This window comes from Symphalangus syndactylus, chromosome 7 (genome assembly GCF_028878055.3).
Source record: "Symphalangus syndactylus isolate Jambi chromosome 7, NHGRI_mSymSyn1-v2.1_pri, whole genome shotgun sequence".
Classification (NCBI taxonomy): Eukaryota; Metazoa; Chordata; class Mammalia; order Primates; family Hylobatidae; genus Symphalangus; species Symphalangus syndactylus.
The window spans coordinates 24,573,661-24,634,608 of NC_072429.2; the positions used below are offsets into that span (position 1 = coordinate 24,573,661).

At 37.0% G+C, this 60,948-nt stretch overlaps 2 long non-coding RNA genes across 3 annotated transcripts; one reads left to right on the plus strand and one right to left on the minus strand.

Moving 5' to 3' along the window:
* Window positions 1–11,909: 11,909 nt before the first annotated feature.
* On the minus strand, window positions 11,910–12,591 carry LOC134737153 (uncharacterized). Its single transcript, XR_010121798.1, has 3 exons — window positions 12,523–12,591; window positions 12,125–12,405; window positions 11,910–12,009 (listed from the first exon to the last, which is right to left on the minus strand). It is a non-coding gene; the product is annotated as an uncharacterized lncRNA (long non-coding RNA).
* An 8,937-nt stretch (window positions 12,592–21,528) lies between these two features.
* On the plus strand, window positions 21,529–43,077 carry LOC129485686 (uncharacterized). 2 transcript variants are annotated; one of them, XR_008658768.2, is made up of 4 exons: window positions 21,529–21,796; window positions 38,754–38,987; window positions 41,931–42,213; window positions 42,759–43,077. It is a non-coding gene; the product is annotated as an uncharacterized lncRNA (long non-coding RNA). The 2 variants fall into 2 exon arrangements; XR_008658769.2 differs by lacking the exons at window positions 41,931–42,213; window positions 42,759–43,077 and adding an exon at window positions 40,434–40,487.
* The last annotated feature ends 17,871 nt before the right edge of the window (window positions 43,078–60,948 follow it).

Below are 60,948 nucleotides of genomic sequence, written 5' to 3' on the forward strand. Positions count from 1 at the left end.
CGAATGGTTTTTCTGAAGTAGTATTGTAACAATTGTGCCAAGAAGGAAATATGTCATAGAAAACTGTAGCTTCTTTTCTCACTCTGCCAAGCTAATGCCATGTATTAAATGCATGACTACAATCTAATTTAAACTTGTGGTCAAGGGAAATCAATAGAGCTAAGAGTACATTTTGCAATTTTAAAGAATTAAGGTACCTCTAGAGCTTTTTAGTACTATTTCTCCTTTTTATAAATTGCCACTTTTATATAAAATCTGAAATGGAGACTTCTCTTAGAACTAGAATCGTATCTCCCCCATAGAGCACCTTGTTTTTGGTTTCTTTTGTTTGCTTGTTTGTTTTTGACACAGAGTCTCTTTCTGTCATCCAGGCTTGAGTGCAGTGTCCCTATCTCAGCTCACTGTAACCTCTGCCTTCTGGGTTCTAGCAATTCTCCCACCTCAGGCTCCCAAGTAGCTGGGATGACAGGTGTGCACCACCACGCCCAGCTAATTTGGTGTGTGTGTGTGTGTGTGTGTGTTTAGAGACAGGGTTTTGCCATATGCTGACCAGGCTGGTTTCGAACTCCTGACCTCAGGTGATTCACCTGCCTCAGCCTCCCAAAGTTCTGGGGTTCCAGGCATAAGCTACCATATCTGGCCAGAGTACCCTGCTTTTAGGGAACAAATAATTTGCTAAATGTTTCTAGTGAGAGGAGAGACCCTGAAGGAGTTTGCTCAAATAATGATGGATGGTTACTGAACTGCCTCTTTAAGGAGGTGACTGGTTAACTATAGGGCTTTAGCCTTGCTGAGCTGGGTATGCCACCAGGGACCAGAGCAGACCTGCTTGAAGCAATAAAGGAAGTTTATTGGCTATATGGGAGAAGAGCTGGCATGGAAAGTAAACAATTGTGGCTGAGGACAAAAATATTATAGAGTGAACACACATATCAGATCTGTATTTTTAGTAAGTGGTCAGAAACATAACATATGAGTCTCTTAGGTAACCTCTATATTAACAAAGCTTGGTTTGGCCTCTGTCAGGCAGTCAATCATGGAGGGTTTTGATACTTATATCCAAAGTTGTCCCCTGATATAGGAGAATTATGACCATTGCAGTCTCCTTTACGTCTCTGTTTTTCAGGGATATGACAAAGTGCTACAACTTCAAGGTCAGTGCAGGCAAAAGCAGAAGCTGGCAATGAGAGGAGACCCAATGCTAACAACAGGGTGTCCAGGTCCACAGGAAAAATACAACACAGAAAACTCTATATAGAGTATCTTCTAATGATAATCCTCCTGATACTCTTACCTGCTTTTCTGTCTTTTTTTTTTCTTGTAGGAGATATATCTTCCTTATATTATTACACTACAACTAAGGAAGCTATTGATGATTATTACAATTGCTGTTATAAAACTATTACTTACCGTTTGCTGGATACTGTTTTAAATATTCTCCATGTGTTCGGATGGTTCATCCTTACCATTCTTTATGCCATTCTGGGCATCCTCACATGGGGTTTGGTGTTACACTAGGACATATTCTTTACTCCTTCCCTTACCAGAAAATCTATGGAACAAAAACAAGAGCAACCCAGGAATACATTTCCCAAAGATAGAGTTGTTCACTAAGGACTAATAATCCACAAAAGGGTTCAGCAGAAACATCTGAGTGAGGCTTTGCATCTCAGGTCCTGCAGATTTAGCTGTCAAGATGGTAAGCAGATTTCCTTAATACAACTGAGGAAATTTATAACCAGAAACTTAGTGTTTCCAATGGAAATGTTAGGCAACAGAAAGTAAACTATAAAACCAAACCTTTGTTTTATATTTATAGCTGTGGCATAACTATAATTCTACAAAGAGACACCAAGTAAAATTATAAAAAACAAATGTAACATGAATGAGAACATTCTCGACTTCAAAATTTGGTCCATAATTTTTCCATCTTCAAGGCTTTTAAATTATTCATTCATTGAGTACTTTCTAAAACTTTGCAATATACTCAAAACAAAACAGTTGAAAGTGTTCTAGGGGAAAGGGGTAGCCAAATAGAATCTGACTCTGTTTGAATTTCCTCAAAGATGTAGTGGTTTTTAAACAAAATGTAAAGAACATCTCTGTCCTAGGATAAGCTTTACTTAATTTGTCCTGGTAGAAAGAAGCAAGACATTGTAAAGATGTAAGAACACAGGATGAAAAGGATATATATAGAGAAGGAATAATTTAAAACTTGCTATGTAATAACAATAAATAATATTTGTTTTGTATTTATTACATGACAGGGACAATACACTGAATCAGCTTATGGTCTGAATGGAAACAAATTCCTCAGTGTAGGCCATAGGAAACATTGTTCATCTCCTATAAGTCAGAAGAGCCTTTCAAAGTTAATTCACGTGGTTAGTATTTTCCAGACTCAGAGAGCATCTGACCTATTTTTGGAAATATATCATTGGTCATCTAATATAAAACTGGCAGTATCCACCTTAAAATTCAACTAAAAACGAATGGATAAGAGTCACATTTAGGAACTCATGATTATTCAATAGAAAATTGTCTCTGCCTCCAGATCCAGTATTTTTGTTGGCATCTATTATCCTTCAATCGTTGAGTGTCATCATTTAAAAGAGCCTGGTTTTCATGCTCAAACAGATTGTGAATATATAATATCAAGAGGTAATACTAACTTTACTAGGTCAGTTTTATAGAGCTATACAATATCTCCTGATGGTTAATTTTATTGCTTGGTGAGGTCTATGGTTTACTCTAACATGATAATCCTACAGAAAATGTTATTAAAATTGACCCAGCTCATCCAATGATATTCTTGGTGACGATAAATAGGTCAGCTAAGATGCCTGCAATACAGTTAAGATTTAAGAAGGCATAATAGAATCACCCCACCTCTACCATACACACACACACACATAAGAAGCAGTCTTCGGCGGGCGCAGTGGCTCACCCTTGTAATCCCAGCACTTTGGGAGGCTGAGGCGGGCGGATCACGAGGTCAGAAGATCGAGACCACGGTGAAACCCCGTCTCTACTAAAAATAAAAAATAAAAAAAAAATTAGCCGGGCGTGGTGGCGGGTGCCTGTAGTCCCAGCTACTCGGAGAGGCTGAGGCAGGAGAATGGCGTGAACCCGGGAGGCGGAGCTTGCAGTGAGCCGAGATTGCGCCACTGCACTCCAGCCTGGGCAACAGAGCGAGACTCCGTCACAAAAAAAAAGAAGCAGTCTTCAATAATTGCATTTTTTTCCATAAGACTGTTTTGTAAATAATTTCATACACAGTGCAGTTTTAAAGGATGGGAAATAACTAAGTACATTCATACGAATTGGTCCCCTTTTTGATTCATGAATTAAACTGTGTTAGATAGCTTTTTTATGCCCTCCAGATCATCTTTTCTTATTAAATAGCCTTCTCTCTGTCTCCAAGAGCCTGACCTTTATGGATTCCTTGCTTCTTTCACTGGGTTGACAACTGGAAAGATGGAAAGAGAGAGAGGATGTTCAAGGTATTTATTCTCCCAGCTCTGGTTTCTCCTTGGCCTAGCTGCATTCCTCAACAAAAGGTCAAATCTCCTCTCCAGGTGGCGGTCTCCATATGACTGTCTTAAGGAATTTTTATAATTGCTGTGTCCACTCACCCCTTCAGGAGTGCAAACAGTCCCGGAGATCACCCTTCCACATCTTTGCAAAGAGTCCCTTTATTTAACTCCCTTGAGTTATCCTAATTGGAAAGTGCCATCTGTTTCCTGCTGACATCCTGACTAACATGCACATGACCAGATCTCAAAAATTAGTAGCATCATGTCACTCCTGATGATTGAATAGCTTGGTTTGAACAGTTCAGAAATTAATTGCAAGAGCCTCCTGCTATTGACAAGTCACAGCCAGTGCAGCAAAGCTCTTCTAGGGTGGATTGATCTTCCAGTTTGATACTATCACCATGTTTCCTTTATTCTGGTTTTCTAAAAGAAGCCATTCAGCTTCCATTTGAGATAATCATTGTAGCTAAAAAGTAGAACAAACTGTGCTTCTTTTAGATATTCAATAATTAGAGATTGTGTGAGGCAAAGATGACCAGATAGGACAAGTGAAACACTGAAGAAAAAGCTTCAGCAGCAGCTTCGGTCCATAGAAAAGTACTAAACAGCTGGTCAACCTATCTAACTAAAAATACCAGGATGTGTCCTACTTTAATTGATATCCTTCCTTTAAAACGAAAAGAATTGGGAAGCTCTACTTCATGACTTCTTAGACCATCCACAGGCCTAAAACATGAATCCTCACAATTTAACTTAGCTTCTTTCTCTTCTTTCTTCAGGATTCAGTTTTGATGTCTCTATTTTTGAAAAACTAAGGCAGATTTTCACAATATTGGGATATGTGCTATTTTCTGTGTTCCTTTAATATCTTGCTTTTATTCCAATGTATCATGCATTTAAAATTCTCTAAATATTTCCAATGTAAACAAAAGCTAGAAAATTTTTGTAATTTTTTAGTGTTCTCTAAAACAGAAGATTTTATAATAATTCTACATTCAAATTTACATTTAGTTAGTATGAAAGCCTTCTATAGGTACCCCACAGAGAAAAAAATACAGTTTTATCATTAAAGTAGAATAATTGTATCTGAAATGATAACAGCTTAATAAATACTAACTGAATGATTAAAATATAAATAAATATCATTATTAAACTAAAATTTACCAATCACATCTATAGGCCTAACTTTATACATATATTTGTTTCATTTGACTTATAGAAATTTTCAAAATAAGCATTATTGTTTCAGTTTCACTGATTAGGAATTTAATATTAACAAATCTAATAATTCTATTCAAGGCACAATATTGGGAGTCATAGTACCAAGGTTTGAAACTATTGTCTACCTAAGTTCAGAACCTGTGCTCTTCCTGCTATTCACACTGCCCCTAGAGCACTAGAAATGGGCCGTAGACTGGAGAAGTCCTGGCATCTATCATAAACAATAGATGCAAGTAAATGCTTTCCAAAAGACAGATTTCTTACTACTTAATGATCTGGTGAATTAAGAGGTCAGAACTCAGAAGTCTAGAAATAAGAATAATAATAAAAAACAGCTAACTGCCTCTCATCACCTTACCATTTCAATAATGTTAGGTTCTTTTTTGGAATTCAGCTTGGTCACAGGTAGAAAAAATTAATAGAACTAACGGCAATGATCAATTCTACCTGTATTCTTTTAGTTGAGTATAGTGTAGAAGATTGAGGTTTAAAGGAAGAAAGTTGGATTAATCTTAATGTGCCTTCATTCACCTGAGCAGAAACATCTCTTTTTTCCACAATCCAGAGTATGGAAGAAGCCATCCATCTGGGCAATGTTCTAGTGCAGTGGAGTTATTTCATAGGATGGGAAATGAGTGACAGCAAGAAAGGGTTTCTGCAAGGCCCTAAGCTGACACTATTCAGCTGGAAAATCTGCAGAAGAGGTTGTGTTAAACTTGTTTCTGAAAGCAGTTAAACAGGTTATAAGACAGAATACTGCAATCCCCTTTGAAGTAAATGAGCCCAAACTTTCTAAATATGCATGATGTCTGAGTTGGTCCTAGATACAGCTGGTTAGAAAATTTCTTGGTAATCTTCAGCTGGTTGCCCAGAAGGAGTTAAGGAACTAGAAATTATTGCTGAAGTAGAACAGCATTTGTGTATCTGCTGAAAAAATATAGCACTAAGAAGAACCAGCAATAGAAGCTAAATTTATTTTAGAGGTATACCTTCTGGCTGAGACTAACTCTTGCAATAGACAGAGATCAAAAGACGATGCAGTAAGAGACGTGGCAAAGAAATTGTAGACCGAAACATTGGTTGAACAGTGTGGTTTATATAACTTGAAGATGATAGCAAATATAAATGCTGATTTTATTTTATTAGAAATTATCTTTTCAAGTGACAGATGTATGTCAATTATATGCTAGGTAAACCTTTTTTGCCATTACATTTGTCTTTTGAAAAAGCTTTAAGGTCAGCAATTACTGGATTTGAAGATGCCGTCAAGTTTCTTGAAAATATAACACAGTGCATGATTTGCAGGGATTTTGTATTATTTATTCAAGACAGTGAATTTAATAAATTTCCTGGAAATCATAACGCTATGTGAGCTCTGCGAGATTAAGAATCATGTATCACTAGTCTCTCCTCAGAACTCGTTGAACACAATGTTCAACACAATGTTGGACATGTAGAAAGTCTGCTTAATTATAGCATACAGGATTAAAATGCCTGATATATCACAAAAACAGGGTGGGTTGATTATTTCTTTTTTGACTTTTAGCTAGTCCTAGGGCTAAAATTCTTAAGGACCCATTCATCAGCAGTGTCAAAAGACCTGGAGGAAAATACATTAGTTCTCTTAAACTTCATTTGTTTCTGTACAACCTTCACATTTTTTTTTGTATGGGTCATCAATATTGCAACTAGTCAACACTAGCTGACTTATAATGCAGTGCTTACAATATTCTAGTCACAGTTTTGAGCATTTATTTATATTAACAAATTTAATCCTCCAATAATCCTGTGGGTAAATACCATGCTTATCTGGTCTATATAGCGGAGTTAAGAAGTTAAGAAACTTGTTTAAGTGGTAGAGTCAGAATTTATACTGGATTCTTACTAGATTTTAAGATCTTAAATATCATATAATACTACTTCTCAATGTTGTCAAATTTTATCAAATATTTTTCTTAAACTCACTGTGCACATATTTTTTTTTCCAGAAAAACTTCATTCACTGTGCTTATATATACACTAGTTACACATCTTCTTATTACTTCTTAAAGTAAAATATTTATTAAAGCACGTTTTAAAAATTCTGTCTAAAAATAAACTCACATAGAACTAATGAAACATGTACCATATTTTAGAGTCATTTGCTTGGTAGAAAACATGGATTTCTGAATCACAAGAGCTTTTGATTCTAGACCAGGGATCACAAGCACAGGGACATGCATCAGAGAGTGGGTTTGCCCATTCCTTAAAGTGCCATTGGCAGACACCAAGTAATCCTCTACAGTTCTCCTTCCCACTGAACACAGGTGAGGCTGCAGATTATTTCTTAATTCATATTTCTGGGAAATTATCACACACACAACAAAATTCATATGAAAGGTGAAACAAAATTATCTGTATTTTAGACCCAGTTCTGTTATAAATCATTATGTTACTTTAAGCCAGATTTTCAATTCTAATATGCATCAGTTTCTCCTGCTGTATAACTCGAGGTTTCGTTAGGTTTACGATCAATTCGAGTTGTAGAAATTTGTTCTGTGACATTTTAGTTAATGGTCAGTCAAGTGCGGCCGTAAGAGTAAACAAAGAAGAGACTTAGAAAAATAAAGTTTATTATGTAACCACAGGTCCTAGAGAGATAGAGTCACTGCACACCAAGAAAAAGCCATGAGAGGAACACCTATGGAGTTGGTTCAACTAAGCAAGTAGAGAGCCTAAAGAAATAGAGGACCTGTGGGCAATTGCCATTATTAGGGGTCAGTGTGGCGGACATATGAAAAGGCATGAGACTACATTGGGGTTTTTGAATATTACTAGGTCATAACCAGGGAAGGGCAGGAAGGGAAACTTGTGGCAGGAGCCATCATTATCATAGTGGGGAAGGGTGTTCCCAGCCTGTTTGTGTAGATGTTGAGGCTATAGAAAAGAAAAATGAACTTCAATAAAATTTATAATATAAATCCATAATGTTATCACTTTATTTCTCTGCCCCTTCTGTGTACTTATTTCCAATTTTTACCACAAATTCTTTATTTTTATTTTTATTTTACTTTAAGTTCTGGGATACATGTGCAGAACATGCAGGTTTGTTACATAGGTATACCTGTGCCACAGTGGTTTGTTGCACCTATCAACACATCATCTAGGTTTTAAGCCCGGCATGCATTAGGTATCTGTCCTAATGCTCTCCCTCCCCTTTTCCCCCACCCCCAACAGGCCCCAGTGTGTGATGCTCCCCTCCCTGTGTCCATGTATTCTCATTGTTCAGCTCCCACTTATGAGTGAGAATGTGGTTTCACCGCAAATTCTTAAAAGAAGCTGGATGCCATAAACATTACCACACAATCTATAATAATAGAAAGAGCCTTCAATAATCCACTTTCAATAAAGGATAGAACAACGAGATGGAAAATTAATAAAGAAGCAGAGAACTTAAACAACACTTCCAACCAAACGGACCTAACAGACATAAACAGAACTCCCCAACCAGTGACAGCAGAATACACATTTTTCTCGAGTGTACATGGAACATTCTTCAGGAGACATCACATATTAGGTCATAAAATAAGTTCTGATAGATTTTAAAAGATTGAAAATTATACAAAGTGTCTTTTCTGTTTGCAAAAGAATGAAACTAGAGATCAATAACAGAAAAAATTTAAAACTACAGAAATATGTGAAAATTAAAAAACACACTTTTAAAGAACCATTGCGTCAAAGAAGAGATCACAAGGGAAATTAGAAGATATCTTCGGACAAATGAAAATGAAAACATCATTTTCTAAAATTTATGAGATGCAGCAAAAGCAGTGGTAGGTGGGAAATTTATAGCTATAAACTCTTACATTAAAAAAGGAAATATTTCATATCTACTTTAAGAAACTACAAAATGTTTACAGCTTAAGGAACTAGAAAAGAACGAACTGCACCCAGAGACAGTAGAAAGACAGAAATAAGGATGAGAGCAGAGATAAACACAATAGAGAACAGACCAAACACAGAGAAAATCGATGAAACCAAGAGTCAGTTCTTTGAGTGGCTAAACAAAATGGACAAACTTTTAGCTAGGTTAACTTAAAAATTTAAAAAGAGAGAGAGAGAAAAGATTAATATAACTAAAATCTGAAGTGAAAAAGGGGAGATAACTATAGATTTTACAGGCAAACTTGGGTTTTACGACCCAACTTTGTCTCTTTGCAATTGGTGGTGCTTCCTTTCTCAGCATTCTAGAAACGAATGTTATCCATTTAAAACATTTCTGAGAAAGCAGTAACTTTTCCAAAATAGTTACCTATGAATGTCCTGAAGAATCACTTTATCTTGTTTATGTAAGTATTATAAAAATTATCTGGGGTTTTAGGCTGCACTCCTGTTCCACTCAAGAGAAAAAATAATCTGATATCTCCAGACATGTGTCAGTCATAGCTCTTGACACTCTTTCTCTTGTTTAGAAACTTTAAATTAAACAAACAAAACAAAACAAAGTCATAAATATAATTTGATAGATCATACTGTACGATGCATTCATGATGCATACAGTATGCATCATGACGACACATACTGAGCTACCTATAGCTGAGTTAATGTGGTTGATGGAGTTTTGACTAACACGTTAGAAAGCTTTATTTATCATCCTGCTATAAACTGTGAAATAGTTTTCAGAATTTGGTGAATCCAGCTTTATGGTTTATAATTTATTACCATAATATTGGGTGGGGGAGACTACCTTAAGCCATTTGAGTCCCTAGAAAATGTCCCTTAAGCAAAAAAAAAAAAAAGAACCTGATGATTTCTGTGACTGTAATTTGCATAGGCCAAAAATATGTATGTTTAAAACCCAGAAAGGAAGGAATTATTGAACACTTTCAGGTCTACATTTTGTTACCTTTACATTTTGACCATTTGTGCATTAAAATGTATCCTTAATCAGTAGTGCTCATATCTATAGAAGGAGATGAAAGGGGAAAATGCACTTGCACTTGCAGTTTGCAGCCCCACAGTTAAAATAAGCTATTGATTAGAATTGCTTCTTTGACAGCTGAGAACAATTATAATTGCATGAGTTTTTAACTATGAAATATTTGCTAGTGAAACATTATATAATATTTAAAATGCACAAATTTTCTTATAGTTAATACTTGTTTTGGTTAACATTGCCTAATGCCAGCACCAGGGAAGAGCAATTAGCAAACTTCCTTTAGGGTTCAGTTTTCCTTTCTGGTGAAAAATAAGTTTTTTAATATATTACATCTATTTATTGATCAATTATGATGGTCTGTACCTGCAGTATTATTTTAGTAGTAAAGATCCAGATTCAGGCTGTGTTTCTTATGCTGATGCCTACAATGCAGGGTAGGGCTTGGCTTATATTCACTCTTCATACAGGGAGAAAATCAGATAGTGCTAGATTTGAATTCTCACTCAGGTACTTAATAACTGCATAATCTTGGTCCAGTCACTTAAACTGTCTGTCTCCATCCATAAGATGAGAATAATAAAGCCCACTTTATAAGATTGTTATAAAGACTAAATGACAACATATATCTAATGTTTATAGCATAGTGTCTGACACATTACTAGTGTTCACTAAAATATGGCTGCTACTATTATTGTCATTTTTTTCACCACAGAGGCATAAATAACTTAATAGATAAAGTCACTAATAGTCACAATTTTGGATATCACCTACAGAATGAATATTATATCCCTCTATTGATGAATTCTATAAAGAACATCACTAGAAAGAAAACATAATAGAAGATTTCTGAGCCTCAGATTCCTCAATACGCTGCTCTGATTTGAATAGCAGTAGGCATTGGTTCCTCACAGCATGTCACTTTGTATCATTATATGCTCATGAAAAAAAAGTGATACACTTCATAAAGTCCACTTTGAAGAAGGAAAAAAATAAGAAATCAAATGGCTCTTTGCTGTCCCTACAATTTTAATGTGACAAAAGAAAGATGCTACTGAGGAACATGACTAACTTCAAAAATACAAATAAGCATAGAACTAATCTTATTGATTTAATTATTAATTCCTTTTGAGATGAATGCTTTTGTTACACATTTTTAAGTTTTATTACATCTTTTATGTTGGATTATTTTATGTTGTATTTTTAGTTGTCATAATGAAACTTCCTGTCATAATACAGCATAAGGAAAAGGGACATTTTGGTGGGTGTTTCAGAAGTAAATCATAAATGACAGAAGAAAACAACTTGGTAGTTCACTATATCAATCAATGGAAGTATCCGAAATTATCTTATAGTTTCTTTATTTGAAAACATATGAATGTAAACAGTTTTGTCAAGAACTATTTATGAATGCCAATAAATACAAAAACTCTGTCCAAAGATCTTCATTCACCTTAAGACTTAAGAAATGATTTCAGATATTTTTGACTGAAAAAGAAATGAAAAATGAAAGCATGGATTTTGAGAAATTTTTTTGATATTTCTTTTTTTCTTTGGAAAAAAAATGTTAACATTAATAGCATGTTCTATCAACTCTTTCTAAAACTGCTTGGAAATATCGTAGCTTGGGAATTATAAATATGAGGACTCACTAATCACATAAAGTAAAATTGTTTTTTATTAATACTAACAGAGTTTTATTTACTTGGAAATACTTGCAGAAATTTTACAGAAGAGAAAATTAGAGAAAAATATGGGTAGCTAAGACGTATATTTAAAAATGTATAATTAACTACTTAAAAATGAGACTTTATGTCAGAAAATACATGACTTTCTTTAGAATATATTAGCTTGTCTTGGAGGTATGACTCAGAGGTGTAAAAATAATAATAAAAATACGAGCTTAATAGTAACTATCTACTTTTCACTGGGATGTACAAAGCTGCAAGAGACTATAGGTCCCATTTTAATAAAAAGAGCAAGCTAAAGAAGCTACAAAGACAACATTAAAACAAAGAAAGCAAATAAAACAAAACATCAGAGAGCTGAAGATGAAAACAAAACAACATCGGAAATGTATGAACTCCACTTCAGAAAGTGATGGACCCTTTCGAAGGCAGAAGAGCCTCCCAGCTGCTTTGATTTCTGGTGAAGAGAGAGGAGGAGAAGAAATCTTCCTGAGAAGGGCAGAAGGAGGAATCAGCTGAACCTTTAATACAGTTTTAATGGGCATTTGTGGGCTGGTTTGATAGATGAGAATACTGAGGAACCTCAGTCACAAATTCAGTTGCATTCTTCTACTAATGTTTCTTCTACTAGTCCTTCCTTAATCAAAAGCTGAGATAGGACACGAGAATTAAGGGGAATCCCATCCCTGAGGTGCCGTCCCCATTGCAAGGCAGTGGCTTACTTTATTTAGCTGAGCAGGGCAGGACAGCCAGAGAACAATTACCTGAGACACAATGGGTCATTGTCATTTGCAGGTAACCGCTGTCAGCGATGGTGAGGAGGACAGGAAAGCTGAGATAAATCCCTCTAAGCCACTCTTCACCGTCTCTGTGTGTATTGCGGAAACCCTCCACAGGCCGCACAGGTGCGGTAGAAACTCTGAGAAAGAGAAATCCTTCTCGGGCACCCCTGGTGTTCACTGAAAGCATTGCAGCTCTGCTTCAAAGGGTCAAATGGAGACCAGCTGAGGGAGGGAGAGTCGCAGAAAACTTCCCAAGGATTGACCTAGACACGAGAGAGGATTTCTCAGTGGCCCAAAGGCCTGGTGCCGAGCTTAAATTAGAAAGTGACTTCCCACGGCTTGAAAGCTGGCATCCGGAAAGGCACACGAAAATTACTGACATTTTGCTGATGTTCAAGTCCCAGGCTTGGATGAAGAAAATGTCGTTGTTCTTTTCACCAAGTAGTGGAAACCAGTGGTGAACCAAAGGAATAAAGCTGCAATGAAGTCCAGACCCAGGTAAAACATGGCTATAAGGGTATTCCATTTTCTAGGCTAAATATTGTTTTGCAAATATACTAGATACTTTTATATTCAATATCTGATGTACGGTAAAAATTACTAAACATGTAGAAGCAAGAAAGTGTGGTTCATAGTCAAGGGAGGAAACAGGCTGGGCGCTGTGTCTCACGCCTGTAATCCCAACACTTTGGGAGGCATCCCAACACGTTGGGAGGCCGGGGCGGGTGGATCACCTGAGGTCAGGAGTTAGAGACCAGCCTGGCCAACGTGGTGAAACCGTGTCTCTACTAAAAGCACAAAAAATCAGCTGGGCGTGGTGGAGTGTGCCTGTAGTCCCAGCTATTTGAGAGGCTGAGGCAGGAGAACTGCTTGAACCTGGGAGGCAGAGGTTGCAGTGAGCTGAAATTGCGACATTGCACTCCAGCCTGTGCAACACAGTGAGACTCCATCACACACAAAAAAGAGAGGAAACAGAAAATTCAAACAGATACAGAGATAGCCTAGATTTGAAAAATTTATGCATGGATTTAGTTGAAAAAAATGTGTAACATTTAATAATAAACGAGGTATTTCAACACAGGGATAAAAACTATAAAAATAAACCAAATGAATTCAATTGACAGATTTAGCAGCATGCTAGCAACTAAAAAGGAAAGTGTCAGTGAACTTGAAGGCAATTCTATAGGAATTATCAAATTGAAACACAAAGTACAAAAAAACTTTTAATAAAAAATAGTTAGAAAAACTGGTTATTTGAATGGAAAAAAATAATCTCAACCCATTTCTCTGTAAGTATACGAAGAAGATATAAAAGCTAAAAAACAGTGATCCTCAAGTGAAATGTGGAGAAGTTAAAGGATGCATAGAAAGATTCAGAAGCAGAAATTTCAGTCACTATGTGCGCTGGCTCTATTCCATTTTTGTTCTGTCAGTAAAATTGATTACTGCACACTTTGAAAAAGTTCTTTATTCGCTTACATTGTGTTATTATATTAGTATAGTACTGTGTACTGAATGAGCCCTGAGTAAGAATGAGGATACTAGTTGTCCAACATTGTTGACAAAATTTTATATTGTAGTATTTCTATTAGCTACTCCAGCGTTTTTGGAATTATATCTTTTTGTAGCTTTAATTTATATTTCCCTAATGACTAATAATTTGAGTACTTTTACATGCTTATTGATCATTAATTTATCTTTCTTTAGATGTATCCAAGCCTTCTATCCATTTTTAATTGGGTTGCTTGCCTATAGAAGTTTGTTATGTAAGTTTTCTGTATATTATAAATTTGAGCTTTTGCCAAACATACGTATTACAAATAGTTTTTTTCTCAGAGTGTGGCTTGTCAACTTATTTTCTTAATAATATCTTTGACGGGCAGATGTTTTTAATTTTGATGAATATGATTTATCATTTTTTCTTGTATAGTTAGTACATTTTGGTCAAATCTAAGAAATACATGTGTACTCCAAGATTATGAAGATATTTGCTCTAATTTTCATTTAAAGTCTTTACTCTGATATTTATATTTATGTCTACAATAAATATAAAGAAAGATAAATGAATGATCAAAAAAGGTACTAAAAATCATTAGTCATTAGGAGAATAAAAATTAAAGCTACAAAATGATATAATTCCACAAAAAATGCTAGAATAGCTAATAGAAATACTACAATATAAAATTTTGGCAAGAATGTTGGACAACTAGTATCTTCATTCTTACTCAGGGCTCATTCAGTACAAAGCACTATATTAATAAAGTAATACGATACAAATGAATAAGGGGTTTTTCCGAAGTATGCAATAAGCAATTTTAATGACAGAACAAAAATAAAATTCAGCCAGCACACATAGTGACTGAAATTTCTGCCTCTGAATCTTTCTATGCACCCTTTAAATTATCCATATTTTACTTGAGGATGAGATTTTCTTTTCTTTGTTTTCTTTTTTCTTTTCTTTTCTTTTTTTTTTTTTTTTTTTTTTTTTTTTTTTTAGCTTTCATGTCTTCTTTGTACCTCTAGAAGTGCTATTCTTGGCATTGTTCTGAAAAAGGAACAGATTCTGGCCTGTATTGTTCACTATGTTTTTGTTTAAGCTCATATCATCATTTAATTTTCCTGGTTTTCTCATGTCCAATTTGAAACACTTAGAACCTCTTCTCTGCTCAGTTGTGACCACAGGGATAAAATATATATTAAACACAGCACCTAGCCTCATATCCTCATCTGGCAAATGGCAATTTCAAAGATGGGAGCATGAGCTACGCAAGAAACCCTAAATGTATTTATTACAGAATTTAACCTCATAAGGTTTCCATGTAGAATCAATGAGAAAATGCATATAAAATGCAAAGTAGAGTACCTTACACACAGTAAGAAAATAATAGATCTTTTACTATTATCAAAACAAATCTTATAATAACAACAAATTATAATTACATGCATCTTATAAATATATTATTATAGATCTTTTATTATTATTATTTGAAAATGTACCAGGACACATAGCATGCTGTGAACACTTTAGTAAGTACTAAAGACTTGTTTATTTTTTTTAGTAAAGGCATATGCAATGCAAAGGAAATTAAATTTACTAATCACTATGTCTTTATGTCAACTTGACCTCTATATTTTGGTAACACCATTTAAAGGGCGAAAAATTTCAAAGTAGAGTCATGTCATTTATTCTAAATATTCTTAGTCATGTCAAATATATTGCTTATATAATAGAGCAATTAATCTAGAATCAAATGAAAGTGCTTGAATCTCCAGAAGTATACTTCTGGTCTGTGTTATCATCATGAGATTGATTTACATAAAATTTATTCCAGGATTTATAAAAGAGCGTTAATGAATAGTAAATTCATAGCTGTGCAGAAGATGGTTTCTAGCTGAGCTACAGAAAATATTTTGGTTATTAGATAATAATTTTCTTGAGGGCTGGAAATACACTTGATCGTAACTTTATCTCACTATTTATCAAAGTGCCTAGTATAGAGTAGGTATCACTATATCATCGTTACATAAACTTCAGATAGTGCATTTTCTTTTGATGTATTTCACCTGTTCTATGTGTTTGGTATTTTAGTGATACCTCATAATATAGAAAATATGATTTTGAGAAACTTATCATGAGATGACTTATATTAACCCCATTTTCTTGTACATATACAAATAATTTAATGTATTTTATTCAGTGTTAATCTACTAGTAAATGGAAAACCTGAGATTAGAAACAGATCTGACTGCATACTAAATTTGCATTCCAAAGTGATATATATATATATAGAAGCATGAACATCAATTAAAATAGTTCAGGTTTTTCTAAAAAGAAATGTCTCCATTTAAATTTAACTAACTTCCCAAGATACCCCATAAAGTTACATTAATTTTAAGGAAACATGCTGAACTAGAAATTCTTAATCTGAAAACTCCCTTGTTGATATTAAGTATTCTCACCAAAGGACTCAGTCACAGCATGTAGCACTTTAGAACAGCCAAATTAAATTTACTGAGCTGTAGGTTTATTGCTTTGATAAGTACAGTGTATATTTACTATTTCTGTCATATATTTTCTGTAATTAGAGCAACTGTTATCTCATTTGACAAATAGCAGACAAAACGTTCTTCAAAAAAGGGTTTTCACTGAATCCCTTTTTTTCTCAGAAGCATTCGGTAATACACTGTGCTTAGAAGCCTAGCTGCTTAGCAAATCAAATCATCTCATGTCTTATGCCCAGCATTTGATGTCTTTCTTCAGTTACCCTTTAATTCTCAACCTGTCTATTCTCACTTTGTAAAACCTCCTTTATCAAGTCAAACCTTCTCTATTTTTGACTATGTTTTGTACATGTTTTATTCTTCCTCTACTCCATTTCATCCACACTATTTTGATGCTCAGATGAAAAGTTACCCAATTTGAGATGAATTTCCTTGTTATTATTTCCATAGCTTCGAATTTTCTTACCTTCTTCGAAAAATCCATATTCTGATTGCCAGTATGGCAAGACCTGAGCTCTTTCCTACCCTTGATCCACATATTTTTAGGGAATCTGGTGACATTGGATGAGGCAATCTAGAAGAAATCCTGGAAGAGGAAATATTTGGTCTGAGACCTGAATGACAAGAAGGACTAATTCTATGGAAATCTGAGGACAGCATTCCATGCAGAGAAAAGACAAGGGCAAGAGTTGGGGGTAGAAACAGACTTTGCTTTTTTTATCTATTGAAAGAAGACATAGCAGCTAAAGCATAATGAACAATGTGGACAGGAGTAAGAGATGAGATTGAAGGAGTTTCCAAGATGAGATCCTAATAGGGCCTTAAATGCGTAGAAAGTGTTTGGATCTTATGTTAAATATGCAGAAAGCTATTGGAATATTTTAACAAGAAAGCTCATGTGTTCTGACACATATTTAAAAAAAATCATTTTGTCTATTAAGGGGAAAATGAACTAAGGGTGTTACAGAGTAAGTCTCCTCTGTGGCCATGGGAAAATCCGATATGGACTTCTTCAGTTGTCAAATGGGGATGATAGCTTCACAGAATGATGACAAAGTATGCTTCTTCATGAGAAAAATTTAGACACAGGTGTGATGAAAATAAAGATATTAGAAAAGATCTTCAAATTTATAGAAAAAAATGCCTATGGCAATGTAAGGAACATAGTCTATTCGAGAAATCAGAAAAGTGGAGAATAACAGCAATAAGTTATGCAAGTAACTAAAGGAGAAAAAGAAAATGTAGTCTCCACTGAGCCACCTTCCTGACACATTGGTTTTATTGTCTTTGTTTGTTTTCATTTTCTGACTTCACTGGTTAGCTTAGGCCCTTTTCTACTCTCAATGTAACTTTCATTATTTATTAAATATGTTGAGAGACAAGTATAGTGAAAGTGGGGAGTCGAATACAAAAAAAGAGGGCTCAAAACAAGTGCAATGATGAAGAAAATACTTGTAGCATCTATTTCCAAGCTGCTTGAGACATTCATCTAGCTATTTCATGAAATCTGTCTAATTTTCCATTTTCTGCTCCTGTCCAGGAATAGCCAATGGAATGTGCAGGGCAAAGAACAAAGAATGATGCTGCTGAATTGTTCCACGTATCCACAACCGTGTCTGTGAATTAACATTGAGATCTTAATCCAGGCTTTCTTTAACTCTAGAAACAAGTGATGCACAAATTATTTTAATAATTGATACTAACTTTGCTTATTTTCTCTACTGTTGAAGTCACTATGTGTGAAAGTATTAGAGCATTCACATCAGAAAGAACAATAAACACATCCCTAATATCTTATCTCTGTGTCTGAGGAAGCAAAGGCTTTGTTTGCTTAAGGGAACATTCTTGTTTCTTCATGATCATTAATATGGGAAACTTGTGAACTTTTCTGTTTGTTATTTTGGCAAGTTATTTTCAATCCACCTTAACATGCAAAATGTGCAGTGTTGCATAATGCTAGTTTGGATGCAAAAATAAAGTCATTTCTTTGACTTCAGATAATTAATTGCTCATCCAAAAAACGTTCCATTTTGTATTAATATTTTATTGTGCAAACAATAGATAGATACAGTCTCTTTATAAGAATTTTAACTTGCTTATAAGCTACTGTCCACTTTCTTCATTGTCCAGAAATATTAGGCACCTCTCTTTTCATTGTGAGGTAACTACCCTTCAATTTGTGAAAACTTCCATCCATATTTACTTACATTTACATTCATGCAGTATATTCATGGATACAAAAATAAATTCACAAAATATCTAATATTTTTCAAATAAATGTTATCAATCCATACATGTTTTCCTGAACTTTTTAAAAAATTTAACACGGTGTCTTGAAAATAATCCCGTATTTCTATAGATTATTTTTAGCCATTGTGTAGTATATTGTTAATTTTTTTTTTTTTGTAAATGAGAAGAACCTAAATGCTATGACTAGGAAAAAATTAATATTTTCTATCCATTTTCAAATCAATACTGAGGCATCTCTCTTCTTTTTATGTGGAATCTCTGGCAATAGTGCAAGTTTCTAGAAATAAAAAAAAATATCAAATATAATGATTTACTTTCCAGTGATGTATGCCTAGTGATAATGGAATAATATTGGGTTCTAATTTAGTATTTTAAAAATTTATCACCAATAATCTAGTCATGAGAGTTACAAAAGAAATTCAGTCAATTTTGCAGAAACTTTGTCTCCTCACCTGTAGAATGAATGGTTGTACTATAGGATCTGCTGCCTTTGATACAGGAGAGGGGGCAGGGAAGTGATGGGTAGAGAAAGGCAGGGTCCCTGGCAAGGGCTCCACCCTTGAGCCTGTGCCCACAGACCTAGGTGAGGACGGGAACTCCTGTTTTCATGCCTAAATATTGCATTTTTCAAGGCCACCCTGGCCCTCCATGCCCTCCATCTGATGCCTATAAAAACCCTTAGACCCCAGTGGGCACACACACATGCCTCTGGACATTGAGAGAAACACACCAGCAGAAGAACATACAGGTAGCTGGACGTTGAGAGGAGCAGAGAAGCAGAAGAGCACACTGACAGGCACCAGCAGATGCCAGTAGGCTATCAAAGTGAGACCATATGGAATTCGGTGGGAGGCGGGGGTTGGAGGAGAGTCTGGCCACTGGATGGACTGATTCCGGGGAAGCCCACCTTCCCACTCCATCCGGCTTCTGGCTCCCCATTCATCTATTGAGAGCAACTTCAACCATTCAATAAAACCTTACACTCATTCTCCAAGCCCACGTGTGATCCAATTTTGCTGGTGCACCAAGGCAAGAACACTGGAGTACAGAATGCCCTCTGTCCTTGCAATAAAGCAGAGGATCTAATTGAGCCGATTAACACAAGCCATCTACAGATGGCAAAACTAAAAGAGCGCACTGTAACCCGTGCCCATTGGGGCTTCAGGAGCTGTAAACATTCACCTCTAGACACTGCTGTGGGGTCGGAGCCCTACAACCTGCCCATCTGCATGCTCCCCTAGAGGTGTGAGCAGCAGGGCACCAAAGAAGCAAGCCACACTCTCATCACATGCCCTGTGAGGGAGATAAGGAAACTTTCCCATTTCACTTTCATGGCAGTATTGTGAAGATGACTTACTTGGAGTAAGTAATAGATCTGAAACCATTTGAGTGCTTACTAGGGATTTATTAAAATGGCTAGCAGACATACAATGTTTGCTTCTTATTCTCTATCAATTGATATTATGTTATTGCTACCTAACAAACAACCTCCAAGCTCAGTGGCTTAAAATACATTTATTATTTCTCATGCATTTGCAATTTGCTTGGGTTTAGGCAGAGCTAGGATGGACTCTGCCGAGGTGACTCTCTCCTATGTGTCTCTCAATCTCCTTAGACATCACGCTAGCTAATATGTGTTCTTCTCATGTTGATGCAAAGGTGCAAAGGAAACAAGTGGAAACATGCAAGGCCTCTTAAATTCTAGATTCAGCACCAGTACACTGTCACTTCTCATCTTCTATTAGCCAAATAAGTTACATTACCAAAATGACCTCAAGGTTCAGAGAAATGTTCATCACCCCTTTAGGGAAAGAATTTGCAAGATCACATGGAAAGACTGTACATACAGGGAAAGCTGAATAACAGGGCCTATAGGTGCAACCCACAGCATCAAATTGGTTTTTCTTTCCAACTTAGTGATTCCAAATTCCAATCACATCTTAATACCCTTATGAGTGTCTCCATATCTCTATATGTAGCTATGCCATTACATAATTAATATTTTAACCTATTTTGAACAAAAGCTTCAAATCACTATAGCAAAAATAACCATAAAATAAATATATACTTATAAGCATTTAAAATGTTATTACAAACAACACCTGTTATCATTTTGCATAGCAGTAGCAGTGTACTACACTGTGAGAAACCCCTAGTATATCAAAACATCATAAAGAGTGGTCAGTCTTAATGTTAAGTGCTGTATTTGCTGCATTACTTTCATAACTAATTCTTGGCCACAAATCAGCATCATGCTGGGCTACAGCTTAGATGATCTTGCTGCAGGAAAAGAAATAATTAATTCAGTTATTATACTACTATCTGTCTCAAATGCTAGATTGTCATTAATTCATTGTTGAATTATTTGAGGACTCCAGAACTTCTCTTCAACTAAATTGTATCTCTAGATGGAAAAAAAATTCCTGTCAGCAAAGTTTCTTTGTGAAAAGACCAACAAATGAAGAACATGGTAAAAAAGAAAAGAAAAAAAAACTTGGTTTAAAATGTGTCTCCCTGAGTGACAGCAGGATAGCGGACTGTTTTCAGATAGCCAAATGATTACAGTAGTCTCTCTCCCCCTCCCTCTTTCTCTGTCTCCCTCTCTCTTTTTCTCTCAAAACACGTTATAATTAAAAGGGCTGGAAATATTTTCCTTCTTATAAGAATAAGAAGATAAAACAAGGAACTTTTATAGTATCCTTTCCAACAGATTTCTCTACTACCTTTCTGTGTTTAGATAAAATACATTGATATCTAACATGCTACATGTTCGTGATCATGATTCTTAGAAATAACCCACGGAATATGACTGTTCTATTCAGAAGCTTGAGACTGAAACATTCTGTTTCTAGATGGTGCTTACCATTTGGTCCCACTGGACACATTCTGGGCATGGGGCTGTGAGCCCTTCAAAGAAAACCTGTGTGAGTCAGGAAAGGTTTCAGGAGTGGTTTCCCTAGAACCTGAACCAATTTTCTTAGTGGTGGGAATACTGGTGCCCTGGTGACCTTATAGCTCATAGGCCACACAGTCAAGGCTCATGTGATGTAAGCCTTATCAGAATGCCTTGTGATCCTCCAGGAACAGGAAGGTGGGCAGTCTTTGAGGAACTGCTGCAAGGCAATGTCTCACCTACTCCCTTACCTTGAGAGAGACTTTCACAGGCAGCTCCTCATCTGCCTCTAATTCCTAGAGGGCTGTTTTCTGCCTTGTTTCCTCTTAGGGTACAGCCGCAGACTATAAAACTGCTTAGCTGTTGTGTGGAATTGGCTCCACAGAACACAGTGCCTCATAACTCATTTGCATGTCATTTTGCCCCTTTTGTTTGAGTGTCAACCTGTGGGACAAGGAACATGGGACATGGAGCACTGCCATCAATGTTGACCTTGTTTGACTGACAATGTAAGTGAAAAACTATGACTTTATCTGGGTTTATATGTTATTTACCAACTGAATCATTCAGCTTTCTTGACAAATTTGGCTCCCAACTTTGGGCTATTGAGATCACAACGCTTTTTTGGAAGAATGACAACAGGAGTCTGGTGGGCTGGGTGGTCAGATATAGTACAGCTCATTGGTGAGTGGAAGCAAACTTGGTTGCTAAAGTGTTCAGTAACAATAGAGGTAACTGTTTCTGGGCCATGATGTCTAAGATGATGGATGAATTTCCTTGGTGGTTAGAATTAGAGACAGAACCTGTGAAATCAAGAAAGTTTACTGTGGTTGTTACTCATCATTTGGCACCACTGGGAAGGTGAGGCCACTTTCCTCGGGCCTGGTTACTGACAATCAACAGTAATTAGTTATCCATAAAAATACTGAGGTTTTCCCTTACAATAAACCCAAACAAGAAAAACTGGATATCAATTTGGGCAAAAGCCCTATGGTATTATAAATGTGACTCATCTGATTCGCAGATTAGGGCACTATGCAAGTGCTGCTAGATAAAAAGAAATGGAATTATTTTAGTCACTTAATAATAGGCCCTGTGCTCCAAGACAGTCTGGCCACAGCCACCTTATGCAATGCCGTGGACAAGGAAGAAGAACATGTAAAGACAGACCAAGACCTACTGTAATTGTCCAGTGATATGGTTGGGCTTGGTGTCCCCACCCAAACCTCATCTTGAATTGTAATCCTCACAATCCCCATAGTCCCCACGTGTGATCGGAGAGACTAGGAAGAGGTAACTGAATCATGAGGGTGATTTCTGCCATGCTGTTCTTGTAATAATGAGTGAGTTCTCATGAGATCTGATAATTTTATGAGGACCTCTTTCCCCTTTGCTCAGCACTTCTCCTTCCTGCTGCCTTGTGAAGAAGGTGCCTTGCCTCCCCTTTGCCTTCCATCATGATTGTAAGTTTCCTGAGGCTGCCCCAGCCATGTTGAACAGTGAGCCAATTAAACCTCTTTTCTTTATAAATGACCCAGTCTCAGGTATTTTCTTATAGAAGTATGAAAATGGACTAATTTCAAAGGCCTTTTCTAACTGGAAGCATTCCCTTTGAAAACGGGCACAAGACAGGGATGCCCTCTCTCACCACTCCTATTCAACATAGTGCTGGAAGTTCTGGCCAGGGCAATCAGGCAGGAGAAGGAAATAAAGGGTATTCAATTAGGAAAAGAGGAAGTCAAATTGTCCCTGTTTGCAGATGACATGATTGTATATCTAGAAAACCCCATCGTCTCAGCCCCAAATCTCCTCAAGCTGATAAGCAACTTCAGCAAAGTCTCAGGATACAAAATCAATGTACAAAAATCACAAGCATTCTTATACACCAATAACAGACAAACAGAGAGCCAAATAATGAGTGAACTCCCATTCACAATTGCTTCAAAGAGAATAAAATACCTATGAATCCAATTACAAGGGATGTGAAAGACCTCTTCAAGGAGAACTACAAACCACTGCTCAATGAAATAAAAGAGGATACAAAGAAATGGAAGAACATTCCATGCTCATGGGTTGGAAGAATCAATATTGTGAAAATGTCCATACTGCCCAAGGTAATTTATAGATTCAATGCCATCCCCATCAAGCTACCAATGACTTTCTTCACAGAATTGGAAAAAAATACTTTAAAGTTCATATGGAACCAAAAAAGAGCCTGCATCGCCAAGTCAATCCTAAGCCAAAAGAACAAATCTGGAGGCATCACACTACCTGACTTCCAACTATACTACAAGGCTGCAGTAACCAAAAGAGCATGGTACTGGTACCAAAACACAGATATACACCAATGGAACAGAACAGAGCTCTCAGAAATAATGCCACATATCTACAACTATCTGATCTTTGACAAACCTGACAAAAACAAGCAATGGGAAAAGGATTCCCTATTTAATAAATGGTGCTGGGAAAACTGGCTAGCCATATGTAGAAAGCTGAAACTGGATCCCTTCCTTACAGCTTATACAAAAACTAATTCAAGATGGATTAAAGACTTACATGTTAGACCTAAAATCATAAAAATCCTAGAAGAAAACCTAGGCAATACTATTCAGGACATAGGCATGGGCAAGGACTTCATGTCTAAAACACCAAAAGCAATGGCAACAAAAGCCAAAATTGACAAATGGGATCTAATTAAACTAAAGAGCTTCTGCACAGCAAAAGAAACTACCATCAGAGTGAACAGGCAACCTACAAAATGGGAGAAAATTTTTGCAACCTACTCATCTGACAAAGGGCTAATATCCAGAATCTACAATGAACTCAAACAAACTTACAAGAAAAAAACAAACAACCCCATCAACAAGTGGGCAAAGGATATGAACAGACACTTCTCAAAAGAAGACATTTATGCAGCCAAAAAACACATGAAAAAATGCTCATCATCACTGGCCATCAGAGAAATGCAAATCAAAACCACAATGAGATACCATCTCACACCAGTTAGAATGGCCATCATTAAAAAGTCAGGAAACAACAGGTGCTGGAGAGGATGTGGAGAAATAGGAACACTTTTACACTGTTGGTGGGACTGTAAACTAGTTCAACCACTGTGGAAGTCAGTGTGGCGATTCCTCAGGGATCTAGAACTACAAATACCATTTAACCCAGCCATCCCATTACTGAGTATATACCCAAAGGAATATAAATCATGCTGCTATAAAGACACATGCACACGTATGTTTATAGCAGCACTATTCACAATAGCAAAGACTTGGAACCAACCTAAATGTCCAACAACGATAGACTGGATTAAGAAAATGTGGCACATTTACACCATGGAATACTATGCAGCCATAAAAAATGATGAGTTCATGTCCTTTGCAGGGACATAGATGAAACTGGAAACCATCATTCTCAGCAAACTATTGCAAGGACAAAAAACCAAACACCGCATGTTCTCACTCATAGGTGGGAATTGAACAATGAGAACACATGGACACAGGAAGGGGAACATCACACACTGGGGACTGTTGTGGGGTGGGGGAAGGGGGGAGGGACAGCATTAGGAGATATACCTAATGCTAAATAACGAGTTAATGGGTGCAGCACACCAACATGGCACATGTATACATATGTAACAAACCTTCACATTGTGCACATGTACCATTAAACTTAAAGTATAATAATAATAAAATTAAAAAAAAAAGAAAATGGAATAATGTAATAAATTTGTACCACAGAGGGTGGAGTGTGGCTATAAAGTTACCTGATAATATGGAAGTGTATTTGGAACTGGGTAGCAAGCAGAGGTCGAAGGACTCAGAAGAAGACAGAAAGATGTGGGAATGTTTGTAACTTTCCAGAGACTTGTTAAAGGTTTTTGACCAAAATGCCAATAGTGATATGGAGAATTAAGTCCACACTGAGGTGGTCTCAGGTGCAGATGGGGAACTTGTTGGGAATTGGAGTAAACGTTACTTGATATGCAGAGACTGGCAACATTTTGCCCCTGCCCTAGAGATATGTGGGACTTTGAACTTGAAAGAGGTTATTTAGGGTATCTGGCAGAAGAAATTTCTAAGCAGCCAAGTATTCAAGAAGTGACTTGGGTTTTCTTAAAAGCACTCAAATTTATGCATTTACAAAGAGATGTTTTGGAATTGGAGCTTATGCTTAAAAGGGAAGTAGAGCATAAAAGTTTAGAAAATTTGCAGCCTGACAATGCGATAGAAAGAAATACCCATTTTCTGAGGAGAAATTCAATCCATCTGCAGAAATTTGCATAAATAACAAGGAGTCAAATGTTAATCACCAAGACAATGAGGAAAATGTCTCTGGGGCATGCCAGAGGTCTTCATGGCAGCCCCTCCCATCACAGGACTGGAGGCCTAGGAGAAAAATATGGTTTTGTGGGCCAGGCCCAGGGCCTTGCTGCTTTGTGCAGTCTCAGAACTTGGTTCTCTGTGTCCCAGCTGTGGGTAAAAGGGGCCAAGGCACAGCTCAGGCTGTTATGGGTACACAGAAGTCAAGAATTCAGGTTGAGGAACCCCGTCCTAGATTTCAGAGGACATCTAGAAATGCCTAGATGTCCAGGCAGAAGTTTGCTGTAGGGGTGGAGTCCTCATGGATAACCTCCGCTAGGGCAGTGTGGAAGCAAAATGTGGGGTCAGAGCCTCCACAGAGTTTCCACTGGGCACTGCCTAGTGGAGCTGTGAGAAGAGGGCCACCATCCAAGACTCTAGAATGGTAGATCCACTGACAGCTTGCACCATGTGCCTAGAAAAGCAGTGGACAATGACAGCCCATAAAAGCAGCCAGAAGGGGGACTTTGCCCTTCAAAGCCACAGGGGCAGAGCTGCCCAAGACCATGGGGGCCCACTTCTTGCATTAGCATGACCTAGATGTGAGACATAGTATCAAATGAGATCATTTTGGAGCTTTAAGATTTAATAGCCCCACTGGATTTTGGATTTGAATAAGGCCTGTAACCTGTTTGTTTTGGCCAATTTATTCCATTTCAAATGGGTGTATTTATCCAATGCCTGTACCCCCATTGTGTCTAGGAAGTAACTAACTTGCTTTTGATTTTTGTTTTTTTTTGACATAGAATTTTGCTCTTAGGCTGGAGTGCAATGGCACAATTTCAGCTCACCACAATCTCCGCCTCCTGGGTTCAAGTGATTCTCCTGCCTCACTCTCCTGAGTAGCTGGGATTACAGACATGAACCACCATGCCTGGATAATTATGTATTTTTAGTAGACATGGGGTTTCTCCATGTTGGTCAGGCTGATCTCGAACTCCCGACCGCAGGTGATCTGCCCATCTCGACCACCCAAAGTGTTGGAATTACAGTCATGAGCCACCATGCCCGGCCCTGTGTCTCAGGCAGGACTGTGCAGTGTCCAGGATGCCAGGTTGATTGGCGTGTGCCATTGCCTTGGCTGAGCCTTTTGCTCTTTGTCACTTCTAACCTGCCTGAAAGTCCTCCTCCATCTCTTTTAAAAGTGAAAATATATTTCAAAAAAAAAATTTCAGTCATAAAAATAAAAGATGTTGCATTGGCAAATTCTGTAAATAGTGATGTCTGTTTTTACTGTATTTTCACATGTGCTTGATGACAACAGGTAATTCTCCTTTTAAGTTCCACTCGTACCTCACTATGAGTATGTAGCTAGGACAACAGGCGTGCACCACCACCCCAGGGTAATTTTAAATTTTTTTGTAGAGACAGGGTCTCACCATGTTTCTTACTCTAGTCTTGAACTTTTGCCCTTAAGCAATCCTCTCTACTCAGCCTCCTAAAGTGCTGGGATTACAGACATGAGTCACAATGCCCAGCCTATATTCTCTTTCATACTGAACATATTGTACTGATGTTTTGTTAAGATTTGTTTTTCATTAGGAAAATGCTTAGATTCTATCAATGCTGTTAACTTCTGAATCATGTTTCCATTCAAGGAAGGAAAGATTAATTGGAGTTTTATATTCTATAATTTCCATCATTTGTATTAGAAAAATGTATAAAGAACAAATGTAACTTAATCAGAAATATTCAAAACTGTCTACTTATTTTAGTATTTTATTTAATATTTTAATTAGCTCACTTTGTAAAAATATTGGCTACTTAAGACATAAAATATTCTTGTAGGGATGTAATTAGATTTTAGTCCTGCTCATTTTTATTCATTAGCAAAGAGGACTTCATTTGAATTTTTATTGGTGAGTTAACTGAGTTCATGTATGGCATATCCAGTAGCCAGACCAACATCATCATTGAAACATGCCTGTATATATGTTTACTTACAGTGCAGGTTCTGTTACTTGAAGTATATTCAAAGACAGAACTATTGTTTGAAGAAAGTGTTAAGGACACTGATTTATTTAGTAACCAGCTCTACACCAAAAGCTTTGCAAATGCTCTCCTTCTGTACCTCTCTCTGACACTCTCTCCTCTTTTATCATTTGCTTTCTCTGTATATTCTCTTTTCTGTGGGAGGAATTACAAGAGAATTAATCAGAATTTACTATTGGAAGAAGGTAAGAAAATACAAATTTAGTTTTTATATTTTATACTATCATGCTATTTACATTTTTCTGCCTAAATATATATTCTTTTCATTTATTTCTAGAAAATACATTAACAGTGGATTTCCCAGCAAGGATATTATTCATCCCCTCCTTGATTTTTATTCTATAGTAGGGAGAACACAACAGCAGAAAATATGTATTCTTGCAAAAATATTTAAAATCCTGGATCCTATGCCATCATGGTCCACGTGGGCATTTGCAGACACTGAGACAAGGTTCGAGGAAAGTGGTTTATTTGGGAGGTGATCCCAGAGGCACCGGCAGAGGAACAGGGGAGTGAGACGGAGAAGGAAAGTGCATTTTTTCTCCAATTCACTGGATTTTCATCCCCACTAGGATGAAGCTGTGAGTCAGTGTGGCACAGGTGCCTCAGGGTCATCCCATAGGAGGGTTCACTGGCGGGGGTGTGGGGCAGGGAGCTGCTCCCAAGGAGTGTTAACTCTCGGGCCCTTCAAACCTGCCAGGGTTCTGGGGAGAGCAGGCTCTGGCAGCCAGAGAGAATCCTAGGAGCAGAAAGCCAGTTGTGCGTGACAGTTATAATGCCTTAGTGGATACAGGCAGGAAGCTTCAAATCAGCTTCATATTTTCTGACATGTACCCAGAGCAGTGAGCGTTCCATCATAGCTTCCTGTGGTCTGAGGTTTTCATTGAGGCTTCTCTCTCTCCTGCCCTCGTCTGGCCACTGCTTACCGTTAGGGGCGGCTCAGGACTTGAAGACAGATCCTCTGGAAAAGAGTAACTCCTCTGAGGCCAGCTTGCGGGGCAGATGAACCTCACTTCACCTGTGTAGCATTCATTCGTGTTTGCCTACACAGAGGAGTCCGGCTTCTAAAAAACCCCTCAGTTTTTATTGGGGGATGCGCCTCCCTCATGCCAACAGTCTCAGTTTATGTGAATCAGGATGGACACATGCAGATTTAAATCAGTACAGTTTAAATAACGGCAGGTTAAGTCCTAAGGTCTTTGTTAAGAATACCGGAAAAGGGGTCCACGTCTTTGTTCTTGAGCTGAAGTTGGAAAGATTTTGCCTTTGGTGTCTCTGTTTGCCATTGGGTGAACACAGGGAGAGACTCTCTGAGTGTGGGTTAGCACAGTAAAAGAGAGCTGAGTTTGAGAGAGAGGTAAGGTCCTGAGCTATCATTTGGGAGTGTCATCTTTATTCCAGGATTGCTTAAATGCCAGACCTACCCCTGGGTTTCTTTATCCTCAGTAGATAAATCAGTTTAAGTAATGCATTTTGTTCATTTGTGTAGAAGAGTTTCTAAAATACAGCATTAGGTGATCAGATCACTTCTGAATAAGGGTAATGAGATATGAGAAAGACTGAAAACAGTATAAACCCAATAATGGCTGTGTTGAGAAACAGCACTCCTGGGTTTGCCAAAGAATTAGAGATGGGACAAGTCAAGTCCTCGTTTCTGAAAGATCTGGAAAACAAGAGAGGGGACCAAGGAATGCAGAGTTTCTGCTTCAGGAAATTAGCCTGTCGGTTGCTTAAACAAGGCTACAACACAGGGCCCTCAAGAGAAGAAATGCTACAAAAACTGAGCTACTAAAACCAAAGATGTCAGCAATGTAGATCTTCCTTTCTATTGAGCCCCTCTTTCCGGTTTTCTTGTCATCCTTCTCCCCTTTTCTGCTCTCCGGAACATTATTTTTACCAGGCTATGGGGATGGGCAGAATGAACATAGTTCATCAATATTATTCTTGGATTCTGTATTTATGAATTCATCTACTCTCCAAAATTGATATGTAATCCCCAAATTGATACAGCACTTTTACAGTCACTGGAGATGTGAAAAGTGCAGTGAAAAATTTTTACCAGAAGTGCACATTCCCAAATGAGATTGAACTCTTCCATTTTGTTTCAGCTCTCATTCTGTAAATAAGTTTTCTTTTAGTGGTCAACTTAGTGCCACATTTTTCCCATTTTTGACTTTCTGTTGATGATTTTATTATTTAAAATGGCCTCCAACCAGAGTGCTAAAGTGCTGTGTAATGTTCCTAAGAGTAAGAAGGCTGTGATTTGTCTTAGGGAGAAAATGTGTGTATGATAAGCTTCATTCAGATGCAAGCTATAGTGCTGTTGGCCATAAGCTCAGTGTTAATGCATCAATGGTATATTACATGAGTTTTCTGTAAATAGAAACATGTAAAACAAGGTTATATATTTATCAGTTGAAAATGTCGGTCAGGCATGGTGGCTTACGCCTGTATTCCCAGCACTTTGGGAGGCCAAGGCAGGTGGATCACCTAAGGGCAGGAGTTCGAGACCATCCTGGCCAACATGGTGAAGCCCCATCTCTCCTAAAACTACAAAAATTAGCCAGGCGTGGTGGCATGTGCCTGTAATCCCAGCTACTGTGGAGGCTGAGGCAGGAGAATCACTTGAACCAAGGAGGTGGAGGTTGCAGTGAGCTGAGATTGTGCCATTGCACTCCAACCTGGGCAACAAGAGTGAAACACCGCCCCCCACCCCCCTCCAAAAAAAAGAAAAAGAAAAAAGAAAATGTTGTGACCAGAGGTTTATAGAAATTTCACCCTCCATTCCCCCTAGAAGCAATGGTTCAGTCTTTGCTAATTACATTTTTTAGAATGACTTTATATAGCATAACTACCACAAATAATGAGAATCAATGGTGTCTTTGCTCCTTTATTGATTTAACCTAAGTGTCATTGTTCAAAGTGCACTTGTCTGGATTTAGGCCAACCTGCATCCTCATATGCATCTGCTCATATGTTACTCTACGCACCTCAGTTTCCTACAAATATGAATAATGATACCAACCTGATAGATTTGTTTTGGAGATTAATGTTAGTTCACGTAAAGTGCTTATTTCAGTGTCTTGCAATATAAAAAATGCTCAATAACATTATTTTCAGGTGATGCCTTTTTAATTCTAACACACAAGTGTAAGTGCTCATTATATTTTCACTTAATCAGATTTCAGGTAGCTCAACCTAGAAGTGGTGCCCCAAGGCGGCTGCTGTTCCTCATATCTCTTTCGGCTTCTTAAAGGGAAGCTATTTTTTTAATGGAGAATTTGGGTGCCCTTCTCCTGCATCCTGACTATTTTATACTTTTATCATGTTTCTCAACTTCTAACAGATTTAATTTGACACCGCTCCCCTTACCTCCCTGCTCAGAGCTGTGGGCTATCACGACTGTCATCCCTCGGCAGCTTAGCTTGCTGTCCTGGACTGTTGTTTAAGGAATAGTTCAATGAGACTGCAGTGAACTTTTCAGTTTTAGAAAAATCACTAAGTTTTCTTACATGGAAAAAGTAATTTTTTTAAATAAAATGTTTAGTAGTCACCTAGCAAATCCTAAACAAAATCAGGGTGACATAAACATCTGCCTGTTTATTTTATTTGGAAACTGCTTCAGGAAGTTTCCAGTCTCTTAGACATTAATTTTAAAGAGGCCTCTGGCCATATCTTAGGCTGTCTGTGGGTAGAACATTCTCTTTAACCAACAATACTGAGTGTCAAATTATTATGCTTCTCTCATCCCTCCTCAGAGGCAGGGCCTCTAAGATGGGCAAAAACTTCAGGTTTTGTGACCCCTTTGCATGTTAATGCCTATTTTGCTTTTTATTTGAAGAAGGACAAAGACAAAAGGGCTTGGATTTTGCCTCCCATGTGTTTTCTGAAAACAGCTTGCCTGGAAGTGAGGTGAAGTTTGTCTTGGGGAAGAAACCATTTTTTCTTCTCTATGCATTCCTCCTCCATTTCTGTGGCTCCTCTCCTGTATCCCTCCCTCCTGAGGAATTTGGAGGCATCTCTGTCTCAGGTTTACCTGTAGGCCAGTGTCTTTCCCTGACACTCCTATCACCCCTACTGAAGAGAAGCTGTCTCCTCTGTTCTATGACCTTAGGGTCCTGTTTCCCATCCCCCCATTTTTCATAATCTTTTTGTTCAGCTTTATTGAGATATAACTGAAGACAATAAAAATTGCATGTATTTAACGTATACAAGGTGGTGTCTTGATATATGTATACATTGTGAAATGATTGCCACAATCAAGCTGTTAACATAACCATCACTTTGCATAGATGCCATTTGTGTGTGCCTGTGTGTGTGTATGTGTGTGTGTGTGTGTGTGTGTGTGTGGTGAGAACACTTGAGATCTACCCTCTTAGCAAATTTCAAGTATACAATACATTTTACCAGCTATGGTCACCATGCTGTACATTAGATCTCTAAAATGTATTCAGCCTGTATAACTGATAGTTTGTTTTCTTTGATCACCATTCTTTGATCTCCTCAATCCCCCATCCTCCCCTGGCAGCCACTATTTTACTCTTGCTTCTAAGAGTTTGACTTTAGATACCACATATAAACGATGTAATGCAGTATTTAACTTTCTGTGCCTGGCTTATTTCATTTAACATAATGAACACAAGTTTCATCCATTTTGGTGAAAGTAACAGGATTTCTTTCTTTCTTAAGGTTGAATGGTATTTCATTGTGTGGGTAAGGGTGTGTGTGTGTCTGTGTGTGTGTACATATGCATATATATACATGTACTTATGTACATATACACATATATACATGTACTTATGTACATATATACATATATACATGTACTTATGTACATATATACATATATACATGTACTTATGTACATATATACATATATACATGTATATACATGTACACATCAACATTTAACATGAATATATATTTACATATACACACACAAAATATATACATTTGTCCAATAAATATTATCTATGTATCAGTCCATGAACATTTAGGTTGTTTTCATACCTTGGCTATTGTGAAAAATGCTATAATGAACATGGGAGTGCAGGTATCTCTTCCACACTCTGATTTCATTTCTTTTGGATATATACTCAGGAGTGGGATTGCTAGTAGTTCATTTTTAATTTTGTGAGGAATTGTTCATAATGACTGTACTAATTTACATTCCAACCTACAATGCACAAGGGTTCCCTTTCCTCCACATCCCTAACAACATTGGTTATCTTTTGACTTTTTGGTAATAGCCACCCTAACTTGTATGTGATGATATCTCACTGTGGTTTCAGTTTGTATTTTTAGGGTCCTGCTCTTGTTGCCTAATGTGTCCACTTAATTCATGGCCAGTTTTCATGGTAATGGACATGAACAGATTTAATATGTTAACCCATCTGTCAACTTTGCATCTCATTAGAGCCTTTAAGGCTAAACTAATGTGATTAACTAAGTGGTAAATTTTAGAACTATTTACAAAATAGTAAAGGAAATGTTTTTGCCCTGCTTGAAGAAGAGTGGTTCCCTCCCCATCCCATACCAGGTTTCTGTTACATAACAAAATGTGTAGTAACAATGATATGGTTTGTGTGTGTCCCCACCCAAATCTCATCTTGAATTGTAGCTCCCATAATTCTCATGTTTCATGGGAGAGACATGGTGGGAAGTAATTGAATCATGGGGGTGGGTCTTTCCTGTGCTGTTCTCATGATAGTGAATAAGTCACGTGAGAGCTGATGATTTTATAAAGGGCAGTTCCCCTACCCATGCTCTCTTGCCTGCCACCATGTAAGATGCTCCTCATTCTCTTTCAGCCTTGATTGTTATGCCTCCCTAACCATGTGGAACTGTGAGTCAATTAAACCTCTTTCCTTTATAAATTACCCAGTCTCAGGTATGAGTTTATTAGCAGAGTGAAAACAGAGCAATACAAGGAGAATGAGAAGGCCATCGAGTTCATGATCCCCAGCCTGGAAACTCTGGAGCAGAATGCAACTCCCTCTCTCCAAATTTTATTCAGAAGGGAAAGAAGAATATGATTTGAAAAGGCAGATTCAATAAAATAATTGCTTTGATTTGCTTTTAGAAATAGTATTTATATATTCAATAGTATATATTTTTTATTATTCTAAAAAAGCCAGGGTGTGTGTGTGTGGGCGGGTGATGGCATGTGTTGAAAAATAAAAATAAAAAACAAAGCAAAATAAACAAACAGAAACCCGAAGATAGTCTTGACTAGCCAGGGCAACTGTGAGAAGAATTGCCACTGCACCATAGTCATGGTCGGGGGTAAATTTTTTGATTAGGGACCGCTGCTGCCTCCCAGGCCCTTCTCTTCTCTCTCACACTAGCAAGCATAAGACCCTCAGAAATAACTAAGAAAGAAAGAACTGAAGAATAAAAGGTCCAAATGCCTTGTGGACAGTGCAATTTAAAACAAGTAGTAGACTCAGCCAGGAAAGCAGAGCTAGATCTCTGGTCAGCCGTTATTAGATCTTCAGATACTGTTTACAACATTTGCACCTCAAGGAGTCCTTCTATGACTACAACTCCAGGACAGACCCTGTCTGTTACCATCTCATACCAGCTTTCATTTTCCTTCATAAGGCTTCTGTTATTTGTATTCAGATATATAATTGTCTGTCTTCCACAGTTGAGTGTAGGATATTTGAAGATAGGAACCAAGTTTTGTAGACCTAGCAACATGCCGGAAAATACAGTCAGTATTTATTCCATAAATAGATGTTAAATGATGTAATGGAGGCCAGGTCACCAGATTTCTGCCCTCAGTGGTGCTACTTGGAGTAAAGAGAAGATCATTTAGATTATTGGTGGGGTCTTTGCATCATTTTCTACTTAACATCTAAATCAGTGGTTGCCAACTTGGAGCAATTTTGCCCCTTTCTGTGGGGAACTTTCTGGAATATCTGAAAAATCTTTGGCTGTCACGATTCAGAGGGTTGGGGAGTCTTATTAAAGATGTGTAAAATGCACAGGATGGCCCCTCACAGCAAAGAATTATCCAGCCCCAAATATCAGGGCCAGTGTTAACAAACCTTGACCTAAATATGCTGTCTCCTTTTTCTCTTGAGTTCTTGTTCCCCAATTCCATTCATCACTCTCCCTGTAAACTCTCCCAGATGAGTTTTAATTACATTATTGAAAAGTACTCAGAGCCATACCTAGAGCTCTTAGAATGCATTCATACAAAAAGGGCCAGATTTGAGAACTGGTTTTCTTAAACCCAGATAGAGATAATGAATTGTTCACCTCTTCAAAAAATCTGTCAGGAAGCATGTAAAAGGAGGAGACAGTTATGGGGCCAGACCTTTATTTAGAGTCCCAAGCCATTTGAAACTGTCAATGAGGTTAAAAAAAGAAAAAGAGGAAGCCCAGAAATTACATAAAAAAGGAAGCTTAGCTTCTGCCAATGATTAAGAAATTTATAGCCTCTTTGTAAGCTTGATCTTAATACTGCCAAGCAGTATAAATGTCTCCACCTCACAGATTGGGGTTTCTATTAACCAACAGTAAATCTAACATGTCTTCCTCTTAGAAAGAATATCACATATTTTTACAGGCAGTTCTCAAGGAAATTTGAATAACTTCCAACCCATCTCATTAGCTCACATGCAAAGAAATGAAGCTAAATATGAAAGCTTGAGTGTATGGCTTCACTACACTGTGAGTTGCTCAAAATCTGACATCATCATGTATACATGTATGCATGCACACATACACACACTACAATTCACAGTGAATATATATAACAGTCCAAAATGTAGAATGGGGAAAAATCATACCACTGTTGACCCCTGAACAATATGAGTTTAGGCCATGCTGGTCCACTTATATATGGAATTTTTTCAATAAACCTAGAAAAATTTTTGGAGATTGTGACAATTTAAATAAACTTGCAGACAAACTACGTAGCCTAGAAATATTGAAAAAAATCAGAAAAATTTAGATATGTCATGAATATATAAGATATATGTATAAGACACTAGTCTATTTTGTCATTTGCTATCATTAAATATACACAAATCTATTATATAAAGTTAAAACTTATCAAACTTATACACACACAAACCATTCATGGCACCATTTTCCATCAAGAAAAAATGTAAACAAACATAGAAGTGCAGTATTAAATCATCACTGTATAAAATTAACTGTAGTACGTACTGTACTACTAGAACAATTTCTCCTCCTATTGCTATTGCAGTGAGCTCAGAGTTGTGAGTATATGCTTAAAATGCCATATGATGCTAATCATCTCTGTGTGAGCAACCGTTCTCTCTAGTAAATTGAGCATTTCAGTAAAAGGTGATCTCTCATGGTTCTTGCATTTTTAAATTGTGTTTAGTACACTATCATAAACCTTGAATAACACCATGGGACTCATACAAATGCCACTAGTGATGATAGAAGTGCTCCCAAGAAGCAGAGAAAAGTCATGACATGACACGAACAAGCTGAATTGCTTGCTATGCACCACAGATTGAGGTCTGCAGCTGTGGTTGCCCACCATCTCAGACAGATGATTTATCTTGTAAACAGATGACATAAACTTATGGTATCAATGAACACAGTACAGTACTATAAATGTATTTTCTCTTCCTTATGGTTTTCTTAATAACAAATTATTTTCTCTAGTTTACTATATTATAAAATAAACTATATAATACAATAACATACAAAGTATGTTAATCAACAGTTTATGCTATTGGTAAGCCTTCTAGTCAATAGTAGGCTGTTAGTAGTTAAGTTTCGGGGGGATCTAAAGTTACATGTGGATTTTTCACTGTGTGAAAGGAGGGGGGTTGGCACCACCCTTAACCCTGGAGGTGTCCAAGGATCAAGTGCACTCACCCGTGAGGCTCATAGTGAGTATTACATAAATACAGTCTAAAGAACTGCACAGTTACTTACCCACCATATCATTCCAGTGATTGGCATCATGTGGACAAAGCCTCCTAACGAGAGCAGGCCTTAATTATGCTTCAAGATGAAGCATTTATCACTATTTACCGAGTAGAAGGTTACTATGTATATTCTATGGAAGCTGTTTAGTTACCGGATTTACCATAGTAATTTTAGTAGCTATAGATCAAACAGTAGTATGATTATAACAATGTCTAAGGGAGCCACTGGATGAAACTTTACTTGAAGAAAATGTAGTCACTAACAGCAACTCATCTTATTGAATATTTATTGTGTGTGTCACAAGTTGAGTTCCCAGGAAGCAACAACTCTGAGATAAAGATTAGTATGCAAGACATCAACTAGGATCAATACTTATGAAAAAAAAAAAGGAGTTTTGATCAGAGGAAGAAGTTGAGCTGTAATGCAGTCTCAGTAGATGCCTCAGCTGACCCCAAGAAGCCTCTCTAGAGCTGGGATGGCCCTTTGGAGTCTTCACAAGTTAGAGCAAGGGAATGAGCCTATATATCCTGTGATCAGTCACTGATGCAGGTTGTCCTTGGAAGAAGGCAATCTGAGGCCATCTCCTAAGAGAGACAAAAGAATTGTTTGCGCTCTTCAGCCAGCAGCTGAGGGAATATATCCATCGTTTCTTCTAGAAGATGCTCCTCAGAGAATCTACCATTATGTTCCAGGAACTGGGATGAAAAAAAAGCATGTGTGTATGTGTGTGTGTGTGTGTGTGTGTGTATGCACATATGTGTGTATATATAATCATGTGTGTGTGTATATATATATTTATATTTACATAAAACCTAACTCAATTATTAATTATGTAAATAATCATTTGGAATAAAATGTATGTAGAGGATTGAGTCGAATCAAATTAGTGCTTGCAGGGCTTGGATATATATTCTTGTTTATTAAGACAATCCCCGTGTAGTAGTTATTACTAGTATTGCCTTCACTTTCAGAAGTGTCCCAGTTTAGATAATAAAATGAAAAACTACCCTCGATAGGGCCAGCGTTGAGGCTGGCCACTGTCAGTGCACACAAGCTGAATATCAAGTTGGGAAAGCCGAGGCCAGAGGAGGACTCAAGAAGTATAGAAACAAACAGAACCATCTAGGGGTTCTCAAAGTCTGATCTCCAGAGAAGCAATGCCAGCACCATCCGGAAATTTGTTAAAAAATGCAAATTGTTGGGCCCCACTGAAGAGCTGTTGAATCCAACAGTTTTTGGGGAAGGGGGTCAGGATTCTGTGTTTTAAGGAATCTTCAGATAATTTCAATACTTCTCAAGTTTGAGAATCACTGGGATAATCCATAGACTGACTTGGAGAACATGTTTCTAACTAATTTGTTTGTCCTTGGCTATGCTTTTGACTGTAGTTAAGAAGGACTGGTTTTCCAGCAAATGGAGGAGAAATTCCAGGGTGAAATGCAGGTTTTAAGGCTCAAAATTTTCCACAGTACTGTGACTCATCACACCTAAAAAGTCTTCACAGTTTTCTCCTTCTTGTTTGTATTAACTTGGAGAGTCAGCTGTGCCACCTCAAAATCCTATTTTCTGATGTGGGTTCTGTCAGAGGCATTCTGTGTGATGATACTTGTTATTAATCTCAGTCTTCTATATTCTCCTTCTCTCTCTTTCTCTCTCTCTCTCTTTCCCTTCCCCTCCCCCATCTCTCCACTAATTTATTCTAAACCATATTTAAGGTGGAAGTTATATGACTTTATCCAAGTTACGAAACATCTGTATGTCTCTATTTATATGTACAATGGAGGGATTAATACCTATTTTACCTATCCCAAAGATTTTTCATGAAGATTAGATAAAATAGCATAGGAAGAGTTATTTATAAGCTATGCAGTCCTGTGCAATCATAAGATGAGAATGTAATAGTATAATTATTACTAGTTTTTTTAGCTTCCAGGAAACACAGTTTTTGCTTGATTAATTTATGTGTCATTTTTATAAAGCAACCTTATTAAAATAATAGCTTCTGTGAATGTTTGGGGTCAGGGAAGAGAAAGGAGAGTGAGAATAGCATAGTGCTTCAAAAAGGCATTTCTTTTCATGTTTGATAAACATAGTTTTCCCTCTGTCTGTGAGAAGGGGAGGTAAGACTTTAACAAATATTTAACCTGAAAAGATGTCTTCTGGTTTTTGTTTCCCTGTGGTATTTAAGAAGAAAACCAGTCTGGACAGGCAAGGATAGACCAATAAAGGACTGAAAAACAATTTCATCATGTTTTTGGAATTGCATGAGTGTTAGTGAAACCATCCAAGAAAATGAAACTGATCTCCGTGGACTCCTAAATCGATCTCAGTACTCACCAGCGCATCCACTGGGGCTTACATAGCAGCTTCACAGCATTAACTGAGTCCAAATACAACAGATTCTGGCCCAGTGATGGAACAGGTAAGGGACAGTTCATTACTGCAGGAAGCCAGAACTATAATCCCTACTTTCCTCCCATATTGAGCTATCTGTGAAGATTTTACAAATATGTCAACTAGGGCACCGTGGCTCATGCCTACAATCCCAGCGTTTTATAGCCTGATGCCGGGGAATCACTTAAGCCTAGGAATTTGAGAGCAGACTGGGCAACATAGTGAGACCCAGTCTCTACCAAAAATAAAAAGAAATAAAACAATTTTTTTTTAATGTCAGCAAATTCTTTGAAACTCCTTTCTTGAACAGGGCTAGACTTATTGTTTTACTTCTAACAAAATGGGATTAATGATGTGTGACTGAGACAGGGCATAGAAATATTGAGACGTCAGTGTGCTCTCTCTCTCTCAATACTGTCCCTGGGTGAAGTAGCTGCCATGTGGGAAGCAGGCCTGTGGAAAGGCACATGTGGCAGGGAACTGAAGCTTCTGGCCAACAACTGGTCTAACCTTGAGATGACTGCAGCCCCTGCCCAGTTTTGACAGCAACCATGAACCAGAACCATCCACTTAAGCTGCTGGACTTCTGACTCTCCAAAACTGTGTGAGGTTTTTAAGTTTGTTGCTTTAAGCTATTAAGTTTTGTGGAAATGTGTTATATGGAAACAGAAAGCTAGCACAAGATATCTTGTCACAACCAATGATTATTTATGTTAAAGTCCGTTGTCTTCAACTGAGCCCTAGAAGACCAGAGGGGTATTACACGAAGACAATGGAGATGGACATGTTTGTACCCAGTTTAAAGTTTTGTGTCTATCCAAAGTGTGGCTATTTGGCTATTTGAATCTTTAAGGCTAGCTTTTTTACAACTGAGACCTGAAAAAAAAAAAAAGATTCTTTTAAGTCACGTATCACAGCCAAAACTTGGGCCTGGGAGTTCATGGTTGCATTGCTTCAGCCAAGGTTTCAATTTTCTCTTTATATCCTATTACATGGGGGGCATGGTGCTAGGCACTCAGGATCAGGCTGTGAACAAAACTGCTTCTCTCAGCCATTCTATGTAGGCCATGATGTCTGATTTTCTACTTACTCACTGAATTCTTAGAAATTCTAAAATTATTTGACATAGAATCTGTATCACATGCCACCCCCATTTTCTCTAACCCTATCTTCTAAGAAAATAGTCTGCAAGAGAGGAGAGAGGCCATATTTGTGTTAGCTAGAGAAAATGACAGATAATAATGGAAAATGCAAGATTGGATCCATGTAAAATGTCTTTTTATTGAATAGAGATGAAATAACTTTTACTTGCTTATTTTACAAAAGCAATGTATATTTATCTTAAAAACATAAATTCCGAATAAAATGTCACCTGTAATCACACTGAAAATGGTAATAATTACAAACTTTATTCTTATTAGTCTCTCTCTCTTTCTGTATCTTCCTCCCTCTCTCACTGTGTATTTCTGTGTAGTATATGATACACACATTGAGAAGAAGAAGAAGATACAGACAGATGGATAAATAGGAGTTATTAATTATACACACACACCTATTTATTTTAGATAAAATATTCTGGTGAATCTTTGTATTCATATAATGATTTATATTTTCAATTGCACAATAAACAGATGAACTATTAAACCTTTAGCGACAGTAACCACATCTTATAAGTTTAAATGTTTACCACAGTAACCAACATGTAGCATGGATCTAATAAATGTTAAAAGCATTCTTTCTATTTTATATGGAGTAAAATAATTCAAAGAGAAAGAAAAAGGCTTAAGTCATGCAGTTGGTTCTCAATAGGTTTGGAATTGAAATCTGCTATAATCCTAGTATGGCTTCCTCTTCTCTAAGAAGGCACATCACTCTTGTCTAAGAAGGCACCTCACCGTCCTCTGAGAAGGCAAACTGCCATCTAGGAAAATGGGTTGGTGAAGAGAATGACCAGACTCTGAAGATCAGGGTGTAGTTACCTTTGAGCTCAGCTTTCTCTTGTAGTATTGAAAACCACCCGATTGTTTTACCCACAGACGGTCAAAACCAAGTCCAGTCATAAGTTAAAGATGGTGGGAGGGAGACCACACCAGTGGATTCTGCAAAATGTGTGGCTTCTGGAAACTGTGGTGGTTTTCATTACCAAGGTGTTGTCTGCAGATGGTATACAGCAGAAAAACTTTGACTCTTTAATGTTTCCTTGGCAAAAAAGCAATTTCAGAAATCATCTCAGTGATTCATCCACACCAGGCAGAAATTCTGTCAGAACTTGTCACTTTTATTTAAGCAAGGCCCTGACATCGAGCAGCTTTATTCTAATCATGCTCACATTTGATTTGACAGTTTCAGAATATTTTGTGTGTCCATTGTACATGCTCAGATAGATAATTTATCACCAAGCATTTCTCTTTTGGCAACTCTGATAGATTCTCACCTTCTTTTAGCCCAATTTCTGGGAAGCAAAAAAGCCTGTATTAGAAATATCACAGGTTTTAGTTCTCTGGGGATAGTGTGAGAAAACATATTACAGAAACAAACACAATTTATTGTTAGGAGGGAGAAAAGTCAATGAAAAATATCATAAAAAGATGAAGAACCCACAGAGAATTGAATCCTGGACTTTTAAATTTTGTCTTTAAATCTTATTTTCCCAAATAAATAGATTATATTAACTCAGTCGGTTTTCTTGTAGTTTACACAAACATCCTAATATGCAAATTTAAAATTATATTAATAATGATATGCAAACTGAACCTTTTAAAAATATCAAGCATACCTTAAAAAGACTAAAAGTTACAGAACATAACTGAATAATCTGTTTTAATTGGTAATGCAGAAAAACTACTACCATAACTACTTTTTTTATTTGTTGAACATGTATTATGGCTCAAACATTCTACTTGCTTTATGTACATTATTTCATATAATACTTTCATCCACTATGTGAGGCATTATTATCTCTATTTTGCAGCAAAGGAGAATGAGCCTCAGAGCTGTCAAGCTTCTCATTTAAAGTTATTGTAAAGAAAGTTCATCTCAGAAAGATGGCCAACTATGAATTTTCAGTGTAGATAATTAGGTAACTCTACAGCTATTTTTGGAGGTGTGGAGGCACAAAGATGTGTCGCCTTATGGCCTGGAAGACTGACCAGGACAAATGATACAACTGGACTTTAACCAGAAGCCTTCTCACAAGTTCCAACCAGCAACACACTTCAATAGACAAGGAAAGCTACAAATGGGCAGTGCCTCAGGTATGGCAACACCCACTTTGCACATGTTGTTGAAATTAGAGTCCTCTGACTTTTACATATATCTCTGGAATCTCTGGAGAGATTAAGTGTATTCAGTCATATACCTGTCTAAAAAAATATGAGGAAGAGGTCATTTGTTCTCATAAAATATCCATGTCCTCCTCTCAGTTCATATTCTCCTTTGCAGTTGATCAGCATTGTGTAATGTGTTCTGGCCAATGACTCTGCAAAGTGATTTGTTTCCCTTCCAGGCTAAGACAGTCAGAGAAAAAAGACATTAGTGAACAAATAGACAAAATTCTAATAAGACCTGTAGTTTAGTCATATTTTACCAGTGTAATTTATTGGTTTTGATAATTGTACTATAGGAGATGTTACCATTAGGGGATGCTGAGTAGGAGATAAAGGGGAACCCTCTGTACTATTTTTATAGGGAGCCCTCTGTACTATGTTTATAACTTTGTTGTACGTCTGAAATTGCTTCAAAATGAAAAGGTTAAAAAAAAAGTAGTGTGTTTTCTCTACCTTTCTCTTCTGTTTTTTAGCTCCTGAAATTACAAGATGGAGAAAAATCCCACTGCCCATGTGAGAATTTAAGTGAAGAACAAATAGAACTTTTATGATGCTAAGTCTCTGAGATTTGGGAGTTTGCTGTGGCAACAAATGATAATTAGATACTAGAGATGATACTATTGGTTCCTTATCCCAGTGACCTTCCTGAAAGGACCACAGTTGTGTTCAGGTTTCCATTCCCAATGTCAGTGTGACTGATGGGTTCCCTCATGTATATGTGATACAATCCTTACCAAGAAAGCATGAGGAAAGACTCATACAGAACTCTGGAAATAAAGATGCTGTCTTCTCTTCCTCTTCCTCTTTCTCTGGGAATAAAGGTGGTTCTCAACTGATGGCAATTTTGACCCATCTTCCCACCAAAGGCCATTTATCGCTGTCTAGAGACATTTTGGGTTTCATAACCAGGGGATAATTTGGAAAGGGGCGAATGTATTCTACTGAATAGACATCAGGGATGCTGCTACATATACTACCATGTACAGGACAGGCCCCACGACAAAAAATTATGCAGAATACTGATAGTTCTCAGGTTGAGAAACCTTGCTCTTAATGTTGATGTATCAGGATATGAAATACAGATCTTCTGCTTCCTATGACAAACAGCTCAAGAATAAAACCAAGATTAAGAATGGCAGAGAGATAAGATAGAGGTCTTGGTTCTTGAAGGCAAAACCAAGTAGTTGAATGAAGCAGGCTCGAAATCCGTTCTACTGATGTATGCAGTAATCAATTTCCTTATTGTTTAAACCTGTGTTTAAACAATAGAGTTTTTCATATTTGCAGCAGAATGTGTCTTAACAAAATAACATAATCAGGTAACTCAGTATTTATTTAACTAAATATCTATGTCTCATGACTTTTGTCACATATCTCAATTTATAACTCTTATAGTTTGTGACATAGTCACAAAACTAGTAGATAGAAGGGCTGAAACCCAATGTTTACTTACTCCATAGCCTTCACAAATAACCATCACACTTAATTTTATTTCAAATTTAAAATGCAGCATGCCTAATAGTATTAGAATAATAGCAGTAATTAGTATTGATGGTATTGGCAGCAGCAGTATCAGTATTTACTGTTTCAGATACTGCCAAGCACGACCCCAAAATTCTATTTTTAAATTCTAGCTTTAATCTTTTGAGGAAATGTAAGTTTTAACAAGTGAGAAATTGCTTCTTAATTATTCATGGTATAGAAACACTCTCAGGGGCCCTACTGGGTTCTCTATAAAAGATGACCACCAGATTTGGCTGGCACTAATATTCTTGGAGTTCATATAAACAATGCAATTATAGTATTGTACCTCTTTTTTGATTTCTGAAACTTGCTGGTTTGGATAAGACTCATCTTTCTTGTTAGTGAAATGAAGGAGTTAGATAATGTGTACAGTTCCTTTCAGAATTGGGTTATGTAAGAATAATATTATACTGACCCGTAAGTAATGATTGCTTTTCCTCTGTGTGTTCATGAGTATGAATGAGAACTAGATTGATGGGCACAATCCCTTCCATATTAGGGGTTTACAACTGCAAACCTAGACAGTGGCAGTTGGTCAAGATTTCATATGTAAGTTTGCAAAAATAATGACACAGAATAATAATACATACTCTGTCATGTTAGAATGGACCCAAGGAAGCTGAAATTCTATGAAGACTTTGATGATTTCCTGAGTCATACTGAATTGAGAAGCAAAAATGTCATTAAAATCCATTTCTTGGCTGGGAGTGGTGACTCATGTCTGTAATGTCAGCACTTTGGGAGGCCGAGGCAGGTGGATCATTGAGGTCAGGAGTTTGAGACTAGTCTGGCTAACATGGTGAAACCTCGTCTCTACTAAAAATACAAAAATTAGCTTGGTGTGGTGGCATGAGCCTGTACTCCCAGATACTTGAGAGGCTGATGCACAAGAATCAGTTGAACCCGGGGTCGGAGTCTGCAGTGTGCTGAGATTGCACCACTGCACTCCAGCCTGGGCAGCAGAGTAAGCCACTGTCTCAAAAAAAAAAAAAAAAAAAAAGGTTTCTTGACTAAGAATTATATCTTGCTTTATAGTCCTACATTCAGCAACATGTGACTCCTCTGAATTTATGGGGCCTGGGAGTAAGGACTCAGGAAAAGATAGGAAGGGAATCCTGAACATCCACATCCTGAGATAACATATATGTGAATGCAATTTTCTGTGGTCTATTTATTCTTATTTTTAGGCCTTTTGACCTTAGGATTAACCCCTACCTATTGAGCAGAGTGTCATGGAACAAACCCTGTAGATTGTGCTCTGCCAAATGTATAGAATTCTTTGTGGAATGAAGAGTCTTAGGCCATTTTTTATGTTGATTCTTGACAGCCTTTAAGCCCCACCATTCCGCTTCCTTTCTGTGCAATGCCTGAGAAAGCTCATAAGAGAGGCTGGGTATTTTCTTCTTTGATATCATCAGAATGTTCAAGCTACGGAATCCCTAGGCTGTGCATAGGAAAACACAACCCAGCCTAAGCAAATAATTACCATTAAAACCAAGCATTTCCCTACTCTTTCAAGCCATTTCTGGACCAGCTTGAGAGCTAACCCCTGCTTCCTCCTAGAATGTCTTATTATGTAGGTAATAGCCATTTTCATGCCCTCTTGGTGTATGTGTAGTTGTAAAATTATCAGTTTCAACATCCAAATCAAATTTTAAGTGAGGGATTCATCTCATCTCTGTGGGGTAACCAAAACATCATCTATGTTTTCTTTTATAAGATAGGGGTAATAACTTCATCTTTGAAAGTTTGTTAAGAAGGTAAACAGTAATTTAGAAGAAGCTAATGCATTTGCTGAAAGTTACATTTCTTACTGGCAAACGGTCATAGGCATATTCAAGATCCCTTGGCTTCTATATAATACTCTCCTAAAAATAAATTATAAGTAAATTTAAAAAGGACATTGAATATTTAGAAAAAGATTGGCAGGAGCAGATGAACAGCACATAGTAGGAATCAACAATTAGAGACTATTTTTATTTCATTTAAGACCATAGAATAGAAGAACAGTAAGAATAATAGGTAAGTTTCCAAATTATGTCTGCATATTGGCCTTTGATGAAGTCTTTAACATAAAATTAATTTTCCAACTCCAGTGGTTGATTTTTACTTTCCATGACATGTAAAATATATATGTAATATTGTATTTTTTCCATTAATTTTGTTATGAGTCTACACAAAACTCTCTTCCTAAGAAAAGCACTAGAATGAGCCAAAGGAAAAACAGCAAAACCTGATTCCTCACAGCTGGAAAGCTCAAACCTCTTTCTTAACACCTTTGGGAAAATTATTATAAGCAACTAATTATACAATGACTTTTCACAATTATCTTTTTGGAAATATTGTATTAATGGTGAAAAATATGTTATAGTTAAATAAGTGAGGAAATTTACAACAATCTACTTGAAAAGTGGGCAGTGTGTATTGCAATTCTACAAGGAACCGTTTGGAAATCTTTAAAATTTCACCCAATGGATCGCGCTGTTATTGCATAATTTATAATGCTAGGTAACGTCATGCTTAGTAGCTCTAAAAAGCTAGGAAAATAGACAAATAAGCAGGGAAACTATTATAAGAAATGCAATATTCTTAAGTTTATTTATCTATTTCAATTAATATACTCTGGTTTATGTGTAACAAAGATAAACAAAATGATTGAATATATGGTTAAACTAAAAGGCAAGAACATTGACTGTGATCCAGTCAATCAAAGTGTAGGTACTATGTTTTCTCCAACTCCTATCTGAAATTAATTTTCTCAGTAGAATTACATTTAATCAACCAATTTGAGGAATTTTACTCTCTAGTGTGGCATTACTTGTGATGAAATGAATGCAATTGTCTTCTAAAAACATAACTTTTGGTACTATACTTCTAAAAATAAAGCATAGTCCTCTAAAGTAGATGTTTTCATGCAGGTGGCATGCAAAATTTTAAAGTAACCATAGCAGGACTAGATTGCAACTCTTAGACAGAGCAGTGTGTGGAGGCTCTCTCCATGAATTATTATTCCAGAACAACTACAGGAATAAATCAAGAAAGCTGAGAGGACCCACAGACCCCTTTAAGAAAGCAGATTGATTCTGCAGGACCCAGGAGACACCCCAAATACTGTGTGTCCAAACTGTGGAAGTGGGAAAGATCCACCCCTGAACATCTGCTACTCTCACTGAGGAAACTGAAGGTTTAGATTATGGGAGAAGATTTTGAATTTACCTGGAGCTGAGTCAATTTAAAGAGTGAAGCAAAATACAGGGGTAGAGGAAGCAGTGGGAAAAGCCCTAGGATCTTGTAGGGTCCCCTATCAAGCTATTTTTGCCCAGCCATACAGGAGTTCTTTAGGAGGGTGGCCAGCAGTGCTGAGAAAAGGCCACAGGGAGAGGGAAATCTCCAGCTGAACTTTATGGCAATTTGAATTGATTGAGAAGTCTCCTGGTCAGAACTCGGGGAAAGACATGAATCCGGTGTGTGGACTTCACAGGCGGGGAAGGAAGGAAAGCCATATATGCTTTTGCTGCTGGTAGGCAGGTAGTCTGGGGTAAGTTCTCAGCCCTGCTTGCCCACTGCCTGGAAACAGACTCGGTGCTGTTGCAGGGGGCATGGCGGGAGTAAGACTGGTGCCTTGGATTGAGTGGGAACTGGATGAGGCCTGTGACTGCCGACTTTCCCCCACTTCCCTAACAACCTAAATGACACAATAGAAACAGTCATAATCCTCCTAGGTACCCAATTCCACTGACCTGGGAATGTCATCCCTATCCCCCACAGCAGCTGCAGCAAAACCCACCCAAGGAGTCAGCTCAGACACGCCTAGCCCTGCCAACACCCAATGGTCCTTCCCTACCCACCCTGGTAACTGAACACAAAGGGCATATACTCTTGGGAGTTCCAGGGTTCTTCCCACCACCTGTTCCTCCACATACTACTTATGCTTTCTGGAAAGCACCACCTCCTGGTAGGAGGCCAACCAGCACAAAAATAGTGCATTAAGCCACCAAAGCTAAGAGCCCTCACAGAGTCCATTTCACCCACCTGCCACCTTCACCAGAAAAGGTGCTGGTATCTATGGCTGAGAGAACCACAGAGAGTTCACATTACAGGACTCTGGGCAGACAACCCCCATTACCACCCTGGAGCCTGGTAGACTTGCTGAGTGGCTAGATCCAGAAGAGAGATAACAATCATTACAGCTTGGCTCTCAGGAAGCCACATCCATAGGAAAAGGGGTAGAGTACTACATTTAAGGGAACACCTTGTGGGACAAAAGAATCTGAAAAACAGCCTTCAGCCCTAGACCTTCCCTCTGACAGAACCTACCCAAATGAGAAGGAACCAGAAAACCAACTCTGGTAATATGACAAAACAGGGTTCTTTAACACCCACAATAAATCACACTAGCTCACAAGCAATGGACCCAAACTAAGAAGAAATCCCAGATTTACCTGAAAAAGAATTCAAGAAGTTAGTTATTAAGCTAATCAGAGAGGCACCAGAGAAAGGCAAAGCACAATGTAAGGAAATCCAAAATATGATACAAGAAGTGAGGGGATAAATACTCAAGGAAATAGATAGCATAAATAAAAAACAATAAAAACTTCAGGAAACATTGGACACACTAATAGAAATGCAAATTGCTCTGGAAAGTCTCAGCAATGGAATTAAACAAGTAGAAGAAAGAAGTTCAGGGCTTGAAGACAAGGCCTTCTAATTAACCCAATCTAACAAAGACAAAGAAAAAAGAATAAAGAAATATGAACAAAGTCTCCAATATCTCTAGGATTGTGTTAAATGACCAAACCTAAGAATAATTGGTGTTCCTGAGGAAGAAAAGAAATCTAAAAATCTGGAAAACATATTTGTGGGAATAATTGAGGAAAACTTCTCTGGCTTTGCTAGAGACCTAGACCTCCAAATAGAAGCAGCACAAAGAACACCTGGGAAATTCATCACAAAAAGATCATCACCTAGGCACATTGTCATCAGGTTATCTACAGTTAAGACGAAGGAAAGAATCTTAAGAGCTGTGACAAAATCACCAGGTAACCTGTAAAGGAAAATCTATCAGACTAACAGAAGATTTCTCAGCAGAAACCCTACAGGCTAGAAGGGATTGGGGCCCTATCTTCAGCCATCTCAAACAAAACAATTATTAGCCAAGAATTTCGTATCCAGTGAAACTAAGCTTCATATATGGATGAAAGATACAGTCTTCTTCAGACAAACAAACGCTGAAAGAATTCACCATTACCAAGCGACCACTACAAGAATTGCTAACAGGAGCTCTAAATATTGAAACAAATCCTGGAAACACATCAAAACAGAACCTCTTTAAAGCATGAATTTCACAGGACCTATAAAACAAAAATACAATTTTTAAAAAACTAAAACAAAGAACAAAAAGCTAAGGTATATAGGCAACAAATAGCGTGATTAATGGAATGGTACCTCACATCTCAACATTAACAATGAATGTAAATGGCCTAAATGCTCCACTTAAAAGATACAGAATTTCTGAATGAATAGGAATTTACCAACCAACTATCTGCTGCCTTCAAGAGACTCACCGAACACATAGGGACTAACACAAACTTAAGGTAAAGGGGTGGAAAAAGACATTTAGCACAAATGGACACCAAAAACAAGCAGGAGCAGCTATTCTTATACTAGATCAAATGAACGTTAAAGCAATAGCAATTAAAAAAAGACAAAGAGGGACATTATATAATAATAAAAGGCCTTGTCCAACAGGAAACTATCACAATCCTAAACATATGCTCCTAACACTGGAGTTCCAAAATTTATAAAACAATCACTAATATACCTAAAAAATGAGATAGACCATGACACAATAATAGTGGGGGACTTCAATACTCCACTGACAGCACTAGACAGGTTATCAAGACAGAAAGTCAGCAAACAAAACAATGGATTTAAACTATACCCCGGAACAAATGGACTTAACAGATACAGAACATTCCATCAAACAACTGCAGAGTATACATTCTATTCAACAGCACATGGAACTTTCTCCAAGACAGATTATATGTTAGGCCACAAAATGACCCTCATACATTTAAGAAAATTGAAATTATATTAGGTACTCTCTCAGACCACAGTGGAATAAAACTGGAAATCAACTCCAAAAGGAATCTTCAAAGCCATGCAAATACATGAAAATCAAATAACCCGCTCCTGAAGGAGCATTGGGTTAAAAATGAAATCAAGATGCAAATTACAAAAATTTTTGAACTGAATAACAACAGTGCCACAACCTATCAAAACCTCTGGGACACAGCAAAGGTGGTGATAAGAGGAATGTTCATAGCCCTAAACACCTACATCAAAAAGTCTGACACAGCATAGACAATCTAAGGTCCCACCTGAAGGAACTAGAGCGACAAGAACAAACCAAAACCAAACCCAGTAGAAGAAAGGAAATAACCAAGATCAGAACAGAACTACATGAAATTGAAACAAAAAAAACTCACAAAAGAGAAATGAAACAAAAAGCTGATTCTTTGAAAATATAAATAAAATTAATGGACCATTAGCAAGAAAAGACGATAAAAAATCCAAATAAGCTCAATAAGAAATGAACTGAGAGATATTACAACTAACACCATAGAAATACAAAAGATAAGTCAAGGCTACTATGAACACCTCTACGTGCATGAACTAGAAAACCTAGAAGAGATGGATAAATTCCTGGAGATATACAACCCTGCTAGCTTAAGTCAGGAAGAATTAGATACTTTGAACAATCTAATAATAACCAATGAGATTAAAATGGTGATTAAAAAATTACCAACAAAAAAAAAGTCCAGGACCAGACGGATTCACAGCAGATTTTTAGCAGACATTCAAAGAAGAATTGGTACCAATCCTATTGACACTATTCCACAATACAGAGAAAGCAGGAACCCTCCCTAAATCATTCTATGAAGCTAGTATCATCCTAATACCAAAGTCAGGAAAGGACATAACCAAAAAAGAAAACTACAGTCCAATATCCCTGATGAACATAGATGCTAAAATCCTAAACAAAATACTAGCTAACTGAATCCAACAACATATCAAAAAGATAATCCACCATGATCAAGTGGGTTTCATACCAAGGATGCAGGGGTGGTTTAATATACATGTCAATGTAACCAAAAAAGAGAACTTCAGACCAATATCCTTGATGAACATTGATGCAAAAATCCTTAATAAAATACTGGCAAACTGAATCCAGCAGCACATCAAAAAGCTTTTCCACCATGATCAAGTGGGCTTCATCCCTGGGATGCAAGGCTGGTTCAACATACGCAAATCAATAAATGTAATCCAGCATATAAACAGAACCGAAGACAAAAACCACATGATTATCTCAATAGATGCAGAAAAGGCCTTTGACAAAATTCAACAACGCTTCATGCTAAAAACTCTCAATAAATTAGATATTGATGGGACGTATCTCAAAATAGTAAGAGCTATTTATGACAAACCCACAGCCAATATCATACTGAATGGGCAAAAACTGGAAGCATTCCCTTTGAAATCTGGCACAAGACAGGGATGCCCTCTCTCACCACTCCTATTCAACATAGTGCTGGAAGTTCTGGCCAGGGCAATCAGGCAGGAGAAGGAAATAAAGGGTATTCAATTAGGAAAAGAGGAAGTCAAATTGTCCCTGTTTGCAGATGACATGATTGTATATCTAGAAAATCCCATTGTCTCAGCCCAAAATCTCCTTAAGCTGATTAGCAACTTCAGCAAAGTCTCACGGTACAAAATCAGTGTACAAAAATCACAAGCATTCTTGTACACCAATAACAGACAAACAGAGAGCCAAATCATGAGTGAACTCCCATTCACAATTGCTTCAAAGAGAATAAAATACCTAGGAATCCAACTTACAAGGGATGTGAAGGACCTCTTCGAGGAGAACTACAAACCACTGCTCAATGAAATAAAAGAGGATACAAACAAATGGAAGAACATTCCATGCTCATGGGTTGGAAGAATCAATATTGTAAAAATGGCCATACTGCCTACAGTAATTTATAGATTCAATGCCATCCCTATCAAGCTAACATGACTTTCTTCACAGAATTGGAAAAAACTACTTTGAAGTTCATATGGAACCAAAAAAGAGCCCGCATCGCCAAGTCAATCCTAAGCCAAAAGAACAAAGCTGGAGGCATCACGCTACCTGACTTCAAACTATATTACAAGGCTACAGTAACCAAAACAGCATGGTACTGGTACCACAACAGAGACATAGATCAATGGAACAGAACAGAGCCCTCAGAAATAATGCCGCATATCTACAACTATCTGATCTTTGACAAACCTGACAAAAACAAGAAATGGGGAAAGGATTCCCTATTTAATAAATGGTGCTGGGAAAACTGGCTAGCTATATGTAGAAAGCTGAAATTGGATCCCTTCCTTACACCTGATACAAAAATTAATTCAAGATGGATTAAAGACTTAAATGTACAACCTAAAACCATAAAAACCCTACAAGAAAACCTAGGCAATACCATTCAGGACATAGGAATGGGCAAGGACTTCGTGTCTAAAACACCAAAAGCAATGGCAACAAAAGCCAAAATTGACAAATGGGATCTAATTAAACTAAAGAGCTTCTGCACAGCAAAAGAAACTACCATTAGAGTGAACAGGCAACCTACAGAATGGGAGAACATTTTTGCAACCTACTCATCTGACAAAGGGCTAATATCCAGAATCTACAATGAACTCAAACAAATTTACAAGAAAAAAACAAACAACCCCATCAAAAAGTGGGCAAAGGACATGAACAGACACTTCTCAAAAGAAGACATTTATGCAGCCAAAAAACACATGAAAAGATGCTCATCATCACTGGCCATCAGAGAAATGCAAATCAAAACCACAATGAGATACCATCTCACACCAGTTAGAACGGCCATCATTAAAAAGTCAGGAAACAACAGGTGCTGGAGAGGATGTGGAGAAATAGGAACACTTTCACACTATTGGTGGGACTGTAAACTAGTTCAACCATTGTGGAAGTCAGTGTGGCGATTCCTCAGGGATCTCGAACTAGAAATACCATTTGACCCAGCCATCCTATTACTGGGTATATACCCAAAGGACTATAAATCATGCTGCTATAAAGACACATGCACACGTATGTTTATTGCGCCACTATTCACAATAGCAAAGACTTGGAACCAACCCAAATGTCCAACAACGATAGACTGGATTAAGAAAATGTGGCACATATACACCATGGAATACTATACAGCCATAAAAAATGATGAGTTCATGTCCTTTGTAGGGACATGGATGAAACTGGAAACCATCATTCTCAGAAAACTATCACAAGAACAAAAAACCAAACACCGCATGTTCTCACTCATAAGTGGGAATTGAACAATGAGAACTCATGGACACAGGAACGGAACATCACACTCCGGGGACTGTTGTGGGGTGGAGGGAGTGGGGAGGGACAGCATTAGGAGATATACCTAATGCTAAATGACGAATTAATGGGAGCAGCAAAACAACATGGCACATGGATACATATGTAACAAACCTGCACATTGTGCACATGTATCATAAAACCTAAAGTATAATAATAAAAAAATATATATATTCATGTCAATGAATGTGATACACCACATACACAGAATTAAAAACAAAAATCACATGATCATCTCAACAGATGCAGAAAAAGCATTTGATAAAATCCAGCATCCCTTTATGATTAAAATTCTCAGAAAATTTTGCATAAAGGGATATATCTCAAGAAAATAAAAGCCATCTATGAGAAACCCACAGCCAACATAATACTGAAAAGGGGAAAAGTTGAAAGCATTCTTTCTGAGAACTGGAACAAGAAAAGAAGTCCCGCTCTCACCACTCCTATTCAACATAGTACTGCAAGTCCTAGCCAGAGCAATCAGAGAAGAGATAGAAAGTGCAACCAAATCAGTAAAGAGTAAGTCAAACTGTTGCTGTTTGCTGATAATATAATTGTTTACCTAGAAAATCCCAAAGACTCCTCCAGAAAGCTCATATAACTGATAAAAGAATTCAGCAAGGTCTCTGGATAAAAAATTAATGTACACAATGTAGCACTTCCTCACACCAACAACGACCAAGCTGAGAATGAAATCAAGATCCCAGACCTTTTTACGATAGCTGAAAAAAAAAAAACTTAGGAATATACCTAACCAAGGATATAAAAGACCTCTACAAGGAAAACTACAAAACACTGCTGGAAGGAATAATAAATAACACAAACAGATGGAAACACATCCCATGCCCACAGATGGATAGAATCAATGTTTTGAAAATGACCACACTGCGATCTAAAAATTGAATGCAATTTTCATAAAAAATACCACCATCATTCTTCACAGAATTAGAAAAAAAAATCGTAAAATTCATATGGAACCAAAAAAGAGCCCACATAGCCAAAGCAAGACTAAGTAAAAAACAAACAAACAAACAAAAACAAAAACAGAAAACAAATCTGGAGGCATCACATTACCTGATTTCAAAATACACTATAAGGCCATAGTCACCAAAACAGCATGGTATTGGTATAAAAATAGGCACATAGACCAATGGAACAGAATAGAGAACCCAGAAATGAAGTCAAATACTTACAGACAACTGATCTTTGACAAAGCAAACAAAAACATAAAGTGGGGAAAGGACACCCTGTTCGACAAATAGTGCTGGGATAATTGGCAAGCCACACGTAGGAGAATGAAATTGGATCCTCAGCTCTTGCCTTATACAAAAATCAATTCAAGATGGATTAAGGACTTAAATCTAAGACCTCAAACTTTAACATTATAGAAGACAACATTGGAAAAACCCTTCAAGACATTGGCTTGGGCAAGAAGAACCCAAAACAAATGCAAGAAAAACAAAGATAAATTGCTGAGACTTAATTAAACTAAAGAGGGTTTGTACTTTAAAAGTAACAATCAGCATAGTAAACAGACAACCCACAGAGTGGGAGAAAAACCTCACAATCTATACATCTGATGAAGGGCTAATAGCCAGAATCTACAATGAACTCAAACAAATCAACAAGAATAAAGCAAACTATCCTATCAAAATGCGGGCTAAGGACATGAATAGACAATTCTCAAAAGAAGATATACAAATGGGCAACAGCCATATAAAAAAAGGCTCATCATTCCTAATGATCAGCAAAATTCAAATCAAAACCACAATGTGATAACACCTTACTCCTGCAAGAATGGCCATAATCAAAAAATAAAAAAATAGTAGTTGTTGGTGTGGACGCACTGAACAGGGAGCACTTCTGCACTGCTGGTGGGAAGGTAAGCTAGTTCAACCACTATGGAAAACAGTGTGGAGATTCCTTAAAAAACTAAAAATAAAACTATGATTTGATCTAGCAATCCTACTACTGGGTATCTACCCAGAGGAAAAGAAATCATTATACAAAAAAGATACTTGCACAGGCATGCTTAGAGCAGTACAATTTGCAATTGCAAAAATATGGAACCAGCCGAAATGCCCATCAATCAACTAGTGGATAAAGAAACTGTGATATATATATATATTTATATATATATATCTCAAAAAGATAATCCACATACATATACACATACACACATATCTATATATGATGGAATACTACCCAGCCATAAAAGTGAATGAATTGATGACAATCAAAGCGACTAGGATGAGATTGGAGACTATTCTTCTAAGTGAAGTAACTCAGGAATGAAAAACCAAGCATAGTATGTTTTCACTCATAAGTGGGAGCTAAGATATGAGGCTGCAAAGGCATACGAATTACACAGTGGACTTTGGGGACTCACGGGGAAAGGGCAGGAAGGGGGTGAGGGATAAAAGATTACAAATAGGGTACAGTATATACCGCTCAGGTGATGGGTACACCAAAATCTCACAAATCACCACTAAAGAACTTATCCATGTAACTAAACACCACCTGTTCCCCAATAAACTATGGAAATTAAAAAAAAATTAAAGCCGATAAATCTGAAGGAAAAAGTAGAGAAATTAAAATCAGCTGGATATTTTAACATTTTTTCTGTTATCAGTTGATAGCAACCCCCCCCCCAAAAAAAAAACCCTGAATTCTGTAGGCCACAGAAGTGAACAATACTATTAATCAATTTGCTCTAAGTGACATGTACAGAACACTATACTCAACAGTAGAATGTACATTTTTATAAGTGCACAAGGAGTATTGACCAAGATAGATAACACCTTGGATTATAAAATAAGTTTCTATACAACTCTAAAGAATAAAATCTTACAAATATGTAATCTGACCACAAAGGAGTTAAACTAAAAGTAAAAAAAAATAGAAAAAAAAACTCATGCCATATTTCCCTATTTCAATTTCACTTAAGTCGTTTTAGAAAAATAGGTAAATAAGTAAATAAGCCAAACACCCATGAGAAGGACTAAAATCTTGAAAAATGACAACTAATATTTAATGGATATAAAGCAACTGTAACTAACATATATTTTTGATGGGACTGTAAAATATTGCAATGTATTTAGAAAAAGTTCTGGTGGTTTCTTATAAAATTAAACCTATATCTACCCTATGAAGCAGCAATTCCATTATTAGTTTTTTACCCAAGATACATGAAACCATATGCTTGAAGGGATCTGAAAGTGGTGTTGTGCACCTGTAGTCTCAGCTACTCATGAGGATGAGGCAAGAAGATCCCTTGAAACCAGAAGTTTGAGTTCAGCCTGGTAAACATAGCGAGCCCTTATCTCTTAAAAAATTGGAAAAATAATATTCCCAGTGGCTTTATTTATAATAATCTAAAAATAGATAAAAATTCATTTTCCAGGAAAGAAGCATGGTTAAAATAAAACTCTGATATATTTATATGATAGTATATGACTCAGAGATATAAAAGAACAACTACTCATAATGTGCAATAATGTGGAAAAAGTCTCAAAAACATCATCCTGTATGAAAGAATCCATACACCAAAGAATACATATGGTTTGTTTCCATTTGTATAACATCTAGAACAGGTAAAACCCACCTATAGTGAAAAAAATAAAAAACAACAATGATCGCCTTTTGGGAGTTGACAGTAGGAATCTCCTGGGAAGGAGTAGAAGAAAATTCTCTGGGGATAATGGTAATGTTATATCTTGAAATTAGTTTGCATTACACAGGTGTATGCATTTGTCAACAGTCAGATAATGGTACATTTGGGATTTGTGCATTTCACTCTATAGACATTTTACTCTTAAAAATGAAAATGAATTAAAAGAGTGGTGGATAGGTTAATAGATATGTGATAAAACAAATGCAGTGAAATTAAATGTGTACCTAATATATGACTGTATTGGTCCATTTTCATACCACTATAAGGAAATACCTGAGACTGAGTAATTTATAAAGAAAAGAGATCTAACAGATCCACATGGCTGGGGATGTCTCACAATCATGGCAGAAGGCAAAGAAGGAGCAAAGATACATCTGACATGGCAACAGGCAAGGCAGTGTGTGCAGGGGAATTGCTCTTTATGAAATCATTAGATCACGTGAGACTTGTTCACTATCATGACAACAGCAAGGGAAAAACCTGCCCCATGATTTAATTACCTCCCACTGGGTCCCTCCTATGACATATGGGGATTATGGGAGCTAAAATTAAAGATGTAATCTGGGTATGGACACAGTCAAATTATATCAATTGTATATTAATGAAGAAAATGACGGAAATGGTTTTTAACATGGAATTAAGTAGAGTTATTACTAAGAATTCTGTTTTTTGTGATTTTAATATCATTTTTCAAATTAAAAAAAAAGCCCAGTAATATATATTTATGTTCTTTATTGAAAGCATAGGCCTGTGTTTGAAATGAGGATTTTGAACCACTAGTTTCATTTTATTTAGATATATTTTTAAGAGATGGGAGTCTCACTATGTTGTTCAAAATGGACTCAAACTCCTGGGCTCAAGTGATCTTCCTGCCTCAGCCTCTTGAGTATCTTAGATTAAAGGCATGCTGCGAATCTCCTGGCTTGAAAGATTAGCTTTAAACCAGCAATGAATAAATAAACAAATAAATAAATAAATAAATTAGAAGAAAATTCAGATATTTCTAAAGATTTTGATGAGATTCATCCTCATAAAGAAAAGTTGAGAACAAAGGATACTGTAATAGCATTACAGCAATCATGGCAAGATAATTTGTCTTTGTTTTAATAGCACCAGTTTGAAAAAAAATAAAGTAAAAGGCTACATTATATTTAAATGCTTATTTAAAACTGAAAACGAGCCTACATTTTCATGTATCTTGTACATGAGAAATGCCATTCATCAATTGTACAAGCTCATTTAACTTCTGATTCTGGCACAGTTCTAGCTACAAACATCTCGAAATTCTGAATAACACAAATTAAAATCATCCTGTGGACAAACTTAGGCTTACAAAAGAAAGGAAATCCACAGGTGCTAGAAATAAAGATTAAGCACCATCCAAGCAGCAAGAGGGGAGTGTAAAAAAATCCACCATTTTAATCTAGCGGTTAAGGTTTTCTTTTTTTTTCTTTATTATTATTATTATTATTATACTTTAAGTTTTAGGGTACATGTGCACAATGTGCAGGTTTGTTATATATGTATCCATGTGCCATGTTGGTACACTGTACCCATTAACTCGTCATTCAGCATTAGGTATATCTCCTAATGCTTTCCCTCCTCTCTCCCCCCACCCCACAACAGTCCCCGGAGGGTGATGTTCCCCTTCCTGTGTCCATGTGTTCTCACTGTTCAATTCCCACCTATGAGTGAGAACATGCGGTGTTTGGTTTTCTGTCCTTGCGATAGTTTACTGAGAATGATGGTTTCCAGTTTCACCAATGTCCCTACAAAGGACACGAACTCATCATTTTTTATGGCTGCATAGTATTCCATGGTGTATATACCCAAAGGACTATAAATCATGCTGCTATAAAGACACATGCACACGTATGTTTATTGCAGTTAAGGTTTTAACAATGACCCAAGAATAAGAGACAAATGTTATTGTATATAGGAATTAAGCTTCCTGCTTAAAGCCATGTCACACAATGAGTTATTTTATTGGCTGCTTGGAAATCTATATGTAAATTGTGTTAGTCCCTGCGTGATCTCAGGCATCTTATCTTTCTCATCTAATTCTTGCTTTGCTTATTTACAAAATGGAAATTATAGCTACCAACTCTTGGATGGTTTTTTACCAAAAAAAAAATCTATTATATTGGAGAATGGAAATACACCAGTTTTTTTTCTTTATTATACTTTAAATTCTAGGGTACATGTGCACAACGTGCAGGTTTGTTACATATGTATACATGTGCCATGTTAGTGTGCTGCACCCATTAACTCATCATTTACATTAGGTATATCTCCTAATGCTATCCCTCCCCCCTCTCCCCACCCCACAACAGGCCCCGGTGTGTGATGTTCCCCACCCTGGGTCCAAGTGTTCTCATTGTTCAATTCCCACCTATAGGTGAGAACATGCAGGAAATACATCAGGTTTAATGGGAAGATATAGAATGACAAATCAGTAAATTTGATATATATATATATATAAATACACACACATACATATATATGTTTACATTCACATAATTACTTTAATATATATTTAAATATTTATTTTAAATGTGTATGTGTATATATATTTTAGCATATAGATTGTATTTAAGCTTATACTTTATATATAAATATTAAAGCCATACTTTAAATATATGTGTTTGGGTGTATGTATATTTCAGCCGATCTCCATGCTTAAATGAACACCATTACTTTAGCTGTTGGATATAGCTCATTGCATAGATGAGCCATACTTATAATAATCAATCCCTTCTTAATGTCTGTTCCCAACTTTACATTATTAACAAAATTGTAGCAATGCATTTTTTTTTACCCTTCCTTCAAGAACTTATGTAGACATTGTATTATACTGAAGTAGACCAATAAATCAACGAATTAGAACAGAAATTTTGGGAAGATACTTTTAGATGTATGCAAAATCATTAAATGAGGGAGGGTGCATACACTTTAAAGGGAAAATGATTAATAAATAATTTTTGCTGGATTAAATAATTGTACATATGGAATAAATTAAATTAGGTCCTACTTTTAAAAATATAAAAATATGTGCATAAATCAGTAGCTCTGCTACACATCAACAATGACCAAGCTGAGAATCAAATCAGGAACTCAACCCTCTTCACAATAGCTGCCAAAAAATAAAAATTAAAAAAATAAGTTTTGTAGCTTATCCTTTCTTAATACCTGAAATATATAGCCCTATCTCTCTATCCCTACTGTTCAAAACACATTAACCCGCCCCATAATCACTGCAGCAACTTCCTAACTGGTGTCCCTGTTCCAGTTCATGACCCTTCCAAACCATTTTTCACAATGCAGCCTGAGTGATTTTCTCAAGTTAAATCTGGTCATGTCCCTTTCTTGCTTACTTAAAGCCTGTCAATGTCATTCCACTGCCTTCAGGATAAGATCCAAACTCCTTAGTAAGGCATGCAAGGTCGGTCATTCATGACTCAGCATTTGTCTAAATCTGTGGCTTCTTCTATCCAAACTACTCATTTCATTCTAAGTTCCAACCATTGGACACTATTTGTAGATCTCTAAGCAGGCTGCACTTTATTTCACCTTTAAGATTTACAAAAAGGTTCTTTTCTACTGCCTAACAATGTGACCTTCTCTCTCATTCAGTAGGCTAACCGCACATCAGCCTTCATGATTCAGCTTAGATGTTAACTTCCTCTTGTAAGCCTTCTCTTCCTCCCCAAGGTCTCCCTATGATCTCCCAGAGGATATAATCATTACCCTGATCATAGAATTTATCACACTGCATCTTTTCTTTTGCATCTTAATTACCCACTTTTTTTTTTTTTTTGCACAACTGTCACTGAATTTTATGTCCCTTTAAGAGTAGGCACCATGACTTTCTTTTACCTTCATTTTCCCTAGAAGCAGGGTCTGAAAGAAAGATTCAAGTGCAATGATTTTGAAGGTGATCTTCCTTACTGATGACAGAGTAAGGAAGAGAGACAGGGAAGGGAAAGTAATCAATAAACAGATCATCAAGGAC